The following is a 72,089-nucleotide window of genomic DNA, read 5'->3' as shown; positions in this document are numbered from 1 at the left end:
AAACAGCCTACCATCGAAGGTTAACCATTCCACAAATGTTTCGGTGTGATGCATTTGTTAATGAACAGCGAAAGAAACATAAAAAACAAAGAACTATACCTAAGTATTTTTTTATAGATAAAATTGGCCTTGTTTGTAACTGGTATTAACAAAAGTAAAATCTAAAATAATAATAATATACAACATTTGATATAGCACCTTAGTTATCTAGCTAGAATAAGCCACTCTAAAGCACTTTACAGTACATAGATAAACAATTTATACAATCAATACAATTAGCATATACATTTTTGTACATCAATCAATACAATTTTTGAGGAATACGCAGAAACTGCCTTATCAGGCGCTAACTACTAGTCCTATGCCACCTGGCTTATATCTCCCTATCTGTGTATGCCTGTGTATACGTAGGTGCTAGAGATGTATTGTATAAAATTCAGATAGCTGGCCTGAAATACATTTTTGTCAGATACTTGCAGTAGAAACATTCTGATGATTTTCACTGCTACTACTAGGCATGTCCTCACAACATTCTGACTTACCTGCTAGTAATGTTCTTACAACATTTTCACATAGCTTAAGCCTGCTTCTGCTAGTAAAGCCGTTAGATACAATAGCTGACCTACCTTCAGCCTACTGGTCATGTCCTGACAACATTCGTTCATAGACTTAACATCATTGTACACACTGTCAAGTTGCTGAAAAGATGAAAATTAAAATGGTAGTACGCGTTGCTATTTCAAATGTCCTTTCAACAACATTGCAAACATCTTTAGATTTCAACACATACTTTTTTTACTTTTTTCCCTACAAAAATGTTGAAATGTTGGCAGCTGGGCATGTTTAGAAACAAGGCAATTTTTGTTTATTTAAATAACTTTTTGTAAATTGAAGTCTTTATGAAAATACAATATGGATGTATTGACAAGTTAACTTCCCCAAAATATCTTTCAAAATGCTTTTGATTTTCTATGTTTTCATATATATATATATACCCAAAGCCAAGTAATAGATTCAATATTGCCTAAAAATTAATTAAATGAACATATTCTTGCAATTGGAATTCAAAGTTAACATGTACATTGTATTTTTTCAAAAGAAAATATAAAGGACACAAATACATTGTATTTGAAGATACCATAATGTGAATGACCTTTAACTTTGGTTTAATAAATTTATGCAACTTTCACAGATTATTAATTAATGCTGTTATGATTAATTGAAATCTATCATTGATGTAACTACCTCTTTCACAGATTGGAATACTTGTAAGAAATCTTCGTTGATGACTAAACTTCTGCGTTCAATGTCACTTCTCAGATTTCTTCTTGTTCGCAGACTGTTTTCACTGAAGAAGACTGACAAAGCCTTCAGTGCTTCAAGCATCTCCTGAAAGACAAGTTAACGAATACTATGAACAGTACTGCAAATCAACACACTTAAAGATCCCTGTCCCACTGCATGCAAATCATAGAGAATTCCACTAGTTTTCCATAATACAATGTACAATACAGTGTTTTAGCCAGAAGAGATCAGCTTGTCACCCGCTAGGGGCAGGTAGCCTTGTGCTGAATAGCACGTGTTCAATTGTGACGTCCTTAAATGCGTCACCGGTGTAATTGTGACGTCATCTAAAGTGATTGACGATATTCATACCCCACAGATGTTTTGTTGACAAACATATTGTCGGTGGAGTTGTGACTGAAATGATTGGATGGGAGATAAATAATCATCCCCTACCTTGAGGGTGTGACAGAGATATCTCCTACCTGAGGGGTGATTTTTTTGGTTGTCTAACCCTGCTTCCCCCATGGCAAAATTGATCATAAGAGGCGACTAAATTTGGGATCTTATCTTTTCTCCTTTTTCTAAACAACTTTCTTCTTCCTTTTGTCTCCCTTGACAATGCCTCACTTTTGAGCGTTTGCCCCTGTGAGGAAGAGTTTGGGTTCTGTCCCCTGGCCAAGACATACCCAAAGCCTTTAATAAAAATTGTAGCTTCTACTCCTGCTTAATGCTCAGCAATTTAGGAGTGGGACAACTGGTTCGCCCGTTGTCAGTATAATGTGAACGGGTGGGGTGTCCTGCTGGGTGTCTTCGACAGTATGTTTCAGTGAGGTAGCGCTATAAAGTCGGTATCAGTTCTGCCCTATCACAATTAAGGAGACGAATATATTGCAGCCTCCTAAAACACACATGCATGCATCTTGCACACAGGGGAGGCCGTTTTTAAATGAACATAGCTGTTGATAGGACGTTAAACAATAGTCAATACCAAACCGTACAGATCCAGGTTAATGTTCTACAATTTGAGAAACTGTACCACATATACATATCCCCCTTGATAAATTGATTTCAAAGCAATCATATGCATTAGATAAAATAAATGCAGATGAGTACATTCTAAAAACAGATTATCTTACTTAATTTTGATATTTTATTTTTGACTGCGTTGTGCATGTGAATATGGTTTATCAAATTGTAAACAGCTGACTTGTGAGATGGAGTTGTTAGTTCGAGGATGCATCCGGATGCGTTCAGAATACATATTCTATCTATCAGTACGCAACATCTTAATTACTTTGTCATTGTCAAGCCGTGTCTCCAATATTTTGTTAAGCTTCCTTGACAGTGGGTTTGAAGCTTGCGATGAAGAAAATGACGTGTCTGACGATTCCTTGTCTGCCATTTTGCCGCATCAATGTATTTCAGACGCTCCACACGTGACTCCAATCGATTGAAACGCATAAGTGGTATGCCAATTTACGTTTATGCTAAAGTTAGGGGCTATTACCAAATCCGGAATGGACCATAGGCGCGTTTGTTTAGGTCATACAGAGACTTTATATGTCTCTGGGTTATATCACTCTTATGCTTTATTTTTTTGAGAGACCAGTTTAGGAATAATGCAGTTTATACCCTTTTTATTAGTTACGTTAACTAGAATTTAAAATTAGAAGAAATAGTGGTGCCCGCAGAATAAACAACTAATAAACATGCATTTGTATGAAACAATTAAAGAACGACAGTATTTCAACGGTTTCAGCTCAAATGAATTCGCATAGGTTGTATAATATTGAAATGGTTTCTGTTCAATGACAAGTAATTTTTACTCTTTAAATTGATATCAATTGTCTGAACACAATTTCAAAATTAATCGCAAAAGTGGTGGCCGGGATGAGCTAAGGATTCCTCATCCCTCCCCAGCCTGTGGAATTTCTTTCAAAATATCAGGTAGACAGGGGCAAGTTTGGCCCATTTTCATTTAAGTCGTTCTGGAGAGAATTTTTTAAAATTCATGTGTATTTACACCATTTGGAAGAGAAATTCCATTTCCGTCATAAAACTACAGGAAGAGTTATTTAAGAAGAGTGTATGGCCTAATGTGCACCGCCTTGGGGTAAGTTCGGACAGGGCGTCTGGGGTAAGTTCGGCTCACATTAGAATTAGCATACTTATGACGTCATAAAGCATGCAACGTCATATTTTACCGCCCAAATTGATATTTTAAGAAATCTGCATATCATAGCAATACGAGACTCAATGCTAGGGCTTTATGTATACCATCATGTGAAGCTGTCGGGTTTTTACACGTATGACATCAATAAGTAGCATTTCGGTTTACAGAAAGTTTGCAAAACTAAAGGAAGTGAGGTCATGAAATTCTTTCTAGCCTCCCAAAACATAATTTTCTCGCTTTAAGTAATCTGAAATTATAGTTTTCATGTCATTTTTTTCGTATGAATGACCTGCCCAGTGAACTGCATTGCTAAGATCCTCAAAATTGTAAATATTTGCTCGTGACTAAAAATATCAGGAGTGGCCGGAGTAACCCCAGGGTCGAACTTGTCCCGGTCTCCCCTTAGTTGCCCTAACCCCATATTGAACCCTGCCGCAATTGATCAGCACTTGTTCGTTGTTTTCAAAGCACCTCAGAATTACTTGCAAATCAGTTATTGGCGATATTAAATCGCTCATCTAGATATCATATGCATAGGGATATATAAATATTAAAAAATCGATCTGCCGTCCATATTGGGATATTTTGTACTTTTGTCTATTTTTTCTTTCGGCTTTCTATTCTTAGCTGTTGCAATGACTCAAAACTCTAAACAAACTGATTTCTTTATTTTTTTCATATCTGTTAATACTCCATTCCATTTTTAAAGGGACATTCCTTGTTTTATTGAAATATTCTTATTTGTAAATCATTCTGTTAAAAAGTGATCTTGACGTCACTTGCCGGGCAGTCGTAACACTTTTAATGAAGACAGTCAGCAGAGGATTACAAGGCCCATATAGCTGATCTCTTTGTTTTCTTATTTGAACTGGACAACACAATGAATGGCTTTTGAATAATTTCAGATCATGCATGATGGACATCTCAGAGTTTTAATCGATCTAGCAACACTTGTTAATAGCAATGTCAAAAACATTTTTATCGATCTGCTGGATTGCATCAAGAAATCAGAGGAAGGGTTCAAATCAGTGGCTGTATGGAGTCAACATATTTTTTAGCATTATTTGTTTGTTTTCTTCAGTAAAGTACTGATATGAACATAGGAACACAAATGAAAAAGTCGATTTACACAATGTTTTAGGCTAAAGTTTGTGTTAATACATGCATTTAAAAGAATCAAAGGTCTTACTCCAGATTCGATGCTTAACTTTTAACAGTGAAATATACATGTACAATTAGGTTAATGATTACATTACGCAGTACATATTGAAGAGATTCTGCCTTTTCTCCAGTTTTAAAAGACAAAGAATATTCAAAGACACGGAATTGTTAAGTCTTGAGGAACAGTCGAATATCCAATAATGAAAACATTTATAAAAAAAATGAATTTTGCACTAGGCCTTAATTAAGTGTTCCTCTTGAAACTACATGTATTTATACTTGCACATGCTAGTTATAAGCTAAAATATCCTCCTATAGATTATTTTACTTTACTGTTTATTAAAAGCCGCATTTCCACTGTTTTTCATCCAATTATTCTGATGCTAATAGTGATCATATTACAAAAACATATATACACACCAATTACTGTAAGAGAATTTACTGCATATTTTTTCTCTAAAATAAGTTGGTAAGGTGAAGAAGCAGTTGGCACAGCAAAATGCGTATTCAAAAAATAAATCATGATCTTAAAAAATCAGGTAACGGAAAACTATGACAATATGAAAATTCAGGAGAGAAAAAAAAATCTCTTTGTGTTTGTTGGAAAATTCAGAAAGAAAATTTCTTTGTTTTTGAACTGGTATTAAAATGACTTCAGAAAAACTTTTTAAAAGTAACATAAATGCAAGAAATACGTACACTGTATCAAAGATATCCATTATGTGTCATACCTACAATGTAGTTTCAAATAAAAACAAGCAAATTCGTGGAATTTATATCCCCCGCGCTTGCAGGACAAATTGTAGGTTAACATTATTGAGGTTAGGTTTAAACATGTGCGAATCGTGCTGTTGAGACATAATGTATAGCTTGAAACTTGAAGAAAAAAAGCCCTATACCTCATTGATTATCCGTAAATATGCGCAAATCACATCGGTTGGCAAACTTAGCATGAGTCGGATGTGCATACGGAATTTGGTTGAAACATCTGAACAATATCTACAGCAATTATCACACGAAAACCAAAGAGTGCCTGAGATGGGTGGCAAGACAGAGGAACACAAACATTGTTATCAAGTTTGAAGGAATTTGGCTAATATTTGCTCGAGTTATTAAGCGGAAACTGCAAATAATGACGTTTTTCGTTAATTAAGGGACCATAACTCTGCCAAATGATGTCCGATTAAAGTGGTTGTCAATCTTGCCCGAGCCCTTAATGCGCTAAATCCTGTTAATTTGTAGACAATCGGATAATATTTGCGAGAGTTAATGAACAAAAACGGCAGATAATGATGTTTTTTCGTTATTCAAGGGGCCATAACTCTGCCAAATGGGGTTCGCTGAAAGTGGTCATCAAACTAGGCCGAACCCTTAAGCGCATTTAACCCTGTCGCAAAGTTTAAAGAAAATCGGTTAACATTTGTTGTAGTTATTGCACGGAAACGAAGCGCGGCAGATAATGACGTTTTTCATTATTCAAGGGGCCATAGCTCCACCAAATGGGGTCTGCTGAAAGTGGTCATCGAATTTGGCCGAGCCCTTAAGACATTTAACCCTGTGACCAAGTTTGAAGAAAATTGATTAATATTTGTTGTAGGTATTGCACGGAAACGGGCGTGGCAGACAGACAGATAGAAAGACAGACAGATAAACGGACAAACCCAAATTAATATTCCCCGTTTCGGTGATAGCGGGAAAAAAATGTGCACTGAACTGTAGGAATAAGAATAAAGACTAAATCAAAATATTCTAAATAATGTGGTATAGCTGCAGAATATTCGAGTTGGCTTCAGTGAATGTAATGTCAACACTATATGATGACGCGTGTTAACGGTGACGTCACAGTCGCGTCACAACATGTTAATTGTGAACGTCAATTCGGCATATTTCAATGCAAAATACGTATGCCTGGTATATTAATAGAATCATTCACCCCCTTTGGGGTGAGATAGGGGAATCTCAGCCCGAGGGGGAAGATTCTTATGTTACCAAACACGAGGCTTTGCCGAGTGTTTGGCAACTTAAGAATCTTTCCCCGATGGTTGAGATTCCCCTATCTTACCCACAAGGGGGTGAATGATTCTTTTTCTCTTACATGTACCCTGTTTTCCCCAATGTGTATCATATACACAATGTAATGATAACGTTACATGCTAAATTTAGGGTTGACGTGACGTTGATGGATTGTTGACGTGACGTCATTGTATTGTTGCAGTGACGTCATACCATTGTTATAAATAGGGGAATCCCCCCGTCTCAACCCTAGGGCGGATACAGATAAATCTAGCACCGGCAAAACGGGAGATAAATCTGTCAGGTGTGGGAGAAATATATATATATGGACTTATCAGTATCAACTAATGCTATATTGAAGCTAAGGACAAATAACCTAGCACATGTTTATTACATGGAAACAATTTTCAATTTGAGAAAAATGAAAATATCAAAATAATAACGTCATTGAAATTACAAGTGATAACACAGACCATAACAGACGTATTGTTTAAAGCAATAGGTCTACCGAGAGACGTATTCGTTTTTTGTCTACCTGAGCAATACATTATCATAAATGCTTTGTTTTGTGTCCATGCTTTCATCATCATACTTTTGAAAACTGATATCCCTACGTTGTATTTCAAATTTCCACAAGAAACGATAAAATTTTCTGTATCTAAATGGCCACTGATACATCATAATCAGTCGTATGATTTGTAGGATTATACTCTGGGATGCAGATGGTTTAATGCTTTGAACGTTTCATGATACATTTAGTATTTATGTATAAAATCGGGATACATGTACAAATATTTACATTCTGTATGCTTAGACCCATTGACAAAAATTACATTCATAAATGCATAACACAGGTGTTCATAGAATCTCAGCACGTGGAAACTGATAGTAACCTGATCACACTGCGTAGTAATACACTACAAAAACTACTCACTCGGAACGACCGACCTAGATGCTTAATTCTTACATCTTAAAATATTATTGAACTGTGCTTGGTGAAATATCCACGTATTCACGTGTCCTGTGCTACAAATAAACATTGAATATGGAACTACATTTTGTTGTGTTATTGTTGTTGACGGTTGCTAAGATCTCTCACGATAGTGTCACATTTCCCCGCGAAAAAACACTGTTCTCGCCACTGCGTTGCACCCGTGTATAAGCAGGAACAAACCCTGTTTATTTGTTTTATTCGTTGTTATATCGATCCACTGAAAGGATTCGTCAATGTAAATATAAGGAATGATATTTATTTTTTCAACATTTATGAGGTCATAACAACAATGGGTTTTTGGACATATTTTACATGAATCGCTAACGCGATTCATTCAATATGTCCATAAACCCATTGTTGTTATGACCTCATAAATGTTGAAAAAATAAAAATCATTCCTTAANCACGTATTCACGTGTCCTGTGCTACAAATAAACATTGAATATGGAACTACATTTTATTGTGTTATTATTGTTGACGGTTGCTAAGATCTCTCATGATAGTGTCACATTTACCCGCGAAAAAACACTGTTCTCGCCACTGCGTTGCATCCGTGTATAACCAGGAACAAACCCTGTTTATTTGTTTTATTCGTTGTTATATCGATCCGCTGAAAGGATTCGTCATTGTAAATATAAGGAATGATATATATTTTTTTCAACATTTATGAGGTCATACAACAATGGGTTTTTGGACATATTTTACATGAATCCCTAACCAATATGTCCATAAACCCATTGTTGTTATGACCTCATAAAAGTTGAAAAAATAAAAATCATTCCTTAAGTAAATCAGGAAAATGTACACAACGTGTACAGTACATTTTGACTAACAAGAAGAAAAGAAAATATAAGCAGACAAAAAAAAACATTTTTTTTTTCTTGCTCATATTCTTTTATTTATTTCACTGTTCATTATTCTGATACTAAAATGTTTGAATCATCTGGATTTCAGTAGAGTTCACAGACTGATTGTTGCTGTCTTATACACAGATAGATATATACCTGTTCAATGGTACGTATGCAACTTTTTGATCTATCTTTGACAGCGGAAGGTGATGAAGAAAATATGATGGAAGATATTGAAATTGAACCTGATGTTAACAATGAAGATGGAAACATGCCTGAGAACAGTCCTGTACAGAAACCAGAAATAAAGAAATCTACAAAAAAGAAAAAGCGATACAATACAATACAAATACTATGAGATGGCACTTCACTCCCGCCTTCAAATTCGCTAAAACATTTAATAATATATAGTTTAATGTTATAAGACATAGCTTTTGCCATGGGAAGCCACTGCCGTCACCTCCAGACTGCTGGTCATCTGTGTGGTCAAACATGTACGTGTCGTACTGCTTCTTTTCACCTGGGTCTCCCAGGACCTCGTATGCTGCAATACATAATGATGTTTTTGTTTAAAACAGAACAAATATTTTGGAATATATTTGACAATATAAATTATGTAGATTTATATAGACCAATAATTTACAAATTATTGAGTGCTTTCCTGTCCTTCCATTTAAAACCTCTGAAGTGGAAGTGAAATTTTGCTGCAAGAAAATGGATCAGGGGTGTCACAATACGCCAAGAGCGTTCACGATATATTGCAATACAGAATGAATATATTGCAATACGTATCCCGATATTAAAAGCCTGATTTATGCTTGTTGGCATATATCTGTTAGAATTTGTAGTAATGTGCAATGTTAAAACACCAAGCAGATACATAAAAATATGCTTTTGAAAAATTGCGATACAGCAATATTTCATCTCTGTATTGTGGTACGATACGGTCGATATACCCGTGTATTGCGATATACCTGTTTTCCGATATATTGTGACAGCCCTACAATGGATGTTATCAATTCAAACAAAATTTAATACAATTGTTTATCTACAGTCACACATGACTAAGTAGTGTCTTCCTGTCCTTCCTGTTTAAAACTCACTCACTTGGAAGAGGAAGTAAACATTTCATTATAAGAAAACAGACTTTAACAGATCAACACAATGTATCATCCAGGTATATATGTACAGTATTACATAAGTAAAATTCCTGATCAAAGGAAATGTTTTTGAGAATGAACTACATGTATATGGTTTGATATTAGAAACAGCTTCTACTTTTATTGACACATCTAAGTGACAGACTTATAAATTACCAGCTTATATTATTACGTATGGTACATGTACAGACGGTAAGACTTAAAACTAGGTAAATGTATTCTTGCAGGTTTTTCTTACAGCACTGCATGCAGCATAGAAGTAGGAAGCTACATATATATATATATACATGCAAGAATTTAGGCAAAACATTATTTAGTCTCCATGCATGTAAACCAACCTTTAGCTATTTCCCTAAACTTCTCTTCTGCTCCTTTCTCCTTGTTTTTATCTGGATGAAACTTAAGTGCTAGTTTTCTGAATGCTCTCTTGATTTGTTTATCTGTGGCACCTTTCTTTAGGCCCAACACGTCATAGTAGTCTGCCTGCTTGGCGAGTATGATGCTGGTAGTATAGATACTACATAGAGCACAGAGGTATAGTAGGTTCTCACAGTTCATCTTGACTTGGGTAAGTCTGTACCTGTTGTCTGAAGCAAAACATTTATAATTAAAACAATGTGTACACATTTTCAGGTATATTTATAGTCAATTAAAGGATGAGTTATAAATGTTCCACGTTTCCAAAGAGCAGTGCGCATGCGCTCTGGTCCCACATCAGCTATATATATGTCAAAATGTCTCTGGTGTTAGGGCCAGAGGAAACTCGGACTAGGCAAAATGCATAACCAGTTCTGGATTTGAAACCAGGATCTCTGAACTCTGTCGTACCTGGTCGCTGGCGATTGGTCCAATCCAGTCCTGGGTCGATAGTCAGCGACCTGGTAGCTATATATATAGCTTACTATCACTTTTATAAACTATTATGTTCTGTACACTTTGACGTAAACGACACTTCTTCTTTGAAGATAAGATGGCGGCGGCGGTGCTCACATCTAGTGTATGAGCTCCAGGTACGTTCCTGTTATACAGAAGGAAGTATGGCGAAGTATCTTATGAACACTCGCACAGCGATCGGTAAAGGTTGTTTGTATTTAATCGCACGCTCATTTCCTCGATTTATGTCCGATTTTCTGCATTTTCATAGATTTTCACATAACAATTGACGATACATGTTGAACTCTTATTATCGGGCTACAAATAGCTGCCATATACCTGTGTGATACCTGACTTACCTGTACGCGTATTCACCGGAGGTGTGTCCCGGGCGATTGCACGGCCATGTATTGAACTGTATATGGACATAACATACATGCAGTAAACAACGACTCGAGTTAAATATGTGTGTTTTGTATTATTACTGGCAATAAGACAATAAAGTTGATAATTTTTAATTATGTTGCTGCCATAATGTCTGAAACATACGTCACCACCCCTGAATACACAGAACTGTTACCAGTCAGATTAGATAGTGTGGATATGGACAGTCTGTGGCAAAACGGACAATTACCCGATAAACCGTCCGAATGCTATAGCGCAAATGATACAGGTGATGACAATGTTGATGTATCCCAGGTATCAATCTGTGAACCCCCGTCCCAGAAATTCGATGTATCGGCTTACATTAAAGAACTAGAGAATTGCTGCGATAGACCAGAAAGTCTTTTGATTGACCATATCTTGTACATGACACATCGTAGCACACCGGATCTTGAACAGCTACGACACGAACTGTTCAATATCGCCAAGCAACGAGACGATTTTCCTCTTAAAGAGGGTTACCTACGTAAACGCCTCGAACCCCGTACATCAACAGCGAAATCCGTGCAACAAAAGCTAGCCAGAGACATTTTCGTTCTGTTTAGGGCTACTTTTGGTGAATATACGGAATAACTGAGCGACGTAATCCCATTAAGGAAACAACCAGATACTAACCAGGACAAAAGCAACAATTCGGCAAACGACTCCGAGGGTTTCAAATTTCTAAAAGAACTACTTGTAAAAGTTCAGGTGGACATTAACGATATGAAATGTGAACATAGACATGCATTAAACTCAATGAACTCAATGAAACATGAAATCACAGGAAACGAAAATGAAACAAAATTCCTGAAGGCATCGCTACAGAAATTAGGGAAAGAAAAAGAAAAAGCGAAACACGTGCAATAAAAACGCAGGAAGAACTAAGTTCATGCAAAATTCGCGTAACAAAATTGGAGAAAGAACTTTGTGAATCGCATGACCAAAATAAATAACAGCAGGATGTATGGGCAAAAGACAAAAACAACTTTGGTATCCGTATGAACACACTTAACGAAGAAATTGTCAAAAAACAATACCTTCAAAACCAACACTGAAAAGAAAATGTTCAACTTCAACAAGGAAGTAAAAACTGTGGCTGAAAATATAACGGATTTCCTAGCGATATCGAATAGAATAGACAACAATCAACTGAATGGTGTGTCAAGTTGTAAAAATTCTGTCAAACTGGTGACTCAAAAGATGAAATCGTTAGAGGAAGAAATACAAAGGATGGACGACGTATTGCAGGAAACAAACAATCGCTCGCAGAACATTCAACAACAAATAACTAAATTGGCAAAAGGTCAAGAGAGTAAACAGAAAGTCAAACCTACAAATAGTATTGGAAAAAACCCTAATGACTATGAAAGATCTGACCTTATAGAAGGAGAAAGTAACACAATTTCAATAGAGACGTCTAACTTCTTTTCTCCACTGATCAGGTGTGATGATCTAGGGTCCCAGGTTGAGTCGGAGAATCAGTTTCGCGTTGACGCTCGCGCAACACGATGTGGTACATTTACATTTCAGCGACCTGTATCTCGAGATACAGAATCAAGTCAACGGGTTACGGATGTAACAAATGTCGCTCAACCCGCTCACCAACTCAGTCGAAATCTGATCGCAGTACCAACTGATGTTTGCCTAAGCGATGTTAACCATATACGTCAGATAAAACTGGAAGTGAAAGTCCAAACCCCAATCCTCGTCAAACCAAGGTTTACTGTCCCTCATCAGTGTGTCACCCTATTCAGAAGTCGGAACAAAAACTGAGCGACAGATTTGTCGGTTTTAAGCCTGTAAAACAGAAACGTGTAAAAAGGTACTATATACATGGAATAAATAAATACACAGCATCGGAAAGCGCTATGAGAGACTTCTTAGAAGACAACGGTGTTAAAATAACATTCCTACGTTACTTCGAGAAACGGTACAAGAACACGGCATCCGCACAGTTGAATGTTCTAGACGCAGATTCGTCCGTTCTTGACAATCCTGACTTTTAGCCCCCGGGTATATACTCGAGGCCATGGACGCCACGACAGGTGTTTTGGTATGAGCATAATGACCAAAAGTGACATAGTCAATGCCATGTGCTGGAGTTGTGAAGGGGTAATGGCCGGGATGCCTTATCTCCTTAACTGTCTCAACACTTACGATATAGATGTATGTGGATTGTCAGAACATTGGGTGAGAGAATACCAATTGTCGTTTTTCAATAGTTTTAATCATTCTGGTTATAAATGTATTGTAAAACCTGTTCATGAAGTAGACCCCTACCGCTACAAATGTTGTATAAGAGGTGGTGTGTGCTTGTTATATAAGTCGCATCTTAATGTACAAGAAATCATTATAGACAGTCCTAGAATTGTCGGGCTTGAATTACAGTCACCTAGTGGAGAATATACATATTGGTTCTCAGTATATATGCCTGCTTCTTCACGGCCTATTGAGGTCTTTCAAGAACATATTGACATTTTAGAATCTTTATATGATGTGTACTCGGAGAAAGGTAAAGTGTTTATAATAGGTGACCTTAACGTAAAAATACGAGGCAACCGCTATCAGTTTACAGAAAACAATCGTTCTCGGTCATTCCAACAATTTCTAGATAGAACTAACATGATTTCGTTAAATGTTCAGTCTGAATGCATAGGTCCTGTATGCACATTTTACCCCGCAACGGATAACTCAACTGCAATTGATCATATACTAATTGAGTCAAAGTCCACAGATCTTGCCTTGTACTGTAAAGTTTTAGACGACAATGCAAATGTTTCAGAACACTGTCCTATTGTTTGTTCAGTACGTATACCCAAATCTTTTACGGATAGTACATCACATTGTAACAGATATAAGTGGAAAAAAGGCGTTGAATGACGGTTCAATATGTAACTATAAATGTTATGTAAAACGTTTACTGGATTGTATCACAGTACCTAATGGAAATCCATCCTTCCAAGATATAGATTGTTACTATAGTGACATATGTTCGGCCCTGCTTGAAGCAGCAGATAAGTGTATACCCAAAAATGTATATAGAAATTATCAAAAACCTTAGTGGGATGAAAGTCTAACAACGCTCCATAATGAAATGTTACGGAAGAGATATGTGTGGATACAATCCGGAAAGCGTAGACGATATTGTCGAACATTTTCTGAATATAAAAACTGTAAAAAAGAATTTCGACGTCAACTCAGGAAATCATCTGAATCCTATATAAAAAGTCAATTTGCTGAAATTGATAGATCAGGCGAACTTGACCAGAACCTTTTCTGGCAGCTTTTCAAAAGGAACAAATCAGCCTCGAAGGTGAAACAAACTGAGCTGAAATATGAAGGGCAACTTTTCAGAGATCCCCATGATATTATAAAAGGTTGGTCTCTACACTTTCAAAATATATTTAAAAAAACACGATGCTAAAGAATTTGACTGTCATTTTCGCGACGAGATTGAAAACAGAATCAAAATGTTAAAATCTAGTATTCATTCTGATGAAGACTTGTTTTTATATGATATTTTTACTTCTAGTGAAATCAATCTAATTGGCAAAAACCTGAAGTCAAATAAAGCAGGCGGACATGAAGGTCTGGTATATGAACATATTAAATATGCAGAAAACTCTGTAATTTACCATATACAGAATTTATTCAATCTTGTTGTTTAACAAGAATATTTTCCTAGAAACTGGAAACAGGGAATTATAGTAACTCTATATAAGGGTCACGGAAAGCCGAAAGATGATCCTAACGGTTATAGGGGAATAACCCTCTTGCCAGTATTTTTTAAAATGTTTGAAATGGCTATTGCAAAGAGAATTAACAATATAATAGAGTCTGATATATTCCCAAACAAGCAACAGTCAGCATATCAGAAGAATCTATGTAGTCTTTGTACTGCGTTTAATTTGCAGGAATGTGTATATTATAATATGGAAAATGGTTCAGATGTATATGTGTCGTTTTTAGATAGCGCTAAGGTGTTTGATACCATTTGGCATGACGGTCTACTAGTAAAATCGTATGATATTGGCCTTACTGGTAAAGTGTGGAATATTTTAAATTATATGTACACGGATATACACAGTTCAATAATTTTTAATGGTTTAACCTCCGCACCAGTAAAGATGGAGCGAGGTATCTGACAAGGCGGGGCTCTCTCAGCCAAAATGTACTTAGTTTTTATTTATGACTTGTTGAATGAAGTTGAAAACTGCGGTAGGGGCGCAATGATAATCGATACAACTGTAAATGTTCCAACTCAAGCAGACGATATATGTTTGGTTAGTACAAATATTACAAGTCTAAATAAAATGTTAACTATTTGTGAGTCATACAGTCGGAAGTGGCGATTTTTGTATTCTGCGTCAAAAAGTAAAGTTGTCGTATTTTCAAATAAAAGAATCATAAACATTAACTGTACTGTACGTCTTTATGATAATATATTGCAGGTCATTTCAGAAATTACTCATGTAGGTATCTTATTGAATGCTAAGCACAATTCCATTGAAAGAACAAAACAAGCGTGTAAAAAATTAAAAAGTGGTACTATGGCCCTATTACGTTCTGGGGCACATCAATGCGCACTAAACCCATTAACTGTTGCTAAAATTGTAAAAATTAAAGTCTTTCCGTCTGCGCTTTACGGTTGTGAACTCTGGGTACTTTCAAATACTGAGTTATTGATGTTAGAGAGAGTCCAACATTTTATTGTTAATCCAAGGTTTCGGAAAAAAACCAAGAACTGATATGTGTACTTCTTTAATCGGATGGTTTTCTATAGAGGGGTATATCGATATCAAAAAGCTTTTGTTTTTAGACAGGATCAGCAGAATGAATAGAAGTAACTTAATCTGCAGAGTATTCATTTTGAGGTATTTTATGTAAACAGTTAATAATTATAGTCAAAAAGGTTATATACCAGACATTGTCAGATTACTAAAGAAGTATAATCTTTATGAATACATTATACAATTTCTAGATGATGGTGTTTTTCCAAATAAAATGTATTGGAAGTCATTGATTTATAAATCCGTAACAAACCATGAAACTAATACATGGATGCAAAGAATGTCTAATGACACAGACTTTACACGATTTTTATTGCTACATGACTGTCTAAAACCTCATAATTTATGGAAATTAGCCTTGCGTCACCCAAATTTTCTTGACAATATCGGATATATAATAAGATTGATTGTATCGATACGTGTAAGTAACATACAACTTTTATGTCATCATTGTGGCTATTTCTACACAGATTTTGTATCTCATGTGATTCTGCATTGTTCTGTAACAGAAAATCTTCGTGACAATTTATGGTGTATAATTGCCTGCATTTCAAGTATTGAACTCAGTTCATATCTGCATTCACTGCCTGACTATTCAGTTATTCACATTTTACTAGGAGGCCCAATGACCTATAATTTAAATGAAATTGATTTAGAAGAATTTAGACTAGAATCCGTATATGCGATAAAAAGAATGTTTGACTTATATACGTAATAATAATTATTACAATAATGTCTTACAAATACTTGTCTTTTTAATATAAGGAAAATGTAAAAAAAAAAAAAAATAAAAAAAAAAATCGAACATAGGCATGGTATTATCAGGGAGTACGCATCCCTGGTATTATTAATATTATTATATTTTTTTCAATTTCTTTTTTTTACTGGCTACATAAACCAGTATTATATCACTGATATTTAATAATATGTATATACGTTTGTGAACTTGTATGAACGTCACGATTGTTGTCATTTTGTAAATAATGTATTATTCATGTACTATCATTGTATCATGCTCTCCAATTTGGAGGAAATAAAGATGATATGTCATAGTAGTCTGCCTGCTTGGCGAGTATGATGCTGGTAGTATAGATACTACATAGAGCACAGAGGTATAGTAGGTTCTCACAGTTCATCTTGACTTGGGTAAGTCTGTACCTGTATTCTGAAGCAAAACATTTATAATTAAAACAATGTGTACACATTTTCAGGTATATGTATATTCAATTAAAGGATGAGTTATAAATGTTCCACGTTTCCAAAGAGCAGTGCGCATGCGCTCTGGTCCCACATCAGCTATATATATGTCAAAATGTCTAAGTCTGGTGTTAGGGCCAGAGGAAACTCGGACTAGGCAAAATGCATGACCAGTTCTGGATTTGAAACCAGGATCTCTGAACTCTGTCGTACCTGGTCGCTGGCGATTGGCCCAATCCAGTCCTGGGTCGATAGTCAACGACCTGGTAGCTATATATATAGCTTACTATCACTTTTATAAACTATTATGTTCTGTACGCTTTGACGTAAACGTACATGTACTCACAGGTGTTTGAAATTCTGACTGTAAATTAAGATAAAAATCATATAAAAAATAAGGGTATTACTATCAGAAAAGTAATACCCTTATTTTTTATATGATTTTTATCTCAATTTACAGTCAGAATTTCAAATACCTGTGCTGTACTGAACGATTTTTCACTCGCATATTATGGGCTTTTGTTGTAAGACTTTTTTGTCATCTTCTAACCAATGTTAACAAATTCAGGTGTGGTTCAGACAGACAACGTTTAGACTTACATATAGTAGAGTTCCCACAATGGGGTCCCGTGACCACTTTTCTGGGACCAAGGTTTGGAAGTTGATTTGATGAATTTGAGGGTGCTGATCAAAATGAGTTGGGGTGAACCTCGTGAAAATAATGTGGTACAGCTGCAGAAAATTCAAGTTGGCTTCAGTGAATGTATTGTCAACACTATATGATGACGCGTGTTAACGGTGACGTCACAGTCGCGTCACAACATGTTAGTTGTGAACGTCAATTCGGTATAATTCAATGCAAAATACGTATGCCTGGTATTTATATATATACATATATGGACTTATCAGTATCAATTAATGCTATATTGAAGTTTAGGACAATTAATATACCTCTACTTTATATACTCTATATAAAAGTAATTGGTTAAATCGAATATGTCCCCACTTTTGTCTGACTGTGTTTTAGTCCTGTGTGTTAGTCTGGGAACTAAAACACACCTTCTGAACTAAAACACACCTACACTCGGGTGTCTCCGCTGAGCCAATCAGGCGAGATGTGGGCGTGTTTGTATCGGTATAATAAAACTGTTAAAGTATGGGGTTGAGGGATTTAGCAAGTTTCTGGTGTCCCTTGACTATGCCTAACATACTTTAACTGTAAAATAACCAAGCGCATGTACTACATGGAAACAATTTCCAATTTGAGAAAAATGATGATATCAAAATAATATGTAGGACATCGAAGGATTCATCAGTAACTTCAAGTTGTCAAATAATGTAGAATTGTTTCTGAACATACAAATCTGCCGGAGATACGACAGAAATACATGGTATCATTGAAAATATCAAATTAATTGTTTGTGCAAAAAAAGAATATCAATGTCGGCACGGAGCAACGCCTGTTGAAGTTTTTTGCTAGCCAGTACGACCGGAAGGACGAAAGTTTGTGAAGCCTTCATATAACATAGAACCAATTCATTCTCATTTTCCCGTACTTTCCGTACATGTGTTGTCATAACGGCTCGCACTTCTCGACCGATCGCTTCGAGATCGGCCGAGAGTGCCCGGTATAATCTCGATAATGGAATAAATGAAATGAATTAAAAAAAAATGTGCAGATTTTTATGTTGAGAAACAATTCTACATTTTTTGACAAGTCGAAGTTACTGATGAATCTTCGATGTCCTACATATTATTTTGATATCTTCATTTTTCTCAAATTGAAAATTGTGTCCATGTAATACATGCGCTTGCTTATTATATAGTTAAAGTATGGGGTTGAGGGATATAGCAAGTTTCTGTTGTCCCGAGACCAGGTCTATTTCCCGAGGCGAAGCATAACAAATTCTCGCAATATCGGTCGGATGACTCATGTAGACTGGATATCCGATGAATATCGAATTCTAAATATAGCCTATATGGAAATTCCGGAACCTGTCGTAGCGCATGCGCAGTAAGACCTGAACGCGATCTGTCAGACAATAGAAGATGGCTGCTGGCGAACGTTTCTCCTCCATTACCCCAGACAATTACAAAAACTCTTCGAGGATAAAGATGTTGTTAACATAAAAAGGCCATTGAACACGCAATGCATGTCCTCCATGCTTATCTTAAGAATAAGAACCTAGACGATGTCTTCGAAAGCTACGTGCTGAACTGTTGAATTCAAAACTGGCTAAATATTACACGGAGGCTCGCGTACAAAAATCAGAACCTTGAGTTTTGTTTTGTTTTATTTTATTGTTGAAGCATATAATAAAACAGCTATGGGCTTTTGTGCTGGTAAATATGATGCGATATGAACCTGAAAAAGTGATATTAACCTCGGCTTCGCCTCGGTTAATATCGCTCTTTCAGGTTCATTTCACATCATATTCACCAGCACAAAAGTCCATAATTGTATATTATCATATGCAAGAAAATTACTCAGGCAGGCGACCCAAACCATTTTTACGTACATGTCCCCTACATCTCATTAGGGTGTCGAACCCAGGCCAAATTTGTAAAAGGCAAGTTCGCTATATCCACTGCCCCATCGATCACAGTTGGGACCTAATAATTGGTTACGTTACGACTATCTCAGTTTTGACCTTCATTGAGATGATCAGAATGAGATCCTCAGTGATTTTACACGTTACTCCAGAGTAACTGCATTGCGGGTAATTAAAGTTAGCGAATGATTTCGATAGTTCAAATGTGAGGAATTCCATGTACTTATTGACACCAATGACGCTCGATCGGTTGTTGATGGATGATTTCCAGTTTCCTTTTTAAACACACAGGACATATTTTAAGGTTAGTTCAATCCCGAGGAATGACCCATCATCGATATTCCAGCGGTAACGGTCACTTTCGCTCTCTGCACCCCTGGAACATGTCATAGAAAAATCGAAGGTTCAGTGTGCACAACACTGTGGTTGAGACGATTCAACCTGTCTCACCACAGTTGTTCGTTTATCAAATAATGCAGGACCTATAGTAAATCTGATGCTGCTTTCAGGCGAGCTTTGACAAAGCCTCACAAGGCCTGCATATATCCAAAAATGTAACACTTCAAAAACGGACGAACCGGTTGTTCCGCATAAACGAACAGGCCTATAGTTTGATCCCTTGATGTACAAAGAATCTGTCGGTCGCGTAAAGGTAAAATAGACTGGCTTTGAAGTCGGTTGTCGTTCCCCTGTAATCTTTAAAAGACAGGTATCAGCCTAGCGACTGTTCATTTTTTTAACCTGAGAGCTATCAAATAAGTACCCGCGCATCCTCGATATCCAGGGGTTACGCTCACTTTCGCTCTCTTCACCCCTGGAATATGTCATGGCAAAATTGAAGGCACGAATAAACAAACTGACCAATCGCTAGGCTGATACCTGTCTTTTGAAGATTAAAAAGGAGAGATGCCCGACTTCGAAGCTTGTCAATTTTTACCGTTACGTGACCGCGATATTCTTTTTATGTATATCCAAGGATCGAATTAGTCTTCTTGTCTCATCAACAAGATTGCGCACACTGAGCCTTCAAATTTGCTATGACATATTCCAGGGTTGCATAGAGCAAAAGTGAGTGTAACCCCTGGAATATCGACGTCTGAAAGCGTTGAATATAACGATCTGCTATTCCCCACGTAAGGTCGTAGCACGTTTCTGAAGAGTTACTGATAGAACTCTTCGGTCTAGTTGTCAAATGTTTTCTCAGCTCATTACAAAAAGATTCCATAAAATGACCGTCTATGAATGAAGGAATGCCAATAATTTCATTCCCATATCGAAGAGCCTAAAGATTTCTGTTAATGACAAACCCCAGGCCTATGCCTCTACCACCGATTACTCCATCGACCGTCATTTCACTACCCTTACCAAAACGGTAAACAACCTGCAAACGCTTCCCTACGACGTCACAAGACCCGTTTTCTGCTGTACGTGCCAATGAAATAGAACGACGGAAAGTAACATTTAACATTCAAGCAAGACCAGTTCTAGTTTAAAGTACCCCAGAGCAGATGGTTTACATACTGTAGTGGTATTGCTCCAAAATTAGACCCGTGTATGCAAACAAGAAAGTAAAAAACTTAGTTTCAAACAATTACATTCGATCTACGCAGGTTGTTTGTTCTTGCAGATACTGAATCTAGTGTAAACCGGTTTAAAATTAAAGTAAATGTTAACAACGGTCTCCAACGGGGATTATTACGCGCGGTCTGCAAGAATAAAACTACCAAATGTTGAATTTTGTTTGGTTGACTATATTAGCTGCGAAATACCTGCAAAATGCTTCTTTTAGGTATAGCACATGTATTTCCGCAGTATAGATACTGGGTGTTAACGACACCGGATAGTGTTACCAGGCAGGCGGTGATCACACGAAGACGGCTTCTGTTGCAGGTGAGTTTTTTGATATTTTCCTTACTTCAGAGGCTTGTATGTTCTTGGGGCTTTTTGGATCAATTCCTCACATTGTCAGCAATGGTTTAAACCACAAAAACATTCATATACGGGTCAATATTTCTTCTAGACTTTCAAACACACTGCCTGGTATCGGCGAAAACTCATGAGTGATACTTATCACGTGTCTGAATTGATATTTGTAGTGGGTTTATTTCGAACAAATTTCACTACCTATAACTAAATAATATGTATATGCATTACATACATTAATTTTACAGTATTTTCGAACTCCTTGTAAATTATAAAAAATACGTTGCTATTACTACCCGATCAGTGTCAATAGCCACGTGCACTGCCGCGCGGCGTGGATATTGACTATCGGGGCATCTTCTCTGGAAAGCGGTTACCGGGTGTAAGGTTCCGCATTTACACTTGCATTTTTATGTTGCTTTTTCTTGCTTTTTAATCAGAAGTTCACATAAATTTTATTCTGTTATTTCATGTACATTACAAAAATTATGTCAGCTTAAACTTATTATTATTTTATTCAATTTTATTTCATCGACGTATTGGTCGATTAATTGCAGTTAAATTATTGGATTGCGACTAATAAATATTTAAAATGTATCAAGAGGATTAATAAAACCTTAAAAGAATAACAAAACATGCTCATCGTTTACCTTCACGAAGCTGTAACTTTCAACATTTTGCTGTAACATTGCTTCTTATAAAACCAAACAAATGAAAAACGACAGCAACATTAAGTTACGTCAACGTAGTTTTCCATGTGATGTTTACTTTACGATACTGCGAATTTCAAAACAAATATTGAAATATATCACTTTTACAAATGATTTTTCAACTTATATTAAAGGATATAATGACAACCCGGCAATACAATAGAAATGCCGTTTTCAAAACATTCCGGTAGTCTACTCTAACAACCATCCATGCTCTTACTCGGCCATTCGGAACACGTAGCAACAACGAATTATAATTTGAGATAAAAAGTGACTAACACGTTTTCTTAAGTGTATTTACTGATACACATTATTAAATTATGTCAATAACCATTCATTTAGTTTTATTGTAGACCAAAGCTTACATTTATCGTACTTAGTCCTATCCGGATATGCACAACCGTCTACGCACAATTACTATCTCCACATGAAAACTTTCCGGAATCCGCCACCGGCATACCGTTTTTTGCTTATCTACCCCGAGTGTCAATAGCCACTCCGTTATAAAAAATATGCTGACATAGTTTCTTAGCGTTATTCGGCGACTTGCAATTTGCATGATGCCTTACATCAATTTAAAAACAAATATTCAAGTTGCCGTACAGTTCGACGAAATGGTTTTGACGATATTTCGTTTAATACAATGGTTTCACTGACACAATGAATGTGTGTAATGTAGATACATCTTAATTCATTTATAGGCAGTAAATATGTGGAGGGAAGGACTTCAAATGTTAAGTCAGAAACGTGATAATTATCACTCGTAAATTTTCGCCGATACCAGATTTAGTTTAAGTAAACGCTGAAAATGTGAGGTATTGATCCAAAACGCCTCAAACACATGACAACCTCTGTAGTAAGGAAAATAAGGAAAAAACTCGCCTTCAACTGCAGTCCAACTAGTGTGATCACCACCTGCCTGATAGCAATATCTGGTGTCGTTAATACACTGATGGAGGAGTGGTTACGCTAACCCTAGTATAAACCAAATCAGTGGCCTAGAAACGTACATTGTAGTTCACAACTCATCCATAAAGAAAGTGCAACATTCGACAACTTCGTTACCACCTTAATACAAAACGTCCTATCTAAGTTATTGATCGACTAGTTCAAACGTAAAATAGATACCGATTTGGAAGTTTAAAGCTGCATTAGTAACGATTCACGACGCTTCCATTCCATGTGCCATTCATACTTGTAATCCATCTGTATTGATGGTATTCTAACGAGAGATCTACATAGAGTGTTTTATGAGACAAAAATGAAACAACTTCCTTTCTTTTTAAAAAACAATTCTGTACATTTTAGCTAGGGATATATATATATATAAAAGAATTTATTATGAGAAAATTACCACCAGTAATCAGGTAGTTTGAGGCAGAATAGAGGATATATATATTATTAAAAAATAATGAGTTTACAAGTCAACAGCAGTTGAGAGTCACTCAAGAAGAATTCGAGACTAATTACGTTCGAACCTTGAACTGTAAATATGTTCTCCACTTGACCTAAACCATATTATGCTGACGTGTGACGCACAACCCCAAACAAACAAACAAACAAATAAATAAAACAAAGTTATGATATGTTGTCTACACTTTATATACTAAAATTGAAAGAGCAATTACCATTCATATCCAGCAATGACCAGTAATGTTCGTTCAGTTCCCTAGGGTGACCACATCTTCGTTACATGAGGATTTCGATCCATTATTCATGTTTCCTCTATATGAAGGTACTGTAGAGACTAAAGCACAGAGGATAATTGTTTTAATGCACACAAAGGTAAATCACATGTCAACAAAAACAAACAACCAACCAATCAAACTCTTAGATAGAATAAACTGTTGAAATTGAAGAAAAGTGAAGTTTAGATTACACACTTATTAACCCAATTACAAGCAAGCTTATGAAACCTTGTGGTTTTTTAAATTATAGTTTCGAAACTTAAAAATAAAGTCACCGCGTGAGTATTCAAGGTACACAGCGTACTTTCCCATGTGTGACGTCACTCTATCTCACACAGACGCACCGGTACCCGATGACCCCTGGTTTGGGAACTACATTTTTCGAAGCCCCGACTAGGAAGTGTTAGCTGACGTGGTGACATTCTATTGCACGTTCCGAGTTCATTGGATGCGTATATGCCAAAGGTCATTCGGCAGCTGGTATCGCATCACGGATATAAACAATTGTTAAATCGTTGGTATACCAAACTTTCGTTCTGCCCTTTCCAAATATCTCAAAAATCTACTATATTTCAGTCCCCAAAACGAAGTTGATGACTAATTAATGTTGCTGTGTTTCTTATTATTATTCTTTCTTTCTTCTTCATATTATCTTTCTTCCGCTAAATGGTTTCCGGAGTTTTTCTCAGAAACCACTGACTGAATACTTACGAAACTTTACATGATTTCCGATCGATCTTCAAACACGACCGCCGTGGCCTATAATTGTTTAACACACGCCAAGGTGCTAACGGCCCCTCTTTGTTTTACTGATATTGTTCCAGTTATAAGTGTGTAAGAGTATTTTGGGAATGCAAATTCTTTCCAATTCATAATTTGTGACTATTTTTGGGGCCATTGCAATCCTAACCTAATACTATTGTATTCGCGATGTCGGTGTCGAATTTTGCAAAACCATCCGCGGAGGGTTAGGATAAATAGAGTCAGCCATTGTGTAGATATGGAGAATATGGAAAGTCAACCCTCGGACAATGTAATAACTTCAATTTTATACCGAGTGCTAGATCTAACTCAGGAGGGAGAACAGAACCCTGATTGTTTTAGGAATTTACAGAAAACTGTAATCAAATCGTATAAGGAACAAGGTAGGTTTGTGAAATGGGCGTGTTCCTTTTTAATGATGTAATTAAAGTACGTTTCAAACACAAGTTTTTATACGCAAAACCGGAAGAACTTAATCAATCCGTAACTGATAGTGAGATTACATTATGTGGTGAGGAAGCCATATTAAAAAGAATCAATTTAAATATGACTACAGCAAAGTATGTTCGACACTCTTTATTCAATATTCAAATTAAAGGATTTAATTTCACTCTTTTGCTTGTTGCTTTTAGTTTAATTGGTTTAACCCTGACGTATAACACTGCAAGTGATTTTCTGGTGGAAGGGTTGCTCCCGGATGTAATCTTAAACTAACAGAGATATCTTACACCACACTTAATATAGTACAATTGTACCAACTAACCCAGACATCTAACACCACACTTAATATAGTACCAGCTAACCCGGACATCTAACACCACACTTAATATAGTACCAACTAACCCAGACACCTAACACCACACTTAACATAGTACCAACTAACCCAGACATCTAACACCACATTTAATATAGTACCAACAAACAGACACATCTCACACCACACTTAATATAGTACCAACTATCCCAGACATCTAACACCACACTTAATATAGTACCAACTAACCCAGAAATCTAACACAACACTTAATATAGTACCAACTATCCCAGACATCTAACTCCACACTTAATATAGTACCAACTATCCCAGACATCTAACTCCACACTTAATATAGTACCAACAAACAGACACATCTAACACCACACTTAATATAGTACCAACTAACCCAGACATCTTACACCAAACTTAATATAGTACCAACTAACCCAGACATCTAACACTACACTTAATATAGTACCAACAAACAGACACATCTCACACCACACTTAATATAGTACCAACTAACCCACACTTAATATAGTACCAACTAACAGAGACATCTAACACCCCACTTAATATAGTACCAACTAACCCAGACACCTAACACCACACTTAACATAGTACCAACTAACCCAGACATCTAACACCAAACTTAATATAGTACCAACTAACCAAGACATCTAACACCACACTTAATATAGTACAACTAACCCAGACATCTAACACCACACTTAATATCGTACCAACTAACCCAGACTTCTAACTCCACACTTAATATAGTACCAACTACCCCAGACATACACAAGTAACTAACAGAGACATCTAACACCACACTTAATATAGTACCCACTAACAGAGACATCTAACACCACACTTAATATAGTAACAACTAACAGAGACATCTAACACCACACTTAATATAGTACAAGTAACCCAGACATCTAACACCACACTTAATATCGTACCAACTAACCCAGACTTCTAACTCCACACTTAATATAGTACCAACTAACCCAGACACCTAACACCACACTTAACATAGTACCAACTAACCCAGACATCTAACACTACACTTAATATAGTACCAACAAACAGACGCATCTCACACCACACTTAATATAGTACCAACTAACGCAGACATCTAACACCACACTTAATATAGTAACAACTAACAGAGACATCTAACACCACACTTAATATAGTACTAACTAACCCAGACATCTAACACCACACTTAATTTAGTACCAACTAACAGAGACATCTAACACCACCCTTAATATAGTACCAACTAACAAAGACATCTAACACCACAATTAATATAGTACCAACTAACCCAGACATCGAACACCAAACTTAATATAGTACCAACTAACCAAGACATCTAACACCACACTTAATATAGTACTAACTAACCCAGACATCTAACACCACACTTAATCTAGTACCAACTAACAGAGACATCTAACACCCCACTTAATATAGTACCAACTAACCCAGACATCTAACACTCCACTTAATATAGTACCAACAAACAGACACATCTCACCCCACACTTAATATAGTACCAACTAACCCAGACACCTAACACCACACTTAACATAGTACCAACTAACCCAGACATCTAACACCACCCTTAATATAGTACCAACTAACCCAGACATATAACACCACACTTAATATAGTACCAACTACCCCAGACATCTACCACCACCCTTAATATAGTACAAGTAACCCAGACATCTAACACCACACTTAATACAGTACCAACTAAGGCAGACATCTAACACCCCACTTAATATAGTACCAACTAACCCAGACACCTAACACCACACTTAACATAGTACCAACTAACCCAGACATCTAACACCACACTTAATATCGTACCAACTAACCCAGACTTCTAACTCCACACTTAATATAGTACCAACTACCCCAGACATCTAACACCACACTTAATATAGTACAACTAACCCAGACATCTAACACCACACTTAATATAGTACAAGTAACCCAGACATCTAACACCACACTTAATATAGTACCAACTAACAGAGACATCTAACACCACACTTAATATAGTACCAACTAACCCAGACATCTAACACCACATTTAATATAGTACCANNNAGACATCTAACACCACACTTAATATAGTACCAACTAACCCAGACATCTAACACCACACTTAATATAGTACCAACTAACAGAGACATCTAACACCACACTCAATATAGTACCAACTAACCCAGACATTTGACACCACACTTAATATAGTACCAACTAACCCAGACATCTAACACCATACTTAATATAGTACCAACTAACCCACTCTTAATATAGTACCAACTAACAGAGACCTCTAACACCACACTTAATATAGTACCAACTACCCCAGACATCTAACACCACACTTAATATAGAACCAACGAGTAGAGACATCTAACACCACACTTAATATAGTGCCAACTAACCCAGACATTTGACACCACACTTAATATACCACACTTAATATAGTACCAACTAACCCACACTTAATATAGTACCAACTAACAACTAACCCAGACATCTAACACCACACGTAATATAGTACCAACTAACCCAGACATATGACACCACACTTAATATAGTACCAACGATCACAGACATACACAAGTAACTAACAGAGACAACTAACACCACACTTAATATAGTACCAACTTACCCAGACATCTAACACCACACTTATTATAGTACCAACTAACCCAGACATCGAACACCACACTTAATATAGTACCAACTAATCCAGACATTTGACACCACACTTAATATAGTACCAACTAACAGAGACATCTAACACCACACTTAATATAGTACCAACGAACACAGACATACACAAGTAACTAACAGAGACATCTAACACCACACTTAATATAGTACCAACTAGCAGAGACATCTAACACTACACTTAATATAGTAGCAACTAACCCAGACATTCATAAGGACAGCCGATTATAATCCCATATTCTAACACCACACTTAGTATGGTACCAACTAACCCACTCTTAATATAGTACCAGCTAACCCAGACATCTAACACCACACTTAATATAGTACCAACTAACCCAGACATACATAAGTACAGCCGATTATAATCCCATATATAAACATTACAAAATTGTCCGGGAAAGGGTAGCCCCAGATATTTCCTTAACTAACCCAGAGTAAGAGACTTCCGCAGTAGTGAGATACCAGTATAAAGAACTCCCCGAATACATGCGACATGCTGATCCACCGGAGTTATCTTAATTTACGCCATAGGCATTGTGTGAAACTCATTACAACTTGATTTTCATTTTCATTTTAATATCTGTTATGATTAAAAGCTTGTGTGCAGTTTCTGAGACTGTTGATTACACTGAAACATCATACGTAGCTTGACGACAAACATGACAGGTGCCCCTCCTGGTATCTTTGTAGATTGCTTGACGACAAACATGACAGGTGCCCCTCCTGGTATCTTTGTATTTTGCCTCTGTATCTGTGGATATCGCATGGACACTGGGTGTTTCTGTATTGGTAATGCACTGCACGTCTTCTTCTTCTTCTTCTTTTAAATCACACATATTAGCCTGGGGATGGACTTCCCCAGCTACATGTATAAGTCTAAACTACCAAGACAATAAGCACAACACATGATAGTTTAGAATGGGCTTCACTGGAAACACACATTTTATTAACATCTTAAAATTATTAGTATTGTAGCAAAATATTATACCACACAAAATTTCCGTTTAGTGTCAAAAAGTGACACACATTTTAATGCGTGTTGTACACATTAGAGCCTGCATTTCTTTTTATGTGTTAAGCATATGACGATGTACATTGTATATCAACACAATGAACACATTAAATGACACGTGTCATCAGTATACAGGCTCCCGCAACGTGATAATGCAGCGCATCACGTGACCTGATCATGACACGCCACAAACGAAGAGGGCAGCCATGGCGTACCTGACAGGAGGAAGGATTTCAGTTGTTAAAACAAGTATGCAAATAAGACGTTTGCACGCATTCTAATAAAACTACGATATTAAATCATGTTTCGTGTTAGACGCTAGTATTGTGAAATAAACCCCGGGTATCGGCGTTGTGTAATCTGAAACAACTTCCGCGTTACCTGGGCTTTAACCAGAAGGTCAAGGTAAAGATAAAATTGTAAACTTACTATAGACAACGTAAATCCCCTTTACACACTCGTCAGCTTAACTTTACAAAACGCTATTGAATGTACTTTATGATATAAACAGTTGTATATATCTATTTGAGTGTGAGCGTAAGGCATGCCATTGGTAATTGAATATATATATTTAAATAATTTTATCATCTTATGTCGACTGATAAGTATTTGACATTTATGACGTACGTCATATAGGGTAAAGTTAAGCTCTGAAAGCTGATCATGGACTGACAACTAGCTCAGAACACAACAATCGATGCGATCAACACGACTTAAGGGCTACGTTTTCCTCACATTTGTTGAAATGTCATTTGAAAGTAAAAGTTCACAGTTATGTGTAACAGGAGACAATTGTGGCACCTTTTTTCATATTCAACGTAAAATAGAAAAAACAAATTACCAGTGTCACCAAAATTGACACGAACACCGGGTACCGCGTCAGCACATATATATATATCAGGACCTCCAATGTAAACACCTCGAAACATAAAACAGGCGATATATTGGTGTTCCGGAAAGGTTTGCGTTTTCTACACCACATGCCTGTAACACCAGTAATGATGTCTCCTCATGACTATAACGCCCGACTTTATTATGATTTCGGTAACGAAGGATCTAATAGAGAGTTAATACGGGAAACAGCTTAAAATCTTATCATGATGATAACTAACTGCCAAATTTCCATCTTATATTGGAAGATGTCCAGTTAACAGCGGACACACATATTAATGCAAATGCATAACATTCTCAGTATAACTCAATCAGTAGGTTGACAAATAAGACCGAGTGAAGGACATACATTTGATATATTAATATTAACACTTTTTTGCCATGCTTAATCAACAAAATGCTAAAAAGTGTGTGTACACAAAATTGAAATTTGAATCTTGTGGAATTAATATGTTCCAATGTTTTTTTTGATAGCATATCTAATCTAGATACAAACGTAAAAACCTTGACTAGTTACCATCCCATAGCCTTGTCCAGACATTGGGAAAGACAACAATCCAGTTGGAACTAGTCAAATGGATCTCGAAGCGAATACAGCTTATATCTGAATGTTATTAATTTTGATATTAAAATATTCTTGTAAGTCTTAATTGAGTTTTTTATGATTGCTTTTAAGATATAACTGTTTTAATTATCAATGTCTAATTTACAAAGCATTACATGTGTTGTACGAAGGTTGAATCTGACCGAGTGATTTAATTTTCAGTGTCATGGTTATAGACTGTGTTTAATACAGCATATATGTAGTATACGTGATTACCATCCTGTGTTATCTTCAGGGCATCTATAGTTTCTTAAGAAATTGTAGAAATTACCTTATATAATTTGCCTTTACGCGATGCTTCATCTGTGAAAGGATCTGCAAGTATTTGCTTTTGCGAAAGGAACAAAATTTGATATCTAATTATTCACAAGATAGCTTAGTTCATGAGATTGTAAAATGAACCGAAATTTATGCTTCTCTTTGTTTGCTTTGATCAAAGTTCACATTCACCAGATATTTATTTCCCCATCATATTTACCCCGAAAAGATACAATTTGCTAAATACACTGTATAAGGATTATACATCACATACCCTATTACACACGTAAACGCTCCTGGTGAGAGAGGTAACCGTGCGTAAATGTGCTTCATGGAATACGTTAAACCCTATTAGCAATTTAGCAGAGTATTATTGGTACGTGAAAGCAGGAATGTTTTAGCATAACAGGCGAAATGGAACACTTAAAAAATAGGATATCCTTTCATATGGGGATTTATTGGCCATAACTGTGTTGAAATATTGAAGGTTTTTTGTTACATTTCGTTTATATATTATTTTTGTTTACTATTTCTCTTTGCTACAACCCATTACAGTTAAAACATATTCATATATTCATGAGGGTAACGTGATATTTCTCTGTCATGGTAATGTTTTTATTATTCAAACTTACACATAAATTGTATCAGTTTACCTATCGCAAGCACATCGACACTTGTTTCTGTTTCAAGTACAATTTGTCTCAGATGCTTGAATGCAGTCCTGAGCTTTGGTAAATATTAGATAGAAATATTGGGGGTACGCTTGTACTAAAAACGCTTAGCGTAATGGTTAAGTGACCGTGTGAACATCCACTACAACATTTGAAATTGAAACACTGCGTAATATATAGAATAAGTCTGCACATAGTGTGTGATGTGTCACCTAAACTGTAGACACGTGCAGCAATACATCGAATTCAAATTGAAAACATCTAATGATCTGCTTGCTAACGTTTTCAGTGGGTGGGCATCTGCTGGTTCACACTTTCAGTGTTTGGACGCTCTACTACTTAACACCTTCAGTGGGTGGACGATTCGCTGGTTCACACTTTCAGTGGGTGGACGATTCGCTGGTTCACAGTTTCAGTGGGTGGACGATTCGCTGGTTCACACTTTCAGTGTATGGACGCTCTACTACTTAACACCTTCAGTGGGTGGACGATTCGCTGGTTCACACTTTCAGAGGGTGGACGATTCGCTAGTTAATACTTTCAGTCGGTGGACGTCTGCTAAATCACACATTCAGTGTGTTGGCGATCTGCTAGTTTACACTTTCGGCGGGTCGACAAAAAACGTAAAACGCACGGAAAACATATTTGACCGATTGACACGAAAAAGTTTGGTTATATAAATTCCTTAGGGATCTTACTGCAAAATAATCCCGAGCTTTGTGCACAATCTGGTACTATCGTCAGAATTGCACAAAGCTGCAAAGACGAAAACTAGAATATTTTCTTTTATCAGTTTACCATAACAAATGCATAACAATGCATGTTACAAAATAAACTTAGCCAAATATTCTCGATAAGATTTTAAGTATATCCATCTAAAAAATTATTTCGAGTATGCTAATAAAAACGAAACTTCCATCGTTTTTGCAGGCAAGTTCCTTTGGAAAAACAAAATCATTGAAAAATCCCACAACTCATGCCACTAGTATGAAGCAGCTTACACAAATGTAGACAGATTTAAATGTGCTTTGGTCTTGCATCTTTTTAGGGTTGTGTACTGAGTAGACGAAGGGTGTAGATAAGTACAAAGTTACTGTAAAAAAGTGTTAGACCTTTGACCCTATATTATTGATCAATTATTTCAATTGATATTTTTTTTATTTATAGGACGGTGAAAAGATGGTGATGAATGAAATGTATTTGAAACGATATTGTTCATTTTCACAGAATGCTTCAAAACTATCTAATAATGTTAGTAATAAATGTTTCAGTCTTTAGGAAGACTATTTAGTGATATGTTTGAGATTCGGATAGTGTTAATGTTCTCGATAGCGAGGACATGTACAGATATATATATTTTAATAGTAATCATGCTTAATTCAGTACAATATTGTGTGTCTTTGACTTATAAAAGTATGTTAATAACCCAGAATGCCAAAGAGAACTTACCACATGTAACTAAATATCTGGAGATGTTTTCCTCCGTATTGGTATAGATAAGAACATAATATAAATAAACGTACGCGTCTGTCTGAGATACCGATACAGGTATACTATACGGGAAATACCTTAATGGTTTTCACCTGTTCTATTTTTAACAAGCGTCCCCCTTGTAACGTATACACAGTAACCATGGCGATTTGCGGAAGCTTTGATTAAGTTTTTCTACCAAAAACAACCGACGCGTTGCATTTCATGAACAACACTCGTACATGCACGTACATGTTTGCTCGTCTGGTCAAGTTAAGGCATGTCTTCCGTTTCTTGGTTCGTCGTCGTTTTTTATGCTGTTATCGCCCAAGGTATAAATAGTTCACAGCCAGACGGCGAAGCATGGGGCATCAGAACGTGCGTCATACAGGTAAGTAAATAACACACTTCAACGGCATTAAACGCTTGCAAATAAATTAATTAATTACAGATATGCATGCAATTGCCAAAATGTTCGTTTTCACAGAGATCACACTACATTGTAACATCATACTATGCTAATTTATTTAGGAAATATGACAAAGTAATGAAATCATTTTTTTTATGTAATAATTTTACAGATTATTATTTATTAAATAATGCCTTGACGGAGACACTTTATACATACAAGAGTTGATATAAATCCAATAGATAATTTGTGAATCGCTTGAGACGACCTAGTTTGTGATAAAGCGGTATATAAGAACCTTGAATTATTTATTATTATTAATATAACACAGGCAATATGTTTTTGTGTCGAAAACCTCATAGTCTAGTCGAAAAATATACTGCATGCGTATGGGACTTTCAATTAGCTCATTTTAGAAAGACAGGACAACATTGTCAGAAAATGTTGTGCAAAATATGAGTTTATTTAGTGTTACTTTGTTTCACAATTAGATAATATGTTATTACAGGGAGGCCAAGAAACTAATTCGAAATTGTACATTAGAACGTAATACTTTGTAACGCAGGTGGTCTATTTCAATGTGAATTATATTTCCATTCAGCAGTGCCATGCATTAGTATCAATGCAAAGTCATAAGGATAGTTCGTATCGAGCATCTATTTCAGTTAAGGACACTCTACATTATAAAGCATATACAAGCAGGATGTAAATATATCTATTGAAACTCTATATTTTAACTACATGTACCACATGTGTTTCCCCTTTGCCCGATCAACTCTAAAGGAGAGACATTATCCGTGATATCTGAGACAGTGTATACAAACCTCTGTAACAACAACCATTTAATGATTTGATAGAACCGGTCGATTCACCTATAAGTTAAGTGCATTTGAATAGATATCAAGGCTTCTAATATTAAGCAAGGGAATTGGTCACAAGTTATACCAGCTTAAAAACACCTCTTCTTGGCAACTAAACAACATTGTGATAGCGACAATTATCACATATATTGTTACATAGCAAACAAATTTAAATTGTTTGAATTTGAATTTAGTTTTATCAATACTGACTTTTTTGTTGTTTTAATTTTGTGGTGAGGTGTGGTGAGTATGGAGGTGGGGTTTGGTTGAGACATTCTGAATCACATACACAGTCAATCAATGAAAATGGGACAAATATGAGAAAAACTAGACAAATGAACATTGATTGTAAAACCGCTGCCTTCTTCACAACTCTGTGTACGTTTCTCCAATGAGATAAATCGTCCAATTTCAATTTAATTACTGCTGTTTTGCGATGATGAGTAGTTAGATGAAAAAAATGCATTATTTTTTTTTACGCTAAAATTCGTTACTTCAAGTATCAGTTCTCGATGATTTGAATGAGAGTTTCATTTAATTCAATATATACCTGTCATTTGCAGTGGCATTCTCCCTGTACTTGGCCTTTTTACCTTCATGTTACACAGGGTATATCGAAGCAACTCTCTTTCCCTCGCTTTCCTATCCTACCCTCCCGTATTTTCCATTTTTTACTCATATACACAACGCAAATATTGCTGCATATTTCTTTTTTCAAAAAGTATAGTCATATAACATGTGGTCCTCAAATCTCGTATGTATTTCTTCAACTGGAGATGAATGTAAAAAATCCTATTTCAACGATTGTTAATTGGTTTATATTGTACTGTAAATGAAAAAAGAAAAAGTATGGTTTTAGAACGAACCTGCTTGTAATAGAGGAAAACACAACTAGCAAATGTCTTCCATTACGAAATAAAAAAGAGTGCAACATGCAGAATATACATTCTTATTTTAAACTCGTATTCTATGGATCACGTGACTGACGGGGTATCTTATCAGCATTAAGTTGATATTTCATAGGTTAATGGTTTGATACGTGTACCAGAGGGACAAAAGACTACCCTTATCCCTTGACCCGCCTCTGTGTTTATATACAACGGTTAAGTCAATATAATGACACTTCTCTGCCACATGTCAACATATTATCTCGAAAAATCAAACAATCATACGTGACCACCGAACATATTCGTGATGATTTCAGTAGATTATTACTAAAATTTGAAGCACTTAATTCACCCCCACCACTCACGTATATAAAAGTAAGAAAAAAATAATTCCTCGGCTGAAATCCTTAATACTGTATGAAAAAAGATAAAAAAAATAAATATAATGCAAGGTTATAATTCGCATTATTAGAACGATATCTTAGCTTCCTTTTAACCTTTTCATATTGATATACATTTGTAGGTTGATAAGTGATTGTATTAAAAAAAATTAAAATCCAGGGAGTTGTGAAGGCCAACAACGAACTAGGGCAGAGTAAACACGTAACTCTCTGGAAACTAAGTCTTGATTCCGATAGTAAGAGTTCTGTGAGGAACACTGAATAATCAAAATTATGTCTATAAAATGTATTGGTTAACAGGTTACACTTTGAAACTGTTATGCTGCTACTGATGAAAAGAAGATTTGTGTCTCATATCAAATGACCACTATCAGTTAAAACATCAGTTTTTATAGATTTCTAATGAGTTTGATATATGGAGTATAGACAATCTAAGGAGAGATTGCGTTAAGCTGATAGTGCTTGGCATACAAATGTAGGTCGGCATTCAAGCAAGCGTAACCATGTCATTGTGCACTGCAGATTGTAATCATCTACAATGATATAATTTCCAACTCACCTCTTTTACTAAAAAACAGTAATGTACTTTTAATAACTATTTTGCTTAACGATCCCTGGGTTTCACAATAACTAAAATAACGTAGTTGTTGTCAATAGGAATTATGATAACTAATCTTCAACGACTATTTTAAATGCTATCTACGGGTATTTTGAATGCTTCTTTTTTTAACAAACATCACGTACTCTATTTCAATCCGGGACGGACTGATAATAATGTTGGATAGCAAAATGTCACGCATATATATCTCCAAGTAATTGTTGTCAGAGCGATAGTGTTACTGTGCAAATGATGATAGCATACCGATGCATACAACAAGTTTAGAGCTATTGGATAATACAATGACTTCATTCAAGTTGTTTTGTATAGGTGTCGGGATAACGCCTGTTATTCTATAAACACGTGTTACAATTCTTTATCTCCCTTTAAAATGTTGTAACAAAAACAATTATCAAGAAAGGAGGTGTTTTTCTCTCTAAAATAAACATATACTGAAACTAAAGTCACCGATGGCAAACATTAGCTTGTTGGTATATGTGATAACATCTAGCGTCCCCACGCGGAGATCCGGGTTGCAAGAGTCTTGAAAACTTGTTCCTTGTCATAAGTGTCATAATCATCATTTCTTTTTCATATTGTATTATAAATTCAAAACGTATAAATCTATATATAGATTAATCCTTATCTTATTGACGGTTTCGCTACGATAGAATACATGTACTGTATCTAAATACATAACATTTATAAGGTTTATTAAATTTCTTTAGAAATAGATTATCTACACCAGGAAGTAATTGAACGAGGAAGAAATTCGAGACGGAAAGTGAAACTAGAAGTAATACACCTACATTACAATAAAGGAACATAAAACTCAATATATTCAAAAACTTAAAGATCAATGCATCAAATCACCTTGGGATCAATACATGCCACTCAACATAAATAGATACAATAGATGAATGCTGAATTGAAGGTATAATTAAATTCCCTTATAAATTGAAAACTAAGCAACTAATAGCATGTTTTGATCGATTTTGGTTAAATCGAGTAATGAACTGTTAAATGATTTTAACTATGAATAGATATCTTATCAACATTCTAATATGATGAACAGATGAGTTTTTTGTTTCCTGACCCATCTCCGAAAACACTCATCTTATTGTATGATCAGTGCGTAATGAACAAAATCAGATCAGGTACTTTTTGAAGCAGTAACACAACATTATATAAAAGATTACAGGTGCTTTTAATAATGCATGTTAAAAGTAGGGTCAAACTATAATCTTTATCAAAATTGAAAGTTGTTTTCGAATAGACCATGCACGTGCTGTATGATTAACGTGTTACATACATTTTGTCTTTCTCGATGGTAACAGTCCTGCTTCCCCTACGTAGGGTATTTCCATTTCACGGGTTTTCTCTGAATACATTTGTATAACGATTTCCTTGATAAATATCAAATACTAACGTTCCTACTTACAAAACAGGGTTCCGAGATATATCGGGTGGAAAAGACTATTGTAGTTCCTTGTGCGATCTGAGAAGTGACGTTTTAGATTATGCTCAATCACATTGAATAAGCAGAAGACGATGAACTTTCAATAACACCTGATCCCGTTCTTTTTGAAGGGTCTCATAAAATTATTCTTTTTTAATAGTTAAAATTAATTAATTTGGTAAAAAGTAAAACACAATCTCTAAAGGGTCCGTCACACCATACCGTTCTGGTCAGCGTTCCACGAACGTTCTCCAGCGTTTAAAGTTAAACATTGAAGAACGCTGGTCTCCATGTGAACTTCAAGTTGTGCATGTTCAAAACTTAATTTTCGGACCAGCGTTCTCCGCCGATCACCGCCGATCACTGACGATTACCAGCGTTCACCAGCGTTCACAGAACGCTCTTCTGGCGCTATACCAGCGACCACGGACGATTACCAACGTTTCCTCAAACGTCATAGAACGCTGACAAGAACGTTATGGTGTGACGGACCCTTAAGGGCTACATGTAATATAGTATCCAATCATTTAATTTTTGAAGTAGTAGTTCTCATTTTCTGTAATTCAAATGTATATACGCTGATTATGAATACAAGAAGGGGTAATGGTCCAACCGCATTCTGAAAGGTACTTTCATCTTTAACCTTCCTGCTGTCTTTCACGTTTCGTATGTTTCTGTTGGAATGTTTGCTCGAAAGAGTTTTTCAGTTTCATGTCAATAGCTCAACTTCCCATTCGTATTCTCCAGGATGAACTCAAAGAAAACGACTATGGATGTCAATCTCAAGAAATTGATACAGAAGGTAATATTTAAACAGTGTTAGACTAACACAGGGATGTGTTTACCTCATAAAGCGTACAGCTTCAAACACTACTACTTAAATACAATTTAAATCATCCGTACACTATACATATGATTTACATTATTTTTGATATGTCAAAATAAGGTAAAATGAATTTATGCCTCTGCATCTGTCGTTTAATAACTTTCAACGTTAGTCCAGAACGGCTTAATACATATTGACTAAATTTCGGATGCAACATCTTTGGGTCAATGAAAATGTTTTGGTATGCATGATACATCTTTCTCTGGGGGCAGAAGAAAAGGGTCAAATAAGGCTAAATATCGAGTAACTGTTTCAATTCATTGTGGGTGAATAGATTCTTATCAACCTCTATTTCCCTATATTGATTCAGATATACAGAATCACTCGGGATACATAGCTTGCCTATGTAAAATGTGATTCTTATAAAAAGTTTGATTATTTTTGTTGCAGACTTTACAACTGTAAATGGTGTGAGTTGTACACCGGAAGTACATAGTGTAAACATCAGACACAACAGAAGTGACCATGGTTCGGTGACAGTGACCTTCTCTATGAAAACACGAAGTTGTCATAGAAATCGTATGTAAACTCAATAAATATTAAAATGACCAACATATCTTATTATATTGAAAGTCATCTCTAAATATTTAACTTTTGTTATGTTTCTATACATTTTTTTTGGAAACAGACACAATTAAGATCTTGACTGTATACCTTATTTATTTAACATTACTAAATATACACCTTTTTCAATTAGATAAAATAATTTTCTCCACAATTCTATGTTACGCATGCGGTCTTTTATAATATATGAATATGAAATGAATTGCCAGTTTTTATTGGATGTTGGTCATTTCAGTCCATCCTTATTTTTATATTGCACTATTAACAGTAAAGACAGAAAGCGTATTCCTTAATATAAAAGCAATATTTAATCAATCGAATGACCGAATAGTGAATTGCCTCTGGTTTCTGCAATACGATCCATAAAAACGGAAATATTCATGGAAACTATAATATACTTTCCCCTGATAACGCATTTTAATTCTATACAATACTTCGACAGATAACAGATCCAGAGGAGTGGTTGTTAAGCTGGAATTGACCGGTAGTAATGAAGTAGATTACAAGATCTTCAGTTTAATAACAAAAAACAGATTGCAATCCAACGTAAGTATGCATTTAAATTATATCAAGCGGAGATAACTCGCGAATTCCTACTCCAGTATACAGAGGAATGCCGTTAATCAAGTATTCAGTTGAACGTTGTTAATCCGTATTTAAGTAAACAGTCGAACGGCGTTAATCTGCACTTCATTATGTAGTGGAGGGCTGCTATCCCATTCTAAAGTTTAGAGTGGAATGTCGTTAATCCATTCTCTATTATACAGTGGAACGTCGTTAATCCATTCTCTAGTATACAGTGGAATGTCGTTAATCCGTTCTAAAGTTCAGAGTGGAATGTCGTTAATCCGTTCTCTAGTATACAGTGGAACGTCGTTAATCCGTTCTCTAGTATACAGTGGAATGTCGTTAATCCATTCTCTAGTCTACAGTGGAATGTCGTTAATCCATTCTGTAGTATACAGTGGAATGTTGTTAATCTGTTCTCTAGAATACAGTGGAATGTCGTTTATCCATTCTCTAGTATACAGTGGGATGTCATTAATCCATTCTCTAGTATATAGTGGAATGTCGTTAATCCATTCTCTAGTCTACAGTGGAATGTCGTTTTTCTGTTCTCTAGTATACAGTGGTATGTCGTTAATCCATTCTGTAGTATACAGTGGAATGCCGTTAATCCGTTCTCCTGTAAACAGTGAATTGTTGTTAATCTGTTCTCTAGTATACAGTGGAATGTCATTAATCCATTCTCTAGTATACAGTGGAATGTCGTTATCCCATTCTAAAGTTTACAGTGGAATGTCGTTAATCCATTCTCTAGTATACAGTGGAATGTTGTTAATCTGTTCTCTAGTATACAGTGGAATGTCGTTAATAAGTTCTCCTGTAAACAGTGAATTGTTGTTAATCTGTTCTCTAGTATACAGTGGAATGTCGTTATCCCATTCTAAAGTTTACAGTGGAATGTCGTTAATCCATTCTCTAGTATACAGTGGAATGTCGTTAATCTGTTCTCTAGTATACAGTGGAATGTCGTTAATCCGTTCTCTAGTATACAGTGGAATGTCGTTAATCCATTCTCTAGTATACAGTGGAATGTCGTTAATCCGTTCTCTAGTATACAGTGGAATGTCGTTAATCTGTTCTCTAGTATACAGTGGAATGTCGTTAATCTGTTCTCTAGTATACAGTGGAATGTCGTTAATCCATTCTCTAGTATACAGTGGAATGTCGTTAATCCATTCTCTAGTATACAGTGGAATGTCGTTAATCCGTTCTCTAGTATACAGTGGAATGTCGTTAATCTGTTCTCTAGTATACAGTGGAATGTCGTTAATCTGTTCTCTAGTATACAGTGGAATGTCGTTAATCCATTCTCTAGTATACAGTGGAATGTCGTTAATCCATTCTCTAGTATACAGTGGAATGTCGTTAATCTGTTCTCTAGTATACAGTGGAATGTCGTTAATCTGTTCTCTAGTATACAGTGGAATGTCGTTATCCCATTCTCTAGTATACAGTGGAATGTCGTTAATCCATTCTCTAGTATACAGTGGAATGTCGTTAATCTGTTCTCTAGTATACAGTGGAATGTCGTTAATCTGTTCTCTAGTATACAGTGGAATGTCGTTATCCCATTCTCTAGTATACAGTGGAATGTCGTTAATCCATTCTCTAGTATACAGTGGAATGTCGTTAATCCATTCTCTAGTATACAGTGGAATGTCGTTAATCTGTTCTCTAGTATACAGTGGAATGTCGTTAATCTGTTCTCTAGTATACAGTGGAATGTCGTTATCCCATTTCAAAGTTTACAGTGGAATGTCGTTAATCCATTCTCTAGTATACAGTGGAATGTCGTTATTCCATTCTAAAGTTTACAGTGGAATGTCGTTAAACCATTCTCTAGTATACAGTGGAATGTCGTTAATCTGTTCTCTAGTATACAGTGGAATGTCGTTAATCTGTTCACCTGTAAACAGTGAAATGTCATTAATCCATTCTCTTGTATACAGTGGAATGTCGTTAATCTGTTCTCTGGTATACAGTGGAATGTCGTTATCCCAATCTAAAGTTTACATAGGAATGTCGTTAATCAGTTCTCCTGTAAACAGTGAATTGTTGTTAATCTGTTCTCTAGTATACAGTGGGATGTCGTTAATCCGTTCTCCTGTATACAATGGCATGTCGTTATCCCATTCTAAAGTATATAGTGGAATGTCGTTAATCCGGTCTCTAGTATATAGTGGAATGACGTTATCCTATTCTAAAGTATACAGTGGAATGTCGTTAATCCATTCTCTAGTATACAGTGGAATGTCGTTTATCCGTTCTCTAGTATACAGTGGAATGTCGTTACTCCGATCCATACTCCTTTTTACAGTAGAAGTTCGTAATCCGTACCCTGTAATACGGTTGAAGATCGTTAATCCGTACTCCGGTATATAGCGGAATGTCGTTAATCCGTAATCCGTTATGCAATGTAAGATCGTTTATCCTTACCCTAGTATACGGTTGAAGATCGTTAATCCGTATTCCGGTATACAGTGGGATGTCGTTAATGAGTTTTCCGGTAATCTGTTCTCCTCTGTAAGGATACTGTTACAGAATCTTAGCTGTAACATATCACGGGCTTATTTTTTTTTACATCTCAACCTCGGCGTAGGCCTCGGTTAATATATTGTCTTAATCTGTTATCTGGGATTCAGTGGGAACCCTCTTATTCGTTCTCCGGATACTGTCTTCGATTGTTTTAGTTCGATAAATATGAAGGAAGATTAAAATTCATGTTTTCCTTGGCGATTTTGATATTATAACTCTATGGAGGTTCACTGTTGATGTGATATAACTGCAAAAAGTAACTATTTTTCCGTTCGGTCTATTCACATGAGTTTTTCCAATTACCTTTTATTGTTACTTTTATATTACCTACAATAAATCTGATAAATTGGCGATTGTTAATATGAACTGATGTATTCAAAATATTATGATTGTAATTCAAAGGACATTACCTTGCACTGATGTTTTCAAAATGCCATGAATGTAACTTAGAGGACATTATCTGTTTTCTTTTTTCACGAACAAAATATCTGTTTTCTTTTTTTACGAACAAAACATTCTTTAATTTATGTGTCTTCACTCGTGTTTGTGTTACTTTTTTAGAATGGGGTAACATCTTACACGATTACACTAGCATTGCCTAACATCGACGCGTTGTTTATCGCAGAAGTGTATCCGATACAACCCGAGAAAGATGGTAGCTCCTTTATACACCCTATGTCGGTCGGCAAAAGTGACAGAGATAATATGTCCATCAATAAGGTTTACATGTACACACCAGAAGGTGAGTACAATCTATTAGGTATGTGATGGCCTAGTCAATCAATAAAGACTGTTTGCCTAACCATATGATACAGGTTTCAATCGGTGAACTAGCAACGACACTTAGTGTAATGCATGTTGTTGAATATCACTGTAGACGACGTTTGAATACCCACTGTGGTGTAATAGTAGCCTTTTTAAATGTTTAACGTCAATTGTGGTGGAATTGTAGCCTATTATAATGTTTAACGTCAATTGTAGTGTAATAGTAGCCCATTATAATGTTTAACGTCAATTGTGGTGGAATTGTAGCCTATTATAATGTTTAACGTCAATTGTGGTGTAATTGTAGCCTGTTATAATGTTTATCGTTTATTATGGTGTAATAGTAGCCTATTATAATGTTTAACGTCAATTGTGGTACAATAGTAGCCTATTATAATGTTTAACGTCAATTGTGGTGTAATTGTAGCCAATTATAATGTTTAACGTCAATTGTGGTGTAAAAGTAGCCAAATATAATGTTTTACGTCAATTGTGGTGTAATTGTAGCCAATTATAATGTTTAACGTCAATTGTGGTGTAAAAGTAGCCTATTATCATGTTTAACGTTATTTGTGGTGTGATAGTAGCCTATTATAATGTTTAACGTCAATTGTAGTGTTATAGTAGCCTATTATAATGTTTAACACCAGGTGTGGTATAATTGTAGCCTGTTATAATGTTTATCGTTTATTATGGTGTAATAGTAGCCTATTATAATGTTTAACGTCAATTGTGGTGCAATAGTAGCCTATTATAATGTTTAACGTCAATTGTGGTGTAATTGTAGCCTATTATAATGTTTAACGTCAATTGTGGTGTAATTGTAGCCTATTGTAATGTTTAACGTCAATCGTGGTGTAATTGAAGACTATTATAATGTTTAACGTCAATTGTGGTATAATTGTAGCCAAATATAATGTTTAACGTCAATTGTGGTGCAATAGTAGCCTATTATCATGTTTAACGTTAATTGTGGTGTAATTGTAGCCTGTTATAATGTTTAACGTCAATTGTGGTGTAATTGTAGCCTATTGTAATGTTTAACGTCAATTGTGGTGTATTTGTAGCCTATAATAATGTTTAACGTCAATTGTGGTGTAATTGTAGCCAATTATAATGTTTAACGTCAATTGTGATGTATATTTAGCCTATTAAAATGTTTAACGTCAATTGTGGTGTAATTGTAGCCTATTATAATGTTTGACGTCAATTGTGGTGTAATTGTAACCTATTATAATGTTTAACGTCAATTGTGGTGTAATTGTAGCCAATTATAATGTTTAACGTCAATTGTGGTGTAAAAGTAGCCTATTGTAATGTTTAACGTCAAATGTGGTGTAATTGTAGCCAAGTATAATGTTTAACGTCAATTGTGGTGTAATTGAAGACAATTATAATGTTTAACGTCAATTGTGGAGTAATTGTAGCCAATTATAATGTTTAACGTCAATTGTGGTGTAAAAGTAGCCAAATATAATGTTTTACGTCAATGGTGGTGTAAAAGTAGCCAATTATAATGTTTAACGTCAATTGTGGTGTAATTGTAGACTATTATAATGTTTAACGTCAATTGTGGAGTAATTGTAGCCAATTATAATGTTTAACGTCAATTGTGGTGTATATTTAGCCTATTATAATGTTTAACGTCAATTGTGGTGTAATTGTAGCCTTTTATAATGTTTAACGTCAATTGTGGTGTAATTGTAGCCAATTATAATGTTTAACGTCAATTTTGGTGTAAAAGTAGCCTATTGTAATGTTTAACGTCAAATGTGGCGTAATTGTAGCCAAGTATAATGTTTAACGTCAATTGTGGTGTAATTGTAGCCAATTATAATGTTTAACGTCAATTGTGGTGTAAAAGTAGCAAAAGATAATGTTTAACGTCAATTGTGGTTTAATTGTAGCCAGTTATAATGTTTATCGTTTATTGTGGTGTAATAGTAGCCTATTATAATGTTTAACGTCAATTGTGGTTTAATTGTAGCCAGTTATAATGTTTACCGTTTATTGTGGTGTAATAGTAGCCTATTATAATGTTTAACGTCAATTGCGGTGTAATAGTAGCCAATTATAATGTTTAACGTCAATTGTGGTGTAATTGTAACCTAATATAATGTTTAACGTCAATTGTTGTGTAATTGTAGACTATTATAATGTTTAACGTTTATTGTGGAGTAATTGTAGCCTATTATAATGTTTAACGTCAATTGTGTTGTAATTGTACCTATTATAATGTTTAACGTCAATTGTGGTGTAATAGTAGACAATTATAATGTTTAACGTCAATTGTGGTGTAATTGTAGACTATTACAATGTTTAACGTTAATTGTGGAGTAATTGTAGCCTATTATAATGTTTAACGTCAATTGTGTTGTAATTGTACCTATTATAATGTTTAACGTCAATTGTGGTGTATATTTAGCCTATTATAATGTTTAACGTTAATTGTGGAGTAATTGTAGCCTGTTATAATGTTTAACGTCAATTGTGGTGTATATTTAGCCTATTATAATGTTTAACGTCAATTGTGGTGTAATTGTAACCTATTATAATGTTTAACGTCAATTGTGGTGTACGTGTAGCCTATTATAATGTTTAACGTCAATTGTGGTGTAATTGTAGCCTATTATAATGTTTAATGTCAATTTTGGTGTAATTGTAGCCTATTATAATGTTAAACGTCAATTGTGATGTAATAGAAGCCTATTATAATGTTTAACGTCAATTGTGGTGTAATAGTAGCCTATTATAATGTTTAACGTCAATTGTGGTGTATTTGTAGCCTATAATAATGTTTAACGTCAATTGTGGTGTAATAGTAGCCTATTGTAATGTTTAACGTCAATTGTGGTGTAAAAGTAGCCCATTATAATGTTTAACGTCAATTGTGATGTAGATATAATTATACTTTTGTGATATTATGAAACTATTATGTTGTAACAATACCCATTGTGATATTATAATATCATTTGTCTGAAATAACACCCATTGTAGTGTTAAACACCATTGTAAAAAACATTATGTTGTAACAATACCAATTGTGATATAATAACACCAAATGTGATATTATGAAACCATTATGTTGTAACAATACCAATCGTGATGTTATCACACCCATTGTGATATTATAATATCATTTGTGTTGTAATAACACCCATTGTATTGTTGAAAGCCATTGTGATACAATGACACCCAATGTGATATTATAATATCCTTTGTGATGCTTCAACATCGAATATGACGCAATAACGCTCCACTGTTACGTAATATCACCTATTGTTATCACACAACTAGTTGACACCAATGTGACAAATATCGCCCATTGTCATTTAAAGGACGTCCGGCAATCACAATTGAAAAAAAGAATATAATTATATTTTTCTTATTTAACAACATTTCTATAAATCTCGCAAATGCTCCCTGCAGAAAAATTCATCTAATATGGGATGTTGTTTAAGATCACTTCTCTCTTATCGGTAGATCAGTATTTGTACCTTCAGAGGTTATCTCATATTTTGGTCGTAGTTTTTGCTATTTGTGATCGAGTACGTGTCATTATTAAGCTGCAGTGTAATTAATATATCTCGTGTTATAATAACGTCGTAGTGTTATTAATATATTTCGTGTCATTATTACATTGTAGTGTACTTAGTATATCTTGTGTCATTATTACATTGTAGTGTAATTCATATTTCTCGTGTCATTAATAAGTTGCAGTGTTATTAATATATCTCGTGTTATAATTACGTCGTAGTGTAATTAGTATATCTTGTGTCATTATTACATTGTAGTGTACTTAGTATATCTTATGTCATTATGACATTGTAGTGTAATTAATATATCTCGTGTCATTATTAAGCTGCAATTTAATTAATATATCTCGTGTTATTATTACGTCGTACTGTTATTATTATATCTCGTGTCATTATTACATTGTAGTGTAATTAGTATATCTTGTGTCATTATTACATTGAAGTGTAATTAGTTTATCTTGTGTCATTATTACATTGTAGTGTAATTAGTATATCTCGTGTCATTATTACATTGTAGTGTAATTAATATCTCTCGTGTCATTATTAAGCTGCAATTTAATTAATATATCTCGTGTTATTATTACGTCGTGCTGTTATTAATATATCTCGTGTAATTATTACATTGTAGTGTAATTAGTATATCTTGTGTCATTATTACATTGAAGTGTAATTAGTTTATCTTGTGTCATTATTACATTGTAGTGTAATTAAAATATCTCGTGTCATTATTACATTGTAGTGTAATTAATATCTCTCGTGTCATTATTAAGCTGCAATTTAATTAATATATCTCGTGTTATTATTACGTCGTACTGTTATTAATATATCTCGTGTCATTGTTACGTCGTAGACTAGTGTAATTAATATATCATATCAACAATATTTATTTTTCGCTTTGACTTTTTCAGTTGATTATATATGTAAGTGTGGAGATATTATCGTGACAACAAACAACACTATATCTCTGAACCTGTGTAATTACTCAGCACATTTAATCTCTTCTACTGTCACACGAAAAGGCGCCGACAGTATCTGCACTCCAACGAACGAGGTACGTTTGAAAAATGCGCACGTGCATAAATATTTTCAAAAATTGATCATTTATTGAAGCATGAAGACATTAAAACGTAATTATTTAGCGAATATATATGAAATGATTTGGAGTAATAAATACGTTTGATAGTATATTACTATCTTTATTTCTTTCATCCATTACATATATTGTGACTATCACTTTATTTTGTTTCTCTGACATTTTAATCTCTGAGCTTTTTTGTTACCTTCCTTATCAGATTACTTTATATCATAATACTTTTGTTATTACAGAGTGCATGTGAGAAAAATTATTCGAACTTGGTCGATGGCAACTATACTGTTTTGGTATGTTATTTTAGAACATTAAGGATTGATTCTTTCCCCCCCTCAATAGTGTCAGCTTTAGCATTTTCACATAACACTTACATGTAACTACTTTACCGATATGTGTTTTGAATGTTTTTAGAATAAACACCCACCCACGCACCAATGAAACGAAGTTCGTTTCATTCCAATGAACATAATATCACGGAGGTTATAAAGTAAATAGATTGCGACATATGATCACAGATTACTTGTTCACAATACGGGTTTATTATTCAAAGGAACTCGGCGGAGCAGTTCTGTTTGATTCTTTATAATTACAAGACCCGGGAAAAGGTGTCTAATTTCGGTTTCAATTTTACTGTGTCGACTATGTTGTTGAGATTCTGTTCCTTTATCAATATAAAAAGTCTACTACGTCTCAGTTTATGTATAACTTTTAAATTCCGATGTTTCTAATGACTTTTTCTTTAATTTGTTCAAAAATGATTTTTTAAAGCGACATCATTATTAATACCAATGCATTTTTTTTCTTCGAGAACAAAAAAAAGAGAAGATTTTTGTTACATTTGATCATGTTCTCGTCTATATTTATTCATATTCAACATTTATATTCTTAAATGTGACATGTTTGGGGTGACGATACATTATTCACCACTAGAATAAAGCATCAAATGACTTGATTCCAGATATTAAAAATAAATCGTGTTTCTGTATCTTCCGTCCATTCCGGTTTTAACGAACATAAACAATACATGTTTTTATTTTGTGGCATTTTACAGACCTCTTTTAAGTGCAAGGATGATAAACCTCTGGAATGCAAAAAGGATGTCACCATTTGGACACAAAAAGGTATTTAAATCATTGTTATTGATTTCATAAAGCAAATCTAAACAATACACATTAGATCAGTACTGTACAGAGTACCCTTTTCGGTCTGTGTGCGTGTGTTTTTTTATAGTAGATTTTGATTCCATTTTCCTTTATGGTGGTTTTTAAATTATGCTTATACATGCAGGAATTGAGCGTTAATTCGAGAATTATCTTAATATGGATTTAAAATGGACATTGCGACGGTGAACTTTCCCTTTTTTTAAAGTAACATCCCTGCTTCCCCTATCTACGGTGTTAACATGTCGCAGTTGATTCGGTACTCAAGCACTATCGCCGAATACCATGACTACTACCCGAGTTCTAGATGTGAGAATGTGACATGCTTTGACCTAGATTTACATGGCGGGTATCGCTGCTGGAACACGTTTATCTTTCCGGAACACCTATTTCTATTATTGTTGTACTTTTTCCCTGTAAATATTTCATTTGTTCATATTTTGCTGTAGTTTTATCGATTTTAAGTTCATTTATGGTTTTGTTGACACGGCGGCATTCTCGTGTTTTGTTTTTATAATACATATATATGATGAAAATCGTCATCAATGCTTTACTATAATGTCTATGTTTACTGACACTTACAGATGACGTAAAGGTGATCCAGGCTGATGATATCTTTGATGTTAACAAGGTGCTGATGATTGCTGGGATTTCAACTGGATGTGTGATGGCGTTTGTTGTAGTTGTAACGTACGGGATATTGAAACGACGTCTTCATCAAAGTAAGAGTCCTTTTACATTTAAAACTTAGAAAGGAATATAATCAAAACAAACCCCACTGAGAACCAAACTATTGTTTTCAATGGTTTTGTATCTCTGCTTCCTTTCTGTGGGAAATGAAGAATATAATGAATTTTTTTTAACATTGATCTTTGCTAATGTATGTTGACTAATGTATATGTAATCATTAGCCAGATATGAATGCCAGATATGCATGCAATGTTCATGCAGATGTCAAAACATGCGTATATATAGTGTTGTCATATTAATATCATTGTTTAAGTGATATGCAATATAACAGATCACAATACCACTCCCAAATACTGTTACTAAGTAATGGAAACCGTTTAAATCATTTCCGAAAACAAAAATTAAAGGGAGGTTGCTGTATATAGAAAAATCGCACGGCAGTTGAACAATGTCATTGATAAAGATATAAAACGTATATGTAAAATATACAATGCAATAAACAATGTAATACTATATAGATAACACTATATTATGCCTATATGCTATTCATATAGATATCGATGCAATAGTAAACAATGTCGTGTCTTTTACCACATCCATATTGGACTATCTGTTGAGACTAAAATTTTATACAGCATCCTTTACCAAAGGATACGTATATAAACTAATAAGACTTTACACTGACTACAGTGTTTGTGTTGAGAGTTCTCGTTTGTAAGCCGATGTCAAATTATTACTGCATTTAAACTTTTGTAGGTTCAAACAAACATAAGAGGAGAGAACTGATACTTAAAGAACGGAATGACATTATGCTCGTTTACTTCTCTGCGTCTGGACTTAAAAACAATATTGGAGAATTTGCTGAAACGCTTAAGAAAGCTACACGACTGCCTGTGCATTTTCATGACGACGAAGCGTCCCAAGGACAAAGATTTACCAATAAGTTCGACTGGCTTGATGAATGCGTAAGGAATAGCTCAAACTTTGTTTTTATTGCATCTAGAGATCTATACGAATTACTTGAGAAAAAGTGCAAAGGAAATGCCAATAGCACTTTTAATCCAACGGGAAATAATGAGGTAGAATTTAGTGATGAACAAGCTTGGTTGGCCGGAATTCCTTGTTACGTGATGGACCGAATGCGAGGCAAACGATTTTATGGACTGAAACGGAGTCGTTGCTTTATTGTATCGTTTAAGGACGACGTAAATGAAAGTAAAATTGACTACGCTCATAAACTGTCACAGTTGAGTGTTTTTCAGTGTAAAGGGACAAAACTTTGTTATGTTTCACAAAAAAAGCCGATGACGATCACAGGGAAGTTTCTTTATGAACTGCATGGTAATAAACGCTCCAGACAAATTAACATAAACGATCTGGAGAAAGATGAACAGGAAATGCTTTTACCTATGGAAGGAATTGATGAAGCGATTGCAATAGATGTATAGTAAGAGTATGATATTTCAAGCACGATCCTAACACTAAAAAAGAATCCGTCATAAAGGGCTTTAGAGTTGAAGAGCCTTTTGTGAAAAGACTCGGTTCTTCAAAGCTGACAATTCTTATTCGTTTGAGATATAACATAGCATTTGATTGGTCAATCAAAATGATTTGCGGTTTTTAGCTCATCTGCTCAAAGGGCAAGTGAGCTTGTGCCTTGGCACGGCGTCCATCATCCGTACGTCTGTCGGCCGTCCGGCGTCCGGCGTCAATATTTTACTTTAAACAACTTCTTCTCAATAACCCAAAGGCTTAGGGTGATGATATTTGGCCTGTATCATGCTGGGATAAAGGGCTTCCAAGTTTGTATAAATGAATGACCTTGACTCACTTTCAAGGTCACAGGGGTCAAATGTCTTTAAATCTTCAAACGACATCTTCTTAGTAACCGAAAGGTCCAGGGTGCTGATATTGGGCCTGTAGCATACATGGCTGAAGGGCTACCAAGTTTGTTAAAATGAATGACCTTGACTCACTCTCAAGGTCACAGGGGTCAGATGTCTTAAAATCTTCAAACGACTTCTTCTCAATAACCAAAAGTCCCAGGGTATTGATATTGGGCCTGTAGCATGCTGGGGTAAAGGGCTGCCAAGTTTGTTCCAATTAATGACCTTGACCCACTTTCAAGGTCACAGAGGTCAAATGTGTTAAAATATTCCAACAACTTCTCCCAAAAACCAAGAGGCCTAGGATCATGATATTTGGCCAGTAACATGCTGTGATGAAGGATTACCAAGTATGTTTAAATGAATGACTTTGACATATATTCAAGGTCACAGGGGTCAAATATGTTTAAAACCTTTAAACGACTTCGTCTCAATAAGCAAAAGGCCAAGGGTGATTGGTTTGGCCAGTAACATGCTGGGATGAAGGACTACTACGTTTGTTCAAATGAATGACATTCGTCAATATTCAAGGTCACAGTGGTCAATATATGTTTAAATCTTCAAATGACTTGTTCTGTATAACCAAAAGATCCAGGGTACTGATATTTTCTCAGAAGTATGCTGGGTTGGAAGACTATAAACTCTGTTCAACCTAAAGGACTTGTTCGACATTCAAGGTCATATGTTTAAATCTTTTAATAGGTTCTTATGAATCAAACGCTGATCTTCTGCCTGTAGCTGTATTTTAGTCCACTTGTAAGATTACAAGTGTGAGATTAATACCAGGTGAGCGATTCAGACCCATTGGTACACTTGTTTTCTATGATATAACTTTTGTTAATGACGTTAGTGAGACTCACTTACCGTTTCACGTTATGTAATTGATTGTTTATGTCGTCACAAACATTAGGTATGACCATGGAAGGTCAGTGTCATTCCGTCTCATTTTGAATGGCACTGACGTCATCAACGTATAGAATACTGAAGTAGAAACCCCCCCAAAAAGATTTATTTTTCAGTATTTAAGCTTTAGAAATTAAAATGGGATAACTATTTGTTTTGAGATTTGCGCCGATATATTGCTAATGTAATAGAAAATATTTGTTCAACTAGCTAGCTCCTTTCCGTAACGCCAGTAAAATGGAATTTGAGAAAGCCCCATCTCAAAACAATCAAACACATTAGGGTTATCCCTGAACTTAACGCAAAACTTTTATCTTGCATGATATTAAAATTCCAAAGTAAATTAACATGTATATCAATTTAAAATGATCGTAACAAGAAGTATTAACAAAATAATCTTCCCAGATATTTCTCAAATAGCATGTTGAAATAATGATATGCATGATGTATGGTAAATGTACATGATGAAAGGTGACCTGGTAAGGTTACAATGAGCTGCTGCATTATGCATTCCTTAGCTGTATATACATATATGTAGTAGTGAAATGACCTCGAATGTACGATAACGTAAGTGTGTAAGATATTCTGTAATGTAATAAATGTTTATCACAGTGTATTCATTGAACATAATTACAATCAATTTTTAATATCCTCGAATTTCGACAATCAATAAAAGCATGACGTGTATTGAAAACAGACAAACAACACATGGTCTTCAGTAAGGGCTAGTTATGCCAAACATAACTCCACATGTCTCATTCATTACATTTTAGATAATTTTCTAGTCCTCATGAACAACACAAACATAATCAAGTTTTTATTACGGAAAGTATTAATGTTTTTGTTCCTGTAAGTATTGTCCGTATTTTTCGTAAAAAAATATGTTACTCTAGCTGATCTCAAAATTTGTTGACTTTACCAAAGTTTTATTAATAATTAATTGTACACGCGTTTAAAGGGTCATGTTAACGTCTTATTACATTATACAATTTATTTTATTGTGACAATTTGTCTCTTTAGAGGTCATATACATCTATACTAAATTATGTCAATAGTATACTAGGAATCGTTGTCACATCTTTATGTTACATTTATTGGTCTTTTGCCAAGTTCGTCATCTTAACAAATCAAACAATAAGGCAGCCATGTTGTGTTCCGAACGATCTATGATATTGCGTAGATAAAGTTTTACATACATGTACTAATACTTATTTCGTATTACACTGGGTTTATTTCATATACACTGAAATCAAAAATTTCTACTGGTTTTCAATTTACTCTTATGTATATATTGGTACAAGATAGGTTTTATTGCACGTTGAAATGGTCATGTGATCCTGCAATATAATTTTGTTTTTTATGTGACCAACATACCCATTGTCGCCTGGTTTTGCTCATTGACGGCGTTTTGTCTACTGTCGACCGCCGTCGGTCTTCTGCAATATAGCACAGCACACCCGTTCTCATAAATGTCAGTAGAACATATACAGGGAGCATTTTAATATATAACATGGTTAAAAGTATGCTACAATATAATCGGTTATGACGTCATATTTATTTCATCGCTTGATCAGCTTATCCAACACGGCAGTCATCCATTTGCATTGTATAATACACTCTTTCATAGTTGTTTTGATTTTTTAAAATTCGTCATTTTTAATCATGGTCTTGAATATAGATGTGGTAAAAACCTGACTTTACGACACCTGCTTTCGGGACATCTTGTCGTATATAAGGACACCAGCTGGCTTCAATCATCTCTGACATCATCGCCAGTCGATAAATCACAATGAAATCTGTCTTTCCCGACACCTCATTTAAGGACATTTTGTAATATGCCAGGAAACCTGTCTTTAAACTGTCAATTACACTTGTCCTTAATTACCGACGTCTGGTTTAGCGACTTCTTATGGTATACATTTTTTTTTAACTTTATCGACGCTTGTCTTTCACGACACCCCATACTATCTTACATTTAGTTTATTATACAATGAATATTTATTTTCACTGCCACATAATTTAAGAAAGGACATTCTGTAATATATATCTAAATTCTTGATGTCGGTAATGACGTGTGTCACTGCTTATATAGCTTGTAAAGGATTGTCAGAGTTTATATTGTTTAAAATGCATGTAGTATCATTTATATAAAAGTTTAGATGGTATAAAGAGAATATTTTGGGAATCGTGTTATATTTTCTTTAAATTGATATACATGTTTGATTATGTTATGAAAATAAAATGATAGTCGTCACTAAAATCACTTAATCTGTCATAGGCTTGGTATAAAAGTGCACTTTTAGCTTCATTCTTGTAACCGGAAATCTTTTTATTCACGTAAATATTGTAAAAATAATATTTTTTGAGCAAATTTATTTTTATGTCGTTGTTTCATTTCAATTGCATGTTATAAAAGTGCTTTATTGCTTGAAATAAAAATGTATTAAAACGTATTACAAGTACGTGTTTCTTATAATTTAAGTTTCTTATAATTTAATGCCAAGACTGCAGCATCGCGTCACAGCCAGGGCCAATTAAGGAGACTTCCTGGTCTGAACAAACTGAAACACGGATATGGGCAATCTTATTCTATTCGAACATCTTCCTCGTGATCATAAGTTGACGTAAACTTATATCTATGTATACAGTAAAATCGTCATCCATCCATATCAGGTTTTCGCTGCAGCTAAAGGTTAATCGTTTGATGAGGTAATTTACGGATTGTTGGGTCGAAAGATTATCTTGATTGTACTTTGCGGCTAAAATCGATTGTGTGTATGATGTTGAGAGTTGAACTGACCATTGTTAAAAATCAACATTTTTGAAAGGCATTGCCATGAGCTTAGATTAATTAATCTTTTCAATAAACAACTAAAAAAACGCGTGGTCATTTGAAAATTTACACAAATTCACAGAAGCATTTAGACTACTCTACTCCCCCTTTTTATAGTACGAATATGCTAAAAATGTATCCCATTATTTAATAATACAGCAAAAGTCACTTTTCATAATACACTTACACTGTTTATAATTGAAACAATTTAAATATATTTCAGGAAAATGATATTAAAAAAAACAGCAAATAAGAATTATTACCACATTTTCAAACTAAATATATGTGACTAGCTTACGACATGAATCGAAACACTGACATTGTATGGACTAATACTGGAAGAGTTGTCTGATGATAACGATCCTTGAATTACTCAAATATGTATGCCTTACGTATACCTGTGCGACAGATGTCGCTGACACGAGTTAACCAACTTCTTACCATGGAGTTGACTTAACAACAAAAAAACACTCAAATCTTAAACAAATTGCAAGAGCTCGTTCCCGTCGAGAGCTAGTTTAATTTATCAATGATAAATTCTCCTAGTCAACTTTTGAACTCAGTAAATAACACGATCGTGTACAATAGTATCCCTTCTCTATGGTCGAACTTCCTTGTTCCTTCTTGTCAGCTAGTGCGTTAAAATGTGCGCAGTCGAACATATACGGAGACACATGTATAAAGGAATATGTGAGAAATGGTTACGTAGTCCTTGTAATGGTCATTAAACAAAATAAAAAAGCAAGTTTGAAATTATTATCTATAAATGAGTGAACTGATAAGAGAAAACATTACATTTTGTACTATTCTTTTCAGGGGCAAAAACGTTAGTGCAAAATTTAACGTTTTCTTTTGTCATTTTATCAATTTCTTTTTAAACTTACGTCAATATTCACTTGTTCTACCAGATACTCGCCGCGCTCCCTGCACTCTCTGACAAAGGAGAAACCGATGTTATTTAAATTCATCCAATTCGAACAAATTAAATATTTTGTAAACATAACTTACATAACAATACTGCGGAATTCCTTTCATTCGATCACATATGATTGTCCCAACATTTCTTTTACAAAAGGAATGCATCAAAACAAAAACTGTTACTAAGACTTCAAAAATTTGAAAATTATGACTAAATCGTAGCAATAATTATGTACGTTGTGTCTTAATCTTTCCAGATTAGGTCATGTTTCAGGAAGATTTCGACTACATTATACGATTGACAAAGAATTACGTTAAAAGTACAGCCCAGACAAATTCTTTTCCTATATTAACATTGACGAACTCATGGTGAAAATATTGTAGTTCTTTGTTCGCTGTTGTTTCTTTGTGGACACATACAACCAGTTCGTGGGAAGCAGACGCTAGCACATCATTGTCATAACTACAGAAATACAGTTTTCATTTAAAATAGGGAAAATTTATGAGTTTCCACAGCGTCGATAAACACCGTTAAAATCTGATAACACAATCAATGAAAAATACAACAGGAACAAAGGCAAAAAAACCATATAATGAATTCACTCAAAAAAGTGGGAACGAAATCAGGTACAACGGACAGTTAAACATTCGCGGAAGCATATATATTTTCCAACATCCGTTATTTGATATTCATATGAGTAGACCTCTAATTTTGTTTTGGTTTCGTTCTGCGTTCTGTTTTCTTTTTCTTGACGTCATATTATGCGCTTAAACAAGATGAACATGAATATACAAGCACGCAGGAAGTATTCCATAATCCAAAAAGAGAAAAAAAATATAAAGCTGTGTTCAAATAAAAGTGAAGAAGGAAGTTCATTACGAGTTGTATTTGCCTGGTATTTCAAAGTATGATAATAGGATTCTTTGTGTCGTTATCTTTGCGATGTTGTCCTTAGTAACTCGAATCTACAGCTTAGACACATATGTGGTACGTTCCAGTCCTTGGGTATAGCTCCATCACCAGGCCATCACCTAGGGACCCCGAAATTCAAAAGTAAAAACGTCACACTTAGAGCGGCTTAAAACAACAGACTACAACAAGTGTAGCTGTGTAACAACTCTGCTTACAGATCTAAAACTTGAAACCCTAAGAACATCGGAAAAAAGAACACCGACTTATCTTAGGTGTTAACAGATTAGTTGCACTACCTGTTGATGACTTTTTAAAAGATTACATAATATCAAACAAAACTCTCAAAATCTTCTTGTGCGAATCGGAACATTTAAGGAAATACTTTGTTTAAAAATTATGAAAGCGTGGAACTAGATACAAAAGTCCAAAGTAGATGTAACTTTGCTTTCGCTCAACGAGTTCAAAGTTAGCATCAGTAACATTTAATCTATGTCCGTCCCGGGATGAGATGTAGGCCTACGTGTACTAATTATATAACCATACAATTGTTCAACATCTCACCAGATAATATCAGAAAACTTTAGAATTGCGATGATCATTCAAATTGGCGCGCAATGGCCAATTTAAGTCGTTCTTTTTTAAAAATAAAATGAAAAAAAAGGATTACGAAAATTAATTTGTATATTTTATTAGTGTATTTTAACTTTATATTACATGAAATGTTATACCTAATATAGTACATGATAACTATCCTTGCCATTTTTGACTGTATCCGGTTCTACATTATATTTTGTCATGGACCTTTTGGTTTTGGTCCCCGTCAGCCCCGGTTCCAGTGAGGGCAGCTCAGCTGTTTGATACTGTTAACCTGTAGCTAGTGGTGGAGGGCTAGTGTTAGAAGAATGCCAGACTTGGCCACCGCGCACAGGCCAGGGGCCCCATTGGAAATAAGCCTCTATAAACTTTATGAGTTATCCCTGGTATAGGCTAAATTTTATTGTTTTAACTGGATTCTAATTTCTGATTAAAAAGCATTGAACAATCTGGTCAATTAATTTAATGCTATCCTGTTTTACAATCAAATTTCAAACTTTAATGTGATAAAATTGTGATAGTTTCTCTTTTTTATGTTGTACTTTTTTTTGATTTATTACATTTACCTGAATAAAATTAAAAAAAAAATCCATACAATTACCACTATCGCATGTGCGCTGTCTCTGTATAGTGTTAGATATATATACTCTTAATGGTATTAGGCTATGTCGGGCGCTATTAGCTTCAGCCGGACTGCATATAGTACTACCGCCACTGATGTGGAAAGGTAGACCCTCGGATTCTGTTGTTCTTTATAAATGACAGTGATGCTGCCTTCTCTTGATTTGATTTCTAGGTACCATTGCATTTTTTTGGTATGGAAAGTAGTATTAGATATTTCTGTAGTATTGATACAGAGTTGTACTCGACCTTAAGTTAGGTCACGTACGTGTTATGCGATTGAGTTTGTAATACGTGGGGCTCGTGCAAGTCTAAATTTGTATTTCGATTATATTGATAAATGTTCACACAAAGGACTTGGAGTGGACGATTAAGTCTTTATTAAACATATGGTGTCTCAATTGTAAGATCAAACCTATTGCCATACTGATAAGGTTCGTTCCTATGAAGCTACAATCCACAGGTGCTAGCTTATAGTAATTGGTAGGCCTATAGCTATATAGTGATATGTGTACATTTGTATATATGTAAACTGATGTATGCACTAGGCCTAACATACAGATCAGTTTCTCCAGCAACTGTTGTTACTTGTACAATCTATTACATGTACAAATTGTCATTTTCAAAAGATACAATTACATACAATGTATGCAATAAGAGACAAATGTATTTTGATATATCAATTTTGATGAAATACAGTGTATAAATCTTGTGTAAACTTTAGATAAAATGTTTAATTTGAAATAAGATACAATATATATGATTAGTGAGTTATTGAGTAGTTTTTATTATTTAATAAATGAAGATACAGTGCAAATTTTTGTGATGTTACTAAAATGCATTGTCATATATACTATTGCATGTAAATTTAAAGTACACTTGATAAGATAATTAGATAATATAAGTTCATTATGATATACTGTATTGTAATATAATAAGATAAAATGTATTTGTTTAAGATATGAACTTCAGATACCTATGCACATATATATTAAGATACAATTAGTGTATTTGTTATAAAGATATTATCATGATAAAGATAAATTTATATAATAAAGATATTGTATTATAAGATAAAGATAGCCCATTCTGATACTATCACAATGGGATATCTTTATCGTAATTCAATATTTTTGACAAGATGCATTGTATAATAAAGATATAATGCATTTGTGATATATAAATGCTATGCGAATGTACCTACTATGATAATAAAGATTTGTAAAATAGAATGATACCATAGATTATGAAAAAGGTATACAGTCTATTACTAGGTATTACTAGCTAGGCATTGAACAAATAATGACCCCTGTTACACCTCAAAGACAACATTATGTCTTTTTCATAAAGATGCATTGTATATTTTATGATAAAGATACAATGTATTGTGATAGATTAATTGTTCTTATTCAGGCATGTACACAGGATAACATTGTTTTCTAAACTCATTTCTTCTATGACATGTTTTAATAAACAGTAGCCTAATGCCTTTGTCCTCAAATTCTACCTGATCATCAAATCTTTTCTTTCTTTTTTTCAGATATGAAAAATTCTGATCAAGATAAATACAATGATATGAAGTAAATGCGGATGACAAGGAGACAAGATTTTACATTTAACTCAGCATTGAGCCTCTACAGTAAAAAGACGCAGTTGGTTTGACTACTTATCTTAGGTCTCCATTAAGTGATAAGCTACTTACATATATATGAAGTCAAGAATATGGTTTCAATTAAAAAATGTCTCATGAGACAGAAAGCACTACAAGACAATCCTTAAATCAAAAAAACCATTAAAGACAGTTTAGGATTTTAATTAAATTAAATTAAATTAATTAATTAAAATGAGTGTTACTCTCTTTGATATCTAGATGCCATCAAATCAAGATTTATTTAAAGCAGCATTTCAAGGAAATCTCACTTTTTTCAAAGAACTACAGAGTTGTGATGTAGGCAGCCATGACACATGGTTGACCGTCACATACCCTAAATCAGGAGATAATCTCCTTCACTGTGCTGCGAGGCTAGGACATGTGCACCTGTTGAAGTTTCTCCATGAAGCTGGGGCCAATTTAGAGCTGCCAAACTTTGATGGGAAGAGGCCACTACATGAGGCAGCACAGGCCGGGCATCTTGACTGTGTCAAGTACTTGCTGTCACAAGATGTGTCTGTTGACTCATTGAAAAGGGCCGACTGGTGAGTCGATTTATATTTTTTTTTCCACCTACCAGTACTGAAATCAGATAAATTTAAAACATGAGTGTCAATATAAATTTACGATGGAACTTAAACATTTCATGATTTGTAAATATTTTTCCATGAGACAATGATAAAACTGCCACTGATCAAATGCAAATGATCTTGAGTATTTCTGTCCATATGAATGCTGACAAAAAATATGGAATCATAATTCATGGAGATAAATTTTTTCAGTGCAAAATCAAATTTTAACCAGAAATAGAGTATTGCCATTATTATATTTATGAAAAACTTCATTAAGATCAGACGAATGGAATATATATAACCATTCATTTTCAGTTTTCTAATTATTAAATATAATGTGAAAATTTGTCCTAAATTTCCCCATATAGGACCCCTCTGATGTTGGCAAGTGTAAAGCTTGATCAGAAGGTGATACAAGTTCTCATCCATTCCGGAGCCGATCCATGTCTCAGAAATAAAGATGGATGGAACAGTTTTCATCTCGCTTGTAGGTATGTTTTAAAGTGTTGTTTTTTTTACATAAGAAAATGCCTTTTGTGTTATCATTGAAACTCTTAATACTAAAGAAGAAGAGGTTAAAATGTTGAAAGCTAGCATTGATTTCAGGATAAACATTTTAATTTTTTGTTCAAAATTATTGTATTGGCCAAAAAAGGATATCATCAAAGCTTGTATATAGTTGTAAATGCATTGTATTGATCAGCAAATTATATTTTAAATAAACTTCTAAATATTTAATGATTTTAAAGTTTATTTTTTTCTGCAGACTTGATCCAATTTGATTTTTTTAACACTAATTGAGTCATCAAAGTTTCTGTACAAAGACAATTTGTATTTCTTCGTTGATTTTTTTGTTTATTGTAACAAGTTTAGAGATTAACTCATTCACACCTAGAGACGCATTTGAACTCTTCCAATTCAAAGGTTGGAAAATTTCATGATGAAATTTCAGGGAAGAATGAGTAAAATATGTTTGATACATTATTCTTTGAGATTGTCATGTATATTTTTGTTCATGTGCTTAATAACATTTCAATTGTTAATAAAATTTCAATACTGGATAAAAAAAACCCATTATTTTCTTTTCTAGAGAAGGAGTCCTTTCCATTGTCAAGTTTTTTCACAATTGCAATGGAGACCTGGGGGACACTGTCAGCAAGAATGGGAGAACACCCCTTCATACTACAGGTGGGAGAATCGTTACAGCTCTTACTTATGTTTGTAGTATGCAAATACATGTATGTACAGTATATATGCACCTATCAAGAATGAACTATTCCACATTTCTCTGTGTTGATGTATAAAACAGCTTAGTTTTTATGATAACCACAACACTTGATTTGAACAGCTTACTTCTTGTCTGACATCATGGATACAAATCCCTATAAATGAAAAAAAGTTTGGGTAGGATTAAGGAATTTTTGTATGCTCTAAGGGAGATAATTTTGCAAAAGCTTCTGGAAAAATATTTAACGAAACAATCAAATCTGATTAACATTTTTTTGAAAATTATGAAACTTAAAACAATTTCAAAAATTTGGTTTGAAGTAGCTAGTAATGTGTATATCTCCTTCTCTTAACTCAAAATGAAGCCAAATTAATTTGTTAACACTTAAGTATGTGTGTCACTGTTAAAGAAAGGGAATTCCAGTCAAGAGAACAATCACATGAGTAAGGCCAGGCAAATATATACTTATGTTTCCTGTAATTGCCATCCACAAAAAATAGCAGGTTGGGTAAGTCTTATTTCTGCCAAGCTGGACTCTGTGTATCTATAATCTAAAGCCATCTTTAACTCTCCTCTGTCTACAGCTCTCCATGGTCGTTATGAAGTCGCCTCATTTCTACTGGAGCATTGTGGGTATTCAGTGGATATGAAGGACAGCTGCGGAAGTACACCATTCATGGACGCCATGCGCTCTGGTCATGTGAACGTTGGCCAACTTCTTTTTGAGAAACAGCAGGTCTGTTTATTAACTAAGCATACACTGAAATCAAATTAATATTGATGATCATGTACAGAACAATTGATTAAACTTACTTCATTATAACAAAATAAAACTTTATAAAACTAACTTCATATAAAACTTTATAAAACTTACTTCATTATAACTAAATAAAACTTTATAAAACTTACTTCGTTATAACTAAATAAAACTTTATAAAACTTACTTCGTTATTACTAAATAAAACTTTATAAAACTTACTTCATTATAACTAAATAAAACTTTATAAAACTTACTTCGTTATAACTAAATAAAACTTTATAAAACTTACTTCATTATAACAAAATAAAACTTTATAAAACTTACTTCATTATAAATAAATAAAACTTTATAAAACTTACTTCATTATAACTAAATAAAACTTTATAAAACTTACTTCATAATAACAAAATAAAACTTTATAAAACTTACTTCATAATAACTAAATAAAACGTGTGGTTATGGTTTTACTTTTGCTATTACAAAGTAATTTTACCCTTTAACTTTTAAAGCTACTTTTTAAGAAGCACAGTAAGAAAGGGTTTTGTTCAGAATATTATTATGCAGAATTTCACTGAACATCTGGTTGGATCTAATTTTGCCTTGTGAAAGGTAACAACATTTAACTATTGGCCTTTATTTCTGCTGGTAGTATAAGTTTGTTTAGTCATTTGGTGGATATCAGGATTTCTTGGATACTAGACCGAGATATCCGCATTTCTGGCGGTGCTAGACAATTTTATCCGACCCATGGGTCTGGATCGCTTACACCCGCAGACTGGTGGGCGAATTATAGTGACCTTTCAGGGTCACGCTATTGTTCGTGACATTTTACGATGTTTTGGGGTCAGACAGTGTCATTGATGTCATTAACAATTGCCATCCGGGCTTCATATGCAAATGATAAATGTGCCGGACAGTTTACAACTTTTCTACAAAAGCAGCTGTTTAAAAAGAATCCGTCCCTGATGTGAGGTACGGATAAAGAAATTCCAACCCTCGGGATAAAATATTGAGCAGAAGACCCTCGGCACAGCCTCAGGTCTCCTGCTCAATATTTTATCCCTTGGGTTTGAACTACCTTAAATATACCTTACATCAGGGATGGATTTTATTAATCTACAAAATCTGTATGTTAAAATGAAAATTGGAAGTTGATGGTAGCATCAATGTCTCCTACCTTGTTTTTTCTTGGTAATAAGTTTGTGGTTACTTTACTTAACTAGTGTATGATCTTATTTAGGCAAGGTCCTGCTTTTGGGTAAATTTAAAATGATAAATTACATGACAGTGGCCAAAAAAAGTGATATTAAGCAAATCCACATCAAAACAAGTGATAAGAACAGAATGGAATCTCATAGATTATATAGCAGGAAAAACAGTGCATGAAGAAAACATGATAATAACCAAAAAGTGATATTAAGCGATCTGATATTAAGTAAAATGTACTATATATTTTTTTTTTTTTTCAACATGTAGGCCAGTGTGGATGTTGTGGATAATGTTGGGTTCCAGTCCATCCATCAGGCAGCCCAAGCCGGCCAGGAGGGGTCTGTTAGGTACTTGGTGGAGACCAGGGGTTTGGAAGTGGACACGCTGACCACAGCAGGCTCCACAGCTTTGGCCGTTGCTTCCAAGGTCAGTCCCTCTAGATCTGCTAAGGAATATTTCTGTTTTTGAGGCAAATGTTTTCCATTTCAGATTAGTGGTTGAAATCGAAGGGGCGTTGTAAAAGTCCTCAAACCCCAAGGTCCAATACATTATTCACATATACATATATGGACCGTTGGGTTGGGGGATCTGTGCCACGCCCCCAGTGGGTGTAACTTCTGTGTTATCTTTGTACTCTGTCGTTTAGCTGCACTTTGAAATTTGGCATTTAAGGTTGAATAAATTATAAATTTACCTGTATGAATGTATTAGAATTAGATTTTGAAAAATAAACTGGATTGTAAGTTGAAGTGGTTCACCTTTATGACTTCCTTATTTTCCTGTAAGACAAGGATAAATACACCATTGTGACATCATAACCATAATGTTGGGTGCATTGTACAGTACTGGCTGTTACCGGTGAATTCATCGAAAATGTTCATAGCTATAGATCTATTATCCAGATCAAGATTGCAGAAAAATACAGTAATACTTGTTGGCATGTCAATACAAACATGGGTGGTCAGGTGGCACAGTGGATAGAGCACTTGCCTTTCACCAAGGGGGTGGGGCGAGTTTGATTCCCTAACCGGACATGACAAGGTTTGGGGTCACCTGCCCAATCACATTGGTTTTCCCCAGGTACTCAGGTTTTCTCCAAGTTTACCACCCCTTCACACTAACATCTATGCCAACAAGAGTTATTTATATTTTAAAGTTGAAATAACCTGTTTCATAATTGTTGTAAAATGTATAAAGTTTATGTATAATGCAAACATGCATTACTGAATTTGTCTGTCAGATGATCAGACTATTCCTATGAACAGGATGTAGTTTTAGGCTCTAAAAACATGTTAACTTTAATAGGAAGGACAGCTGGCGGTACTGGAGTGTCTATTGGGAGCTGGAGCTAAAGTTAACAGTGTAGATACCAAGGGAAGATCAGGTGAGGATGATATTTTAGTTTTCAACACTCTATAACATTAGTTTATAGCCAGCATAAATGATTATACATCAACCTGCTCCTGTACCATATAAGATTCTGCTTGTCCTCCAATCCTCTATAGAATTATACATTTGTATCATGCTGACTATGATATGGCGCTTGACAAAAGAATGTGCTTGTATTGAAAGCTATTACATTACGGGAGTAAGTTTACTTCATTAAATCATATTCACAGTACTTTTTCCACCCCTCACAGTGGAATTATCCTATGTAGCTAACTGTGTAGAAATGTTAGCACTCATGATAAAAATATTATAATTAATTAATTACATAGAGCCAAATGTAAAACTGCAGTGAATAAGTAACTGTTTTTTTTAAAGGTTTTTAATACATTTAAAAAGTACTATGTTTAGTGGAATGTTTTTGTACAAAAATGCAACATCCTACCAAGAGTTACCTTCCCTTACGTGTATATTTTATTTCTACCATGTGTTTTGTAAATTCTTTCAGCCCTTCACATCGCCAGCGGTGCCCAGCATGCAGACTGTGTGAAGGTGTTACTGCATCATGGTGCAGTGCTAGCACCTGATGGTGCAGGTAAAACACCGGAACAGCTTGCAAAGAAGGACAATGTCATCCAAATGTTTAAAGAACATATTTCTAATTTAGATGAGTCATAATGCTGCCATTTGTCATATAATATATTTTAAATGTTCGCAAAGGGCTATTCCAGATATAGATATAGGGGTGGGACATATAAATGATAATATACGTGGACGATAGGGTTTTAACATAATTGTTAACATTTATATATAATACAACAGGTAATGAAATTTGAATGGATAAGTAGGAGAGGATGAAATGACAGTGACGAAAATGTGCATGAATGTAAAAATGTGTTATCAAATAAACAAAATATAAAAACTTTTTTGAACATATCTTTTTAACAAGGGCCTGAAGGCCAGGTCTTGCAATGCTCACATGGACAGATTTTTTGGTGTGAAATAACGATATTGTTTGTAGATAAGATGAACTTTACATCTGAAAAAATTCTGTGACTTGTACTGTAAGTTGCATAATGATCAAGCTTGTTTCTTTATGCACACACACTTGCTATTACATGCTCTCATCCTCGTTATGTATGTCTTCATACCTTTCTAAAACGTTATGTCTCTAGACCTCAAACGTTTAAAGATAAAGTTGGTTGAAGATTTTAACATGTGACCATTGAGTAGATCAAGACCATTTATTTGAGGACACTTCACAAAACTCCACCCTAGGTATCTACCAGCCAAATTGTATGACTCTTAATCTGAGGAATTTAAGAACAAGATATCCCAGAGAGATCTCGGCACCGACCATCGTACTATCTTCAAATAGTTCTATGTCAGTTCAATCTTTCTCTTCTTTACTCTTATCTGTTTGATTAGTTTGCCTGACAGCCATCTTGTTCCTCTGATCAGTCTCAAAAGTTAACATGTACCACAAGGGACTAAGGGGAACTTACAGATCCAATTTGCGAGAGATCCCTCTGGTACGTTCTGAGAAATGGAGCTAACAAACTTCATCTCTCAAGTTAAAGATGGCTGCCCGTCCGCCATCTTGGTCTGGTGATCAGTCCCAAAATTCTATATGCAAAACAAACAAGGGACTATGGGAAACCTTCATGTGAAATTTGAGAAACATTCCTACAGTACTTTCTGAGAAATGGCTACCTATCGGCCATCTTTATATTGTGTGATCAGTCCCAAAATTTGATATGCATACCTATGCACCATGGGGAACCTTCACAGGAAATTTGATAACGATCCCTTTGGTAAGTTCTGGGAAATAGCGCTAACAAACTTTAACTCTCAAATTCAAGATGGTTTGCTGTCGGCCATCTTAGTTTAGTGATCAGACCTAAATTTGATATGCATACCTATGCACCATGGGGAACCTTCATATGAAATTTGATAAACATCCCTCTTGTATGTTTTGAGATAAATAGCTCTAACAAACTTTAACTCGCAAATTAAAGACGGCTGCCTGTCGACCATCTTTGTTTTATGATCAGTCACCAAATTCGATATGCATAATATAACTAAGCACCATGAGGAACCTTCCTTTGAAATTTGAGAATGATACATACCATTGGTACTTTATGAGAAATGGCGCTAACAAGAATTGTTTAAGGACCGACGACGGACCACGGACGCCGGGCGATTTGAATAGCCTATAACTACCATCTGATGATGGTGGGCTTTATATATCATGTTGACTTTTGACCTTTGCTGGCACTCAAAGTTCCCCTTTAACCTCAACGAAATATACGAGAAAATGACTCACACAGCTGGTTTAAATAACCTACCATAGAACAATGGTCCTTGACCTTGTGATTCTTTTACATAATGTTGTTTGACTATTTTTTATAACATATTTGACCATGATGTAGACCTAGGTGGATTCTTGAGGATAGTTTATAGCACTCCATCCAAAGTAGCTTCTGACAACCTGAAGGACAAGAGATCAGGTCTAGTTACCAGATTACAAGGTCGGTATCCGTCGTCAACCTTTGCTTTAAGCGACTTCTGCAGAACCATAATAATGTTGTTAACAGATCTGTAATAATGTAGTATATACATATATCTTTAAAAAAGATGAATTTTAGACTTAATATGTCACAACGGTAAACAAAAATAAATTATATTCAAATAAATTACATTAAACGAAATCAGAATCACAGGGGAAAAGTTTGTCAAAAATATCTACAGAACCGTGAGCTTGCATTTATATATGGCTTGTATATTGTAATTTCGTTGGATTAAGGGTTTCAGCCTTGTTCAAATGACATCGGTGGTCCTTTGTCACATGGATCACAACTGTTAAACTTATACCCCCCCCCCCCCCCCGATTAGTTATACAGAACGGAGACCTAGTCATAGTCTGGCTGGATGGAGTCGATGGGTATATGGGTATAAAGTTTTGTAATTAATGACGTTTAACCACATTCAAAATGACGGATCAAGGTTGGAACACGGATGTGTTGGCATTTTGATTGGTTAACATAGCGCATTCATGAAGAGAATTCTGGTCCATAGAACAAGCTCATGCGTTGCGACGAGTTAAGAGCAGTGTCATGTAAACTCTGAACATTAGAGTCTTGTACTGTGTCCACCAACAAAGAGGGGGTTATACAAATATGCAAGACCACACACTTGTGTTTTTCTAACGAATCAGAAAGCACGAGTGTATTGCGCGGACGAATATATTCACGAGTGAATATATACGTCCGCGCAATAAATGAGTGCTTTTTGATTCGTTAGCAAAACACAAGTGTGTGGTCTTGCTTTTATCACATGCCTCCCATATTTGGTAGAGATCGATACAAAGATTTTATAAACTTTGATATTTTTTGCAAATACCAGGAACTTTTCAGTTCGCCATTACAAGGGAATTCCCATAAAAAGTAGATCCGGCTAGTAGGTAAATACAACATTCCGTATTGCACATGTGCAATACAGAACGTCGTATTTCATGGTTTGAAAATTGCTTGTATTACTATAACAAGATTCAACAGGTATGTGATAAATTATAATACTGTTAGTGAGTGTGAAACTTTATCGTTTGCCGTATAGTTTTAGTGAGGTGAACATTGTTGTAGTGTAGGTATTATTATACCTCATATGTATAACAACATCTGATCGGATTATATCGATCACATGACAGGGCATTACAAAATCGTCTCGCCTTCACCCGTTCTTATTTCCCATATTCGGAGCATCTGCAAAAAATAGGCAAAGCCGCCACAACCGAGCTCCGAGTGACCCTGTACTTTGGCTTATAGTTATATAGTTACCTGGAAGCTTACATGCAATTTCATAATCTTAATATATGCAGTCGAGGACCATGCTAAAGTACGGGAGAAACGGGAAAACGATAGGTCGAAAACATGTTTTGAATGGGTTAAATCTATTTGGCATGTTTTACATTGTATATATTTGAATATCTACGTCAAGTAGGCTACGTATGTCAAATCATTTTTTGACGTACGTTGCCGTCGAAGAATGTAGCCCCAAAAGCTGACAAAGCTTATAACAATACTGTCTCTGCCGAAGTGTTCTCCATCATCAATCCAAAGCAGGAAACTCCCCGGATTCCTAGAATTAAATTCCAGTAAAATTTCGAAATTCTTCATATTGTTTTCAGCTCCATTTTTAATGCCAATCGTAAATCATGCCCCAAAGATTGATATAAATTAGTTGTTTTCTATCTTTAACCGGAAATTGCAGATTGCAGATGAAAAACAACTTTATTGTTTAACATCACAATGCTCGCAAGGCAAAAACATCAACGACGATACTATCAAATTGATACTTGATTATGGTGACAGCACTTTTTGAAAATTTGGTTGAAGAACATTTCAACAGTATACATTGAACAAGGATTATCACAGAAGGAAATATTATATGCTTCTCGAATGTTTTGTTGTTTTATCATTAATAAAAAAAAACCTCTGGACTACACTCCAATGCATGTTTGTTTGAAAAAAAATATAAATGCATCACATTACAAATTTCTTTGTCTGTATATTTACACTTAACTATATATTAGTAATTGTCATAACTCGAGAAAAAAGTAGCGTTACAAAGGAGTTTTTCACAGATGGAGAGATTTAAAGATATTTTTAGGAAAATGAAAAGATTTAAAGACATTATTAAAAACTGAAAGAGAAAAAAACCGAGATGGCAAATTGAACGTTTTCTGTACCATATTTGGAAACCGCCATGCTAAACGTCAAGTTTATATATCTAAACACGAAACCGTATATACTGTTAAGCCATGCCTCAATTTACACCAACCACGATTGTTATCGGACAACGTTCGTCCATCATGTGCAAGCAATAATCGTCCAGATTTTTATCGTTCGGACATGGTTTGCACATCGAATATTGTGAAACGTTGTGCGATCCCCCAACTGTATCTTCCTATAAGTCCAAGGAAGTACAGTGTACATAGGTCACCAACAATCATGGATACGGTGTACTAGTTATTAATAGATTTCAAGGTTGGGAATCAGGTCATCATTACCACGTGATACCACGATTTTTAGTGCATTTATATTCTAATCCCCCTTGTAGGAAACTCTGGGTAAACGCAGTAATGAATCTACCCTTATCTGAAACAGACTGTTCAGCGTTCATATTTGGAAACACAAAGTTGCATGAAAGCGGAATTCACTAACAGACATAACACTGTATAATAACAAATATACTCGAACATTAAGAATGCTTGTTTATTTACTTTTACTTAGGATGCACGGTAGTCTAGTGGTAGGACGCCGGCTCGTGACCGAAGGGATGCAGGTTCGAGTCACGGCACGGCACTGTGTTGTATCTTTGAGCAAGATACGTTACTCCGCTTGTTCCAGTCTTCTCAGCTGTAAAAAAGTACGTGGTTGGGCAGTGCTAGAATTGTAGAATGCTAGATGTGAGCGCCGAAATGGCAGCACCGATTGTATGCTCCACATGGAGTTGTAAAAGATATATTGGCTGATTGCAAAGGCCCTATAAACACGGATAATAATTTGTGAACCGCTTTGAGACGACCTACGAACAAGGTTGTGATAAAGCGGTATATAAGAACCTCGAATTATTATTATTATTTATCATGGTTCGAATATCTGAATACTGAAGATAAGTACCAACGATATAATGTCAGAAATGTGGGATATATTTATTCGTAGAGAAGACGTTCGTACGGAAGATAGCCCCTACAGTCGTGTGCGCCACACATACACTGTTTGGAAGAAGTAGGAGGCCCTACACTACCGGAGTTGGTAGTCGAACTAGCGTGTCCATAGTCAAAAGTAAGTTCCGTTAGAGAGGGAATCTCCTTGACAGCAAACAAACATAGCTTTGGTACCATCGAGTTGACTCTCACAGGTACCATCGACAGATTTGGGGAACAAGAATGGTTAATATAACGTCCAATGTTCCCACGACATGACGGATCCACGTACGTTTCCATGACACCGGTCCGATGGTGCTCCTTGACAACAATGACATAGTTCATGTCATGCTCAGTTTGGCGCTTTGTTCGCTGTTTTGCCTCTTCAAAAGATAAAATCTCACCAGCGTATTCACAGACAAAGGATCCTGGATCGATGCTTTCGATTGTTCTCAGGCCAAGCCCTTTTGTTTCAGAACGGAACACTTCCATTTTAAAAGATATTCCGTTCTGAATTAATCTGTTTTGACAGTCAGCTGTACACGTACACTGAGTATTACATTCAATGATTGGCACCATGTTTTTACCATCAATGACTGATAAAAGTATTTTTCCATCGTCATAAACCGTGCCATATTTGGCGATGCACGAACACGTTTCGATGCATAGTCTATTTTCACATTTGCAGCCGAGGATTTGGGTTTCAAAATCGTCCATGTCACAGCCGGGGCCTGGTATATTTGTCTTCACATACTGAAATGTACAAGTTATTTATCATTAAATCCTTTACATATATATGCTTACACATTAACTTAGCATTATAGGGTTATGCAATAGTGCCTAGTGTTAATACGCGAGGTAAATATATCGTAACATTATATATTTCCGGCATGACTATATTATAGTTATAGTCATGCCGGAAACATACTTTGTTACAGTTAGGCAGTGGTACGGGAATTCTGAAGTCGACATATATTTACACCATAATCAACAAGGACGGACGGCTTACTACTTCATGTAAACCTTATGATAAAGCCAAATAAAAATATGTTTGTGTTTCCTGTTTCGGCTCCAAAACATTAGGGTATAGGGTAGGTAGGTAGGAAAAACTTTTTTTTTTTCTGGTCAAGAAAATCTCCTGATAACCTCCGACAACCAAGCATGTTAAAAATATATTATGGTTTTAATAAAGTATGAATGGCACCAAATATATAATGTTTTATTCATGTAAAATAAATACACAAAAAAATTACCTACCTAAATGTTTATGGAATGACCAACGTAATTTCAAGGTTATTGGTGTTTTCAATTTGTTCAAATTAATTGAGCAACAAAATAAGTACATTAATATTAACTCTTTTTTTACAGCACAAGTATTTTAATTCGTCATAACATATATAACTCTTCACCATTGTGAACCCAATCTCTCAACTCTAAACTTATCTTCATCTATAAACTGTAAAACTACACAGATCTACAAACAACAGCTAACACCACTAGTATTACTAACTTCCT

At 35.0% G+C, this 72,089-nt stretch overlaps 5 protein-coding genes across 6 annotated transcripts in view; 2 read left to right on the top strand and 3 right to left on the bottom strand.

Moving 5' to 3' along the window:
* LOC110465173 (conserved oligomeric Golgi complex subunit 6-like) overlaps positions 1–2,742 on the bottom strand; it is a 17,937-nt gene extending 15,195 nt beyond the window's left edge. Inside the window, exons 1-3 of the mRNA XM_021520825.1 lie at positions 2,582–2,742; positions 1,246–1,389; positions 627–698 (exon numbers count right to left, since the gene is read on the bottom strand). Coding sequence (XP_021376500.1) covers positions 627–698; positions 1,246–1,389; positions 2,582–2,689 — 324 coding nt within the window. The 5' untranslated portion in view covers positions 2,690–2,742. The remainder of the gene's footprint in view (positions 1–626; positions 699–1,245; positions 1,390–2,581) is intronic.
* A 5,774-nt stretch (positions 2,743–8,516) lies between these two features.
* LOC110465187 (dnaJ homolog subfamily B member 9-like) lies at positions 8,517–10,990 on the bottom strand. The gene is made up of 3 exons (XM_021520846.1): positions 10,869–10,990; positions 9,975–10,223; positions 8,517–9,020 (listed from the first exon to the last, which is right to left on the bottom strand). Exons 1-3 carry the CDS (start codon positions 10,945–10,947, stop codon positions 8,791–8,793), a joined length of 558 nt encoding a protein of 185 aa, XP_021376521.1. The 5' UTR covers positions 10,948–10,990; the 3' UTR covers positions 8,517–8,790.
* Positions 10,991–33,181: 22,191 nt separating this feature from the next.
* Positions 33,182–51,150, top strand: LOC110465178. The gene is made up of 10 exons (XM_021520835.1): positions 33,182–33,377; positions 38,348–38,402; positions 38,877–39,005; positions 39,493–39,596; positions 42,714–42,894; positions 47,362–47,504; positions 47,780–47,833; positions 48,595–48,664; positions 49,288–49,425; positions 50,150–51,150. The coding sequence occupies exons 1-10, from the start codon at positions 33,267–33,269 to the stop codon at positions 50,839–50,841; spliced, it is 1,677 nt and encodes a 558-aa protein (XP_021376510.1). The 5' UTR covers positions 33,182–33,266; the 3' UTR covers positions 50,842–51,150.
* Positions 51,151–58,121: 6,971 nt separating this feature from the next.
* LOC110465160 (ankyrin repeat domain-containing protein 16-like) lies at positions 58,122–65,784 on the top strand. Of its 2 annotated transcripts, none has more exons than XM_021520781.1 (8): positions 58,122–58,236; positions 59,602–60,257; positions 60,653–60,775; positions 61,375–61,472; positions 62,097–62,248; positions 63,749–63,907; positions 64,787–64,865; positions 65,376–65,784. In XM_021520781.1, the coding sequence occupies exons 2-8, from the start codon at positions 59,932–59,934 to the stop codon at positions 65,543–65,545; spliced, it is 1,107 nt and encodes a 368-aa protein (XP_021376456.1). In that variant the 5' UTR covers positions 58,122–58,236; positions 59,602–59,931; the 3' UTR covers positions 65,546–65,784. The 2 variants fall into 2 exon arrangements, with proteins under 2 accessions (XP_021376456.1, XP_021376457.1); XM_021520782.1 differs by having other exon boundaries at positions 58,122–58,255.
* Positions 65,785–70,444: 4,660 nt separating this feature from the next.
* The window catches only part of LOC110465188 (histone-lysine N-methyltransferase SETMAR-like), a 12,208-nt gene continuing 10,563 nt past the window's right edge, over positions 70,445–72,089 (bottom strand). Inside the window, exon 2 of the mRNA XM_021520847.1 lies at positions 70,445–71,327. Coding sequence (XP_021376522.1) covers positions 70,581–71,327 — 747 coding nt within the window. The 3' untranslated portion in view covers positions 70,445–70,580. The remainder of the gene's footprint in view (positions 71,328–72,089) is intronic.

Source organism: Mizuhopecten yessoensis, unplaced genomic scaffold (assembly GCF_002113885.1).
Source record: "Mizuhopecten yessoensis strain PY_sf001 unplaced genomic scaffold, ASM211388v2 scaffold11059, whole genome shotgun sequence".
Lineage (NCBI taxonomy): Eukaryota > Metazoa > Mollusca > Bivalvia > Pectinida > Pectinidae > Mizuhopecten > Mizuhopecten yessoensis.
Note: the sequence above shows the minus strand (reverse complement) of the source record. Positions and strands in the feature narration are given on the sequence as shown.

Coding starts and splice junctions, on each gene's coding strand:
- LOC110465187 (XM_021520846.1), bottom strand. CDS start 10,947: ATGTATGTTATGTCCATATACAGTTCAATACATGGCCGTGCAATCGCC. Junction 10,224..10,868: donor TCCGGTGAATACGCGTACAG/GTAAGTCAGGTA, acceptor GTTTTGCTTCAG/ACAACAGGTACAGACTTACC. Junction 9,021..9,974: donor GTTTAGGGAAATAGCTAAAG/GTTGGTTTACAT, acceptor TATGTATTGCAG/CATACGAGGTCCTGGGAGAC.
- LOC110465160 (XM_021520781.1), top strand. CDS start 59,932: ATGCCATCAAATCAAGATTTATTTAAAGCAGCATTTCAAGGAAATCTC. Junction 63,908..64,786: donor CTTTGGCCGTTGCTTCCAAG/GTCAGTCCCTCT, acceptor TAACTTTAATAG/GAAGGACAGCTGGCGGTACT. Junction 64,866..65,375: donor AGATACCAAGGGAAGATCAG/GTGAGGATGATA, acceptor AAATTCTTTCAG/CCCTTCACATCGCCAGCGGT.
- LOC110465178 (XM_021520835.1), top strand. CDS start 33,267: ATGTCTTCCGTTTCTTGGTTCGTCGTCGTTTTTTATGCTGTTATCGCC. Junction 42,895..47,361: donor TTACATGTACACACCAGAAG/GTGAGTACAATC, acceptor TGACTTTTTCAG/TTGATTATATATGTAAGTGT. Junction 47,505..47,779: donor TCTGCACTCCAACGAACGAG/GTACGTTTGAAA, acceptor TTGTTATTACAG/AGTGCATGTGAGAAAAATTA.